The 62,858-nt window shown below is 38.8% G+C and overlaps 4 protein-coding genes across 5 annotated transcripts; 3 read left to right on the forward strand and 1 right to left on the reverse strand.

Annotated features, from left to right (window-relative positions):
• Positions 1-1,758: 1,758 nt before the first annotated feature.
• Positions 1,759-11,617, forward strand: rerglb (RERG/RAS-like b). The gene is made up of 5 exons (XM_024280697.2): positions 1,759-2,105; positions 6,382-6,438; positions 6,750-6,823; positions 8,697-8,845; positions 10,478-11,617. Exons 1-5 carry the CDS (start codon positions 2,054-2,056, stop codon positions 10,761-10,763), a joined length of 618 nt encoding a protein of 205 aa, XP_024136465.1. The 5' UTR covers positions 1,759-2,053; the 3' UTR covers positions 10,764-11,617.
• Positions 11,618-25,126: 13,509 nt separating this feature from the next.
• LOC118597861 (rhombotin-1-like) lies at positions 25,127-40,623 on the forward strand. Of its 2 annotated transcripts, none has more exons than XR_004947987.1 (5): positions 25,127-25,609; positions 26,409-26,622; positions 33,748-33,873; positions 34,215-34,374; positions 40,195-40,623. XR_004947987.1 is itself a non-coding variant. In XM_024282474.2 (5 exons), exons 1-4 carry the CDS (start codon positions 25,588-25,590, stop codon positions 34,318-34,320), a joined length of 468 nt encoding a protein of 155 aa, XP_024138242.1. In that variant the 5' UTR covers positions 25,132-25,587; the 3' UTR covers positions 34,321-34,323; positions 40,195-40,623. The 2 variants fall into 2 exon arrangements, 1 of the variants encoding a protein (XP_024138242.1); XM_024282474.2 differs by having other exon boundaries at positions 25,132-25,609; positions 34,215-34,323.
• A 151-nt stretch (positions 40,624-40,774) lies between these two features.
• ric3b (RIC3 acetylcholine receptor chaperone b) lies at positions 40,775-48,594 on the forward strand. Its single transcript, XM_024282473.2, has 6 exons — positions 40,775-41,313; positions 42,344-42,570; positions 42,755-42,833; positions 45,968-46,061; positions 47,180-47,307; positions 47,371-48,594. Exons 1-6 carry the CDS (start codon positions 41,193-41,195, stop codon positions 47,754-47,756), a joined length of 1,035 nt encoding a protein of 344 aa, XP_024138241.1. The 5' UTR covers positions 40,775-41,192; the 3' UTR covers positions 47,757-48,594.
• Positions 48,595-49,785: 1,191 nt separating this feature from the next.
• psma1 (proteasome 20S subunit alpha 1) lies at positions 49,786-58,735 on the reverse strand. The gene is made up of 10 exons (XM_024282576.2): positions 58,294-58,735; positions 57,440-57,484; positions 57,271-57,372; positions 54,015-54,118; positions 53,430-53,518; positions 51,629-51,699; positions 51,026-51,155; positions 50,742-50,821; positions 50,539-50,643; positions 49,786-50,048 (listed from the first exon to the last, which is right to left on the reverse strand). Exons 1-10 carry the CDS (start codon positions 58,294-58,296, stop codon positions 49,986-49,988), a joined length of 792 nt encoding a protein of 263 aa, XP_024138344.1. The 5' UTR covers positions 58,297-58,735; the 3' UTR covers positions 49,786-49,985.
• Positions 58,736-62,858: the final 4,123 nt, after the last annotated feature.

Genomic DNA, 62,858 nt, shown 5'->3' on the forward strand with positions numbered 1-62,858 from the left:
CAATAGTCACTAGCGTTAGCGCAGAGCTTCCAGCGCCTTCCAGCACACTCTGCTGAAAGTGGCGCTGTTGGTGTTTTGAATACACTCTCGCGGCATTTTTCTCATGATGGAGGACATTTGTACAGAAATTAAGCTCAAATTTTCATTTCTGAGAGTTTTTTTATTTAAATCAATACGAATCAGGAGCAGACAAAAAAATGCTAAGAGAGACACAAGTTTCCTGTTCTGCTCTGCAGCGGGGAGGGGGTGGGGTTACTCTACGCCAACGGTCCCGCCCACAACCCACAGGTGTATTTCTAATGAAGTCCTGCTGCTCTGCAGAAACTGTCCTGGAAAATGACAGGTTTTTAGATTTTGGCTAAAAATAGCATCATCATAATGACAAGAGAGAAAAGTCTATACCACTTCTGAACAATTAACTAAGTAATATTGAAGTAATATTGCTTAGAAATATTTTTCCCGTAAATCAATACAGGTGAGCAAACAGGATTGATTTGCAATGTATGTGAGCTTACAGAACCTGCAAAAAATATACATAAATTCATGTTTTTTTGTCTTCTGATTTAGACCATCAGTATTACTATGAGGAGAGCTGCACTGAAACATGAAGGACAGGATTTACTAAAGGCTTGCACGTGTAAAAACGCATAAAAACTTGAAAGCACCTGCAAAAACACACTGCAGTTGATTCATTAATACGAGGACTCCATGAGAAACGGGCTCAAGAACGTATGCAGTTCATATAGATATGCAATATGGAGGATTTTGGCAGGAGTGTGCAAAAACTGAGGAGTGCATGTAAATACGTTCACTTTTTACAAAGGCTTAAAATGTTTGTTTTTTTAACTCCTTGCTACTTTCACATCATTTCCAGCAAAGCATGTTCAAGTGGACATTTGTTATGAAAAATCTATGTATTCAAAGCTCTCACGTTCATGGGCCACTATGCAGATTTTTAGACCATTTTCTGGCTCTACATCTAAAATGTGTCCATTGAGCGCACGTTGAAAGTTAAACCGGGTCAAACTTTGACCATTTATGGAATTGGTAGTGACGTATTAATGTAGTCTCTTTTAATTCACAGAAGTGACAACTGTTTGAACATTGATGATGTGATCGGCTGTGATTCCATGACATCAAGTCTTTCATATATTGGAAGAGAGCTGTTACAGAAAAAGTCAAGACTTTAAGATTCTTGTAATATGCAGCACTTCAATGTTTTCAACTGTATCAACTGTAGGTACATGTGCTAGTAAAAGCAGAAAAACAAAACGAAGAAGAAGCCCTTCCCTGCTTGATCACTGTGAACACTATGGACCACATGCAGGTACGTAACTCATCCACTCTCCTAGGCGTGTTTACATTAAAAGTGGGAACATCATTTCTTTTCAAAGAAATATTTTTGAAAAAAAAAAATGCAGTTAAAAAATATTTTTGAACACAAAAGATTAAAAAAAAGTTTGCAATTGCAAAAAAAATTTTGAAAGCAAAAAAATTTTTTTTGGAAAGCCAATATTAAATATTTATGTTTGCAAAAAACGAATCTTTATTTTTAACACTTTACATTTTGTTTGCAATTTAGAAAATTTTTATCTCAAAACTGTGTCTTTTGCTTGCAATATGGTGACACAAAAGTCACTCCATACAGGCGGTGGAAACCTTTGGGTGACCTCTGTGTGGGAGGGGGCAGGATCAGAACAGATAGATGTTTGCAGCCAGGAGAGAACAGAAATTAAGAGAAGATAGAAAACAGAGAGGAAGGAGGGGGGGGGCATCAGATGAGTGAAAGAAAACAGCAACAAGAGGAATGAAAGAGAAGAAGAGAAGGAGCTTCCTGACATGCATGGAGACAGAGAGGGCTGCTTTCTTTCCTCTTCTGTCCCCCTGACCTGAAAAAGTGAAGCAGCTCCCTGAAGAGGAGGAGATTGCGAGGAAGGACAGTCCTGTGCCCCCTCCCTCCCCTCCTGCCTGAGTATATAGAGTGTAAAGACTAACCCAAATACCAGACACAACGCGGAGCTGCAGACTCAGAGGCAGCTCAGGAGACGCAGGCATGAACGACATCAAGCTGGCCCTTCTGGGGAGTCAGGGGGCTGGGAAGTCAGGTGGGAGACTTTTCTGGTTTTACATAAACATCTTTTACTGTTGGATCCACTCTGGTTGCTTCACAGGAAAGACCTCTTCAGTGTTTTGGTGTAGGTCCAACTGTTTCTGCATGTTTGATCATTTCTGGAGGAGCTTTATGCTCCAAAAATCTGTCGCAGTTCTTCCTTGAGACTGATGCCTTTTATTTATTGACAGTCGGACTCTTTGTTCCATTGTTGAAAAGAAGTTCTGAGTTTTGAGTTTACGATGATGGTGTGCAACCGTTTGAGAAAATACTTGTCTGCCAGGACTCACTCTGCAATAATGTATTATCAAAAACTGCAGGTCACAGTTCTGCCAAAAGCTGGAGCCAGATAATGTTTGAGAAATACTTCTGTGAAGATTTGCTTCCAAATGATGCCAATTACTCTGCTGGTTTCATGTTTTCATATTACTTTGAAAATATGTGGGATTTTGGTCTACTAGCACTTTAAAAATGCATTGCAAGTTTTTTATAATTTGTGATTTTGTTTTTCCAACATGCCAATAACAATTCAGCAAGGAAACACAATTGAAAAATAAATTAAAAAAACATCTTGAAAACATAATATTGACAAAAGAATGGGAACATTTCAACCAAAATTTGGGCATGTTGGCGAAGGAGTGGGCAGACCCAAGCTTATTTAAGCCCTTTTACTTTTCCTGCAAGCTTAACAACACATATTTATATTTCGGCATGCCATCAAGGAAAATAATGATAAATAAATCAACATTTTAGTTACACCACCATAGATTAACTAAATGCAGCATTCTATTGCATTAATTTTTTGTCTGTTTCAAAACCCTTCATCAACCTGTCAGTTATAACGTTTAGTGGTCTGATGCTGAGTAACAAAACCAAAGTTCCCTGGTTCAGTTTATAGACTTCTGTGGTTAAAGACCCACTCCAATGAAAATGATTGTCTTGATGTTTCTAACAGGTTGTTGCGGCATTTTTCTGATGATGGAGGACATGTATTAAGAAAATTAATATCAAAGTTGCATTTCTGAATATTTCTTGATTCAAAATAAGTCGATGAAAAGATGTTGTTTGAAAAAGATCATATATGTGACAGAAAATACAATCAGCAAGCCACAGTCACCTTGCTCTGCTCCATTCTGATCATCCACTGACAGACAAACAGATCCATGGACGTCTTTGTTTTCCTTGTCTGAGCTGGAATCTGGATCAGAACTGTCATGGGAATGCTTTTAAAATAGCTCAAAAGACGATCGAAGTCTGTCTTCAAAAAAAAAATATATATATATTCTAGAGTTAATTTGTAAAAATGACTGTCTCTGGGGTTTTATGTTTCACAGTGATAGTAGACAACAACAACAACAAAACAGTATGGAAATTGAACATTTGTCAATTTGGTCATCTCCAGGAGATCAGGTCTTTGCCATGAAGGCATCAGTAATGTTGGAAATAAAACAAAAAAACTAAAAAAACACTATGACTTGCTAATTTAACAAGTCAGAATAAAGTAGAAATAGAACAAAGGCACTCCGTGTTTAAGAAAAATCAGTAAAAAACAAACAGGGCAAAATTTGTATTTTATTTTATACTTTTGTGCTGAACGAATTGCTTTGTTGTGAAATGGTTTCAGCCTTGGAGGGGTGAACAAGTGATGCATTCTGGGGGATATTTTGTCCTGACAAGTGTCAAAGGAAGTGAGAAATGGGGCTGGACTGTATAGCCTTCTGTATAAAAATACTTCTTCCCTTTCAAACAGCTCATCAAACCAGCTTTAATTGATCATCATTAATTAACTTAGTTTAGTGTGAGTACCGCCACTTTTCCATGCCAGAAGTACTCCCGATACGAAATACTCGACTCCAAAAACTCTAATTATGATTGTTATTTTTTTGAGAACAGAAAGACATAATTAAAGTAACAACCCAGATTATTCTACATCTACACAGAAAACAGGACATCTCTTTATTGTTCAATATTAACATTCAAGATGCTTTGACTTCCATAACAGAGAGTACTGCCACTTCCTGTTGTCAACTTAAAGCACTCTGTCTGTGTACAGCTGAAAAAAATGTTAATTTATGATTGTAGATGATTTCACGTTGTTGATCTTTCTTTATTATCTGATCAATGAGATCAAAAATGTGTTTGATAAATCTGTTTAAGTTAAAAATTGTTACGAAGTGTTCAATTATTTTTATGCTTAAAATAAATCAGCAAATCAAAACATTGTGATCAGTATAAACATGTGGACACACAACACACTGAAAAAGAACTCGACCAACAGTGAGACCCAGAAGAAGTTGTTGTTCTCTCTTTGTGTCTCTTCTCTATCAGTGTTAATGTTTTTTGATTTACTGTAACTTTCAACCGTTAACACGATCAGTCCATTTCTCCCTCAAAATCAGCTGGACTGATCGTGTTAACGGTTGGAAAGTTACAATACGTTAAAGATTTCGTGTTTAAGCGTAACCGGCAACGGCTCAGGTCTTAAAGGGTTAATACCATCATTTTTAGCTTAAACAGAAAACATACTGAGAGTGTTTCTAAAAGTAATACTGACATTTTCTGAGTATTTCTAGCTAAAATGTTATATCTGGGTGATTTAGTGTTTATGGTAAGACTTTAAAGTGAACAAAGGTCCACGGTTTTGGGAGACATACAAACTTTACATTTTTGGAGGCATTGTTGTGTAGCTTTTTAAAATCTTCTTTCACTCTTTTGTAAAGTTCTAAAGTCAGTATGATCTTTCTGGATAACAGATTCATAGTGTTTTAGCTTGGCTGTACAAAAGCTGGTTACAGACAGCAGGGCCAGCCCTGGGCATCAGAGACCTAGGCGTCCGCCTAGGGTTCCGTCTGCTGGAGGGGGCGCCAAGTCATAAATCATAATGATCATATTTTCATTTTTTTTCTTTGATGCACCACTAATTTCATGTAAAAAGTAATATTTCAAAACGTAAATAACTGAAAATACCTGAAAAGTTATGTAATCAGTGACTGCAGAGCAGCGCCCTGCCAGAGTTCCTTGAGTACCAGTGTCACAAACGGGCAGACAGGAACTCAGCACAGTTAAAAGCCAACAAAACTAAACCAGAGTCAGATAGGCAGAGGTCAATCATGAGCATGGGATCATCCAAAAAGAGAGTAGGGTGGTTAGGGTACAGTTGAGGGTCAGGGCAGGCAGCAGGTACTCAGAGATAAAGCAGGAAACAGAAGATCAGGTCCAGATAGAAACGCTCAGTAATGCAGGCAGAGTGGCACAAACAATACTTTGCACTGACTCAGGCTCTGTGCAGAGCTTAAGTGTCCTGTGGGTGATTGGCAAATGAGAGTCAGCTGAGCAGCATCCAGGAACTGTGTGCTGGGGCTGCTGGGAGATGGAGTGTAGTCAGTACTCTGGAGACTGCTCCCGCCAGTGACCAGAGGGGGGGACAGAGCTCTGACTCCTGACAACCAGGTTAGGGATACAGATGGTGTTGTAATTCATGTTTCACAGAAACTCTGTAACTTCTGAGGTCCTCTGATGTTTGAATCCGCATCATACCAATTCAACACGGCTCTTTGAACACACCCGTCAATTTTTGAGATGATCCTGTGGAAAGTTCTATTTAGTTTAATGTCCTCCTCCGATCAACTTTTTGCGCAGAGCAATCCCACCCCCCTTCCCCTCCTGTTGCTAGGAGCGTGTGGCCCACTCAATGTATTTTCTACTTAACAAATGCCATCTTTTTCAAACTACCTTTTTATCTTCTCCTGATTCACAACAATTTGAATTAAGAAATACTCATGAATGAATGATTTTTCTTTATATTTGTCCTCTGTCAATAGAAAATGGAGTGGGTCCTTCATTTCCTCGTCTGCAGGTGCTTCATCATTCCCATCAGACGTGCATGGTTAGCTTGATGTGTGTACAGTGTTGACATTTGCACGTCTCTGTGGTTGAAGTGTGACCTCTGTCTGTCAGAGGCCCACCACCAGCACAGGTCAGCACCTCAAACTCCAGCATTTAATTGACAATGATAGTGTGCTGTGGGCCCAGAAATGAGCCCAGTCTGACAGTATGGTGTTCTGCTCACAGCTGAGTCACAATAAAGGACTGAAGTTCCTTTCATGTGAGGCTGAAGTTTCACCCGTCCAGACCGGCCGGTGCTGGCGTGGCGTTGTGCCTGCCGGGTGAAACGAGAATCTTTTTTCTGTCGCTGCTGCCGCCACCTTTGAGAAATGAGGCTGTAATAACTCCATGATTAACACAACTTTTTTCCCTTTTTGTCCTGCCAGCTGTCCTTGTGCGCTTCCTAACTCGCCGCTTCATTGGTGAATATGCATCAAACGCCAGTAAGTGTTTCCAGATTTACCAGACTGCATCACTGCTGCAGCTCAGCTCAAAAGACTTTTATTTAAATACAACATGCTTGTAGGACATGTTCTGAACAGTCAGAGGCTTGGAGAATCAGATTGGGCTGAAAGTAGAGATTTTTGTTCAGAATTTTGTTGATGGATCTTTATTTCATTCAGCTTTTTTAAATAAAAGCATAACCCACATCAGAATAAACCAACTCCTTTGGGTTAAAGAAGCATGAATTGTTCCAATATTTTGACACCATGTCTTATTTTCTGAAGTTTATTTCTTCTAAACTTCATGACAGACTCACTGTACAATAAAAGGCTGTCCATCGACGGCAGGCAGCTGAACCTGGAGGTTTTTGACCCCTGCTCTCAGGTACAGAACATCTACCGGCTCTGCAGGCTCGGCCACAGACAGTTGTTTAACCCAATATAACCATTCATGTCTGATAAACACATTTCTGAGACCTCTATCTCATCAACACAGTCCAAATTTTCCTTAAAAACCCACTGGATGTACCTGGTCCATGTTTTCTGCCCTGCAGTTCATCACCATTCCACTAGGGGCAGTAGAAGGGCTTTCCCACTTCATTTCAAAATGGTTGCTTCTGTGAAACTTTATTTTTTAAATGTCTTCATTTGCAATTTCAAGGACAATACAATTATAGACAAGTCCAAAGAACACACGCACAAGGGATGCGAGAGAGAGAAAATAATAATAAAAAAACGATAATAAAATAAGGACAAAGATTTAAAAAAGAAGAAAACAACAATATTGAAATAAAAAGAGCCAGAGATTTTCTAAAAGTCCAATACTTTTATTTATTGTAAAGTTTCACAGCAATTTTGGTTTTAAGATGTTTAACACATGAGAAAAAAAGGCTTCCATGAAACCTAAAAACGCTTTGCCAGGAAAAATTAAGCAAATTTTCTAAACTTTATGGTGAGAATAAATAATTAAATAGTGTTATTCATTTTTTAAAATAACTACTTGTATTGAAAGAATATAAAATTAATTGATAATGAATTCTTTATAATCCGGTTACTTGATGGTAAACATGTATGGATCAAATTGGCAACATTGGCTAAATAAAGTGATTTGTTTTCCACTTGTCAATATTTTTGCATTTTTAACTTATGAACTAAAATTTACTAAAACGGATCATAATTTAAATTATTTAGTGTGTATCTCTTCAAAAATGATGTTGCATTTTTGTGGATTTCATCCAAAAAAACATCTTAATCCCCCCAAAAAACAGGATTTTTCTGTCAATTCTTTGATGTAGTATTTTACTGGCTGAGCAGAACTCGGGCGCTTCTGTTTTGACTTATTTTGTTGGAATATATAATCAGAAAATCTGTTCCTTTCCTTTCTTGTGCCGTGTTTAGCCTCAGAAAGGTTTCTTTTTTTTCTGTGAAAGGAGTTATATTGATTTGTTCAATTTTTGTGTCATTACTGCTGTTACTAAACCTGGTTTAAAAATCTTTTTCTGACTGGGTTTCATAAACAGCAAAGACTGTGTGCTGAATCTGCGCAGGTCTGTGACCTCCAGTGGGTTTGGTCATGTGTGTGCTGTCTTTATTGCTCCTTAGCTGGGAATCCACAGGGTTTATGAGAATCTCCTGAGGCCATGTGTCCCAAAGAAAAAGAGGATCCACATTACTTACTTTCTTCTCTTTAAACAAAAACAAAAAGCTGGACTTTTCCTTTTATTCTGATGTAGACCTGGAACCACCTAAAAAAGTTGCAGAAAAGAATGCACATTTTCATTCTCTATAGCCCACGGTAACATCCCTCTTTCCCATGTGGAACACCATGTTCATATCCTGAACCTCCGACCTGAAATGCAAACAAAAACTTTAGAGTTGCAAGGAAAACAGGAGTTTAATGTGTTTTTTTAGGTCCTCAGGCATGTTCCTGCCTCATGTCCCACTGAAGGTCACCTCTGTGTTCCTTTAAAACCCCAAAGTCAGTTTGTTTTTCAAGCAGCCTGCAGTAAATTCCTCTGGTGCAAGAACAGGACTTTGTAAAAACACAGAGAAACACAAAATCTTTAACATTCTGTAACTTTTCAACCGTTAACACAATAATTCCAGTAGATTTAGAAGTTATAGTAAATCAAAGAACATAAACATTGGAGCTATGGTGTTAAAGGGCTAACCTGCAACTCACATTTAGAGTGTAAAGCAATATTTATAACTTCATAACTAGGACTCAGGAACTAAAGGATGTGCTGGTGTTCTGGTAGAGCTCAGAGGCCAGGTGTATCCTGGAGGAACCAGTGGACTGGGCTGACGGCTTTGTGGTGGTGTACAACATCAGCGACCGCACTTCCTTCATCAACGCCAAGAACATCCTGCTGCACATCCGAGAGGCTCGCACGGAGAACTGCAAAGGGTGAGCGGCCAAAAGGAAACTGCAGGTTCAGAAACAAAACATTTCAACTTTCAGGTGACAAACCGCTCCCCAACAAAGATACCTCTAAATGAAGACGTTACTGACAGAAAAGAAATAACAGACACTTACTGTAGACGTCTTATACTGGACACCTCAAACAACTCTATTTGATATTAGATGTCTACCAGTAGTGTTCTGCGTATAGAGGTCTTCTGTAAACATCTGATCTTTGGACATTTTTATATATCTATCAGAAATCTATGCTACTCAGACTGAAAAACTTGGTGGGTCAGTACTAAACTGGTTTTGTGTCAATTGGTAACTTCACTTCTGAGCCAATAGAAATTACATGTGGAGTGCCCCAAGGCTCCATCCTGGGACCACTTCTATTTAACATCTACATGCTCCCACTGGCCCAGGTTATAAAGAACAACAACATTAGTTACCATAGCTATGCAGATGACACACAGATATATATTAGACTGACACCAGGAGACCGAGGCCCTGTACAGGCTCTTGGTAAATGCATTGAGGACATTAATGACTGGATGTGTCACAACTTACTTCAATTAAACAAAAACAAAACTGAGGTTATTGTCTTTGGGGCTAAAGAAAAAAGGTTAGACGTCACTACAGAGCTTCAATCTATTCAACTAAAAACTACCAACCAGGCCAGAAACTTGGGTGTAGTGATAGACACAGACCTAAATTTTGATAAACACATTAAGGGAGTCACTAAATCAGCCTATTATCATCTCAAAAATATCTCAAGGATTAAAGATCTGATGTCTAAGCAGGACCTGGAGAAACTAGTGCATGCTTTCATCTTTAGTCGACTTGATTACTGTAACAGTGTTTTTACAGGACTACCAAAAAAATCCATCAGGAAACTGCAGCTTATTCAGAACTCTGCTGCTCGGGTTCTCACAAGGACCAAGAAAGTAGACCACATCAGTCCAGTTCTGAGGTCTTTACACTGGTTACCTGTCTGTCAGAGGATAGACTTTAAAGTTCTGTTACTGGTTTATAAAGCTTTGAATGGTTTAGCACCAAAATACATGACTGACCTCCTGACCCAGTATGTACCAGCCAGACCTCTCCGGTCATCAGGATCCGGTCTTTTATCAGTTCCTAGAGTCAGAACTAAACATGGAGAAGCTGCATTCAGCTTCTATGCTCCACAGATCTGGAATAGACTTCCAGAAAACCTTAGATCTGCTGAAACACTCAGTGTATTTAAATCCAGGTTAAAGACTCACCTGTTCTCAGTTGCATTTGATTAATATGTATTCAAAAGTTTATGTCCACACTGTTTATCTATGCTTGTTTAAACTGCTTGTTTTAAATCTTATTTTAATGTTATTTACTATTTCTTTTGATTGTTTCTGTTAATGTTTCATGTAAAGCACTTTGAACTGTCTCTGCACATGAAATGTGCTATACAAATAAACTTGCCTATCATAGCACTTCTTCTAAACATTAACTAAATATAAAATAGAAAAGTCAAATGTTTTTATCATTGTGATTATGGTGTCCTGTCATCCTTTTTATTCAGAAATACATAACATTAATAGATATGAAGCAAAATAGCAGATCACTTTTTAAAATTTCACCACATGTCTTTACTTTCAGAGAAATGGACATCCCCATATGTCTTGTGGGTAACAAGCAGGACCTGTGCCACGCCCGGCAGGTTCGAGAGGACGAGGCTCGCTGCCTCGCCCAGGAGAACCGCTGCCACTTCCAGGAGGTGTCGGCAGCTGAGAGTTACCAGGACATCGCTGGCCTTTTCACGCAGCTCATCCGGCAGGTAATGGAGCACCTGAAATACAGAGCCGACCGGCGGCGCTACAGCGGCTCCAAGTCCATGGCCAAACTGATCAACAACGTGTTCGGGAAGAGGAGGAAATCGGTGTGAAGATCTGAGCCGCAGGAGCTGAAAGACTGACAGGAAACGGATGAGTGGTCACCGGATGCTCCAGAAAAACAGCAAAGACATGAACTCTGATGATGACCTCGTCTGTCACTGGGAACAAAAGCAGCCAATTGGAGGGCTCCATGTGTCTGTCATCAGCGCCAGAACATCATCACGCTTCAAAAACAGGACCAGAAACAAGTCAAAAATGTTTACTCCATTGGCAGATTAGTCCATAAGCAAATAGGCTTTCTCAAATGAAGATTATTTTGCTTGTGAAAGCCTTTCTTGACAGAAAAGAAACCTTTTTTTTTTTTTTTAACAAAAGTGCTTTTTTACTTTCTTAAGATTCAGCTTTTGCTGCGCAGAGAGACGTTCTCATCCTCAGATATTTGGTTTTGCATGACACCAGCCCCCTCATCCACACAGTCCCACAAGCTCATTTAAAAATCTCACTTTTGATTGATTTGATTTTGATTGAAATTGAGCCTCTTGGTCCGTTTATTTTATGTTGCACTTCATCTAAGCCATTACCATGTTTTTATAAGAGCTTCTATGATTTTTAACCATGAAAAAATTTGTATAAATGGCTCAAATATTTTCTATTTTGCTCTAAAGACTACCATAATCTGTGTATTCTGTATATAACAACTGGTATCATAGATATTTAAATGTTAGTCTAAAACCAGTGAAATGTCTAAACAACACAGAAGTGAAGGAACGTATCTGTTAAGACCATAGACTTATACATATTACTGTTACAGTGATGTTGGACAGAAAATATGTCTAGCTAGTTCATAAGTAACTGCACGGTATATATCTGTAGAGAGGAATGTCATAAACACTTTTAATTTGAACTGTTTTCTCTGAATAACAAAAAAAAACACCATAAAGGTAAATATCTCTCTAAATCACTACAAATGAGGTCCAATCATAAAATAATTTGGTACTTTTATCAAGTATTTTCTGCTAAAAAAAAGAATAAAATACAGATCAACTCCATCCCCAGACACACTGAAGTGTTTCCAGACGTCTCCACTAGATGGAAGCACACAGTTTCATACTGATTCTTTCCCTCCAGGATTTTCCCACTCATACATTTTGATGAACAGCACAGTGAATCATTCCAGAAGTGTCTTTGGTAAGGACATTGGCTTGAAAGATCAAAATGAAGATAACTGATATGAACGTCTGCTCCTGTAAACTCAGGCTCCTGGTCAAAGCACAGAAAAACACAGAGGAACGGCGTCAAGATATCAGAAAGAGTCTCAAATAAAATCCTTTTATTATTGTGTCAGCCATGTCTGTGCGTGTAAGGAAGACAGTTTTTAGTTTGTTTGATTAAGGAGAAAACAAAGGAGAGAAAGCAAGGATGAAACTGGGTAGAAAATTCTGATCCGGAGCAGAAGACAGTCAACATGTACGTGCATGTCTTTGAACTGAGCTGGGTGAGATGTTTGCTTTTGTGGGTGAAATACAGACAAGCTGGGAAGGGAAAAAGCTCATGAAAATAACTCATATTTTATAAATAATTTGTTCTTTAGTGTGCCAAAGGTAATATATGATCATATGGATATAGTTCAATCTAAGACTTACACCAGGTTCACACTGGACGTGTAAGCAGAGGGGAGTTCGTGGAATTCCCTCTCTCCTGCAATTCACACCAGACGCGCATTTTTCCGCAGCGGTCGATAGCCGATTCTGCTAGAACTTTTTTGTTTTTGCCATCATAGGTAAAAATAACCTAAAAAAATGACCCCATGTTTCTGCTAAGAAGAAGAGAGTAGTTAGTAGACCTACACTTCTTTGATTATCTGTTGTTGAGACCCACAGAGAGAAGTGTGTGACTTGTGATTGTATGTTCATTTTCATCTCTACAGTCTGTTTAGACACAAAAACATGATCACATTTGCCAATCGGTGTTTTATTGAGAAAAATTGGTTATATTTTTTTTAAATAAACTTGATTTTCTCATGTATCTTGATGTAACTTCCTGGATCGCTCGCGGCTCGCACACATAATAGACCAGACACTGAAAAGATCTGCTGCACAGCGCAAGCCTTCCGTGGAGGACCGCGGCGCTCCACGCCTGGTGTGAACCACACCATAGGTTAACAAGGGCGCCGAATGAGAGCGGCCTCCATTCCACGCCGCTTTACGGCGCTTCTGCGTCCGATGTGAACCAGGCGTTAAGAAAATGAATTCAATTCATGGTTCTTGGTTTGTCTGGTCTTAGCTCATGTTTTTTTAACCATCCATCCATTCAACCATCCATCCATCCATTCATTCAACCACCCATTCAACCGTCCATCCATCCATCCATCCATTCAACCACCCATTCAACCATCCATCATCCATTCAACCATCCATCCATCCATTCAACCATCCATCCATCCACCCTCTCTACCTCCAGAATTCCTTTTCAGGTCATGGCATCAGTGGATTGTGTCCCAGCTATTGTTGTACAGGGTACACTCTGGACAGGTTACCATTCTGTAACAAGGCCATCTTCTGCTCCATGACAGGAAAGAAAAACATGCAGTTCCTTTTGAATCAGAAGTTTGACTTTGGGCCAAATGTTTGTCTCCAGTACCCTGCAGGAGATGCTCCTGTAGTATGAGTTCACCCTCCAGTTCCTGTTAGAAATATATGGATGACCAACCCGGCCTAGAGGCACTGCACCATGTGGTAAAACTATGTGGTACCATGCCATGCTACACATGCATTACCCAAGATAATGCCACAACATCCAGAGACTTCCAGGTACTCAGGGTGGATCCGATTTACCTCCAGAGTTGGCACCAAGAAGCTTGTTGACTACTTCTGTCTGGGTGATGAACGGGTCCACTCCTTCGTCCGCAGCCTCAGCTTCTTCAGTGAAGGTCAGCAGGATTAAGGAGATCCTCAGAGCATTTATCATACCTCTTAACAATGTCCTCAGTTGAGGTCACCAGCTCACCACCTACACTGTACAACTGGTACATTGTTGGCAGAGGCTGCTTCCTCTGATCTGATGGCTTTGACTATATTTCTTGAGGCTGACCACTGGTTTTTCTCCATGGCTTCCCTCAACTCCTCTGCATCCTGCTTGGACTGACAATACCTGTCAGCAGCCCCATGGGTCCCAAAAGCCAGCCAGGTTCAATAGGACTCCTTCCCAGAGGGAAGTGTTGATACGGTGGCCCTGAAGTCCAAATCACACCAACTCAAAAACATCTTAAAGATCACAACAAAAATGTCGTTGTCTGAGTTTTGACATTCGTTTTTTTTCAAATGCATCTTCAATGTCGGCATGCTAAAAGTATTATGGTTAGTACGGAACAGCATAGTATGGAGGATTGCCTAGTGACAAATAACTTTCAGTTGAAATGATGGACAAACATCATCATCCAATAGACCCTTTTCACGTGACGTCACACATCACTGGTCTAGCACAGTCACTTCTGGTGTCTATTGTTTAGAACGGCAAAGCTATCTTACATAAATAGCAAAAAGTAACCAAACCAATTGCAACTGAAATTCAGACAATATTTACTTTATAAATGTCCTACCTAGTTGTATTCGTTTTCCCCTCTTAGATTGCTCATAAATCAGAGTATAAATATCAGTAATCCTGTCTGCAGTCAGAACTGCAGCTCAGCTGTTTCCACTAAATCCTCTGGATGATATTAAACCAGTCGTGGATTATTTCTCTCTGATAACCCGGTTAAAGTTAGACAAAGGTTACAAGTACTTCAGTTAATGCTTCTTTTTTGATTATGAAGATAATTATGATTTTATTCTTTTAATCTGTGCTAAAGCTAACACTAGCATTAGCTTTGTCTATGAGACGTGGAGCCGCAGAAGAACTTTTCTCATCTGTTAAAAGTTTCCTAAATTTCAGTTCTCACATAATCCTTGTAAACAGAACAAAAGTCAGACAATTCCATCGTGTCTGACATTAAAGTCAAACTTATTCCTGTTGTAATGTTTTCTACTGTTAGCTCAGCCGTGGTTCTAACATCACTCCTCTTTGTTTTTGATCACAACTGTGTCTGATCTGCTGAAAATAAAGGTAAAAAATGATCAAATTAAATGAAAACTGTTGTCAAAAATAATAAAGTGACTATTTCCACGTAATGTTAAAAAATACGTTCGCCCAGAAATGTATTCTTTTACTTAGCCACTCTCAGTTTGAAAGCTGAAAATACTCAATAGCTGCTCTGAACATTTTCACTGAACCAAACCATTCCTGTTTTTATGATTATCCCCTAAAATATCCTGCAGAACAACAAGTACATTTATCCTGGGAACCCATTGAAATGTGTACAGTAAATGCAGCGATCTGCGTCTTTGCCGAAGGTATAACACCTGGTTCACACTGCTCGCAGAAGTGCCCCAAAGCGGCGTGAAATGGAGGCCGATTCCATTCGGTGCCCTTGTTAGCCTATGTTGTGGTTTTGTGGTCTGTTTTGTGCGCAAACCGCAAATAATCCTCATCAATTTTGACAGGAAGTTACATCAACATACATGAGAAAATCTGGGTTATTTTCAAAATATAACCAGATAAGACAAAATAAGATCATGATTTTGCATCTAAACAGACTGATGAAAATAAACACACAATCACAACACACACACATTAATGTAGTGGTCCGACTCAAAAACAACAAGAGAGAGCAGTTCTTAGCAGAAACATGGGGTAATAATTTTAGGTAAAGAACTTACCTTATTTGGCCAAAACAAAAATAAAGCTCTAGCAGAAGCGCCTGTCGACCGTCGCAGAAAAGTGCGCGTCTGGTGCGAACTGCAGGAGACAGTGGACGCCGCGAGCACTCCACTCCACGCTGCTTCGCGGTGCTTTCACGTCCAGTGTGAACCTGCCGTTACATGTGGCCAGCATGAATTTCTATCAGCTTTTGATGACACATAAAGTACATGCAAATAATATCAGCCAAAATAGAAACCATTAGAATAACATCTGCTCAAATGAAAGGTCGATATTTTGAATGAAACATCAAATATTGGAGGATTTCATATATTTGTATTTTGATTTGTGAACGATCCAAGAGAGGAAATGAAAATACAGTTGGGTGGGACATTTCTGAAATGAATACTTAAAAATTACCATCAGAATTGGTAAGGTTACCTTTAATTATTTGCGTAAAATTGTGCTTCAACAGAGTTCAGCTGTCAGCTTTGCCTGTCCAGGTCCGGAAACCGGAACTTTCACATTTTTGGCCGTGGTGCCATTTTGTCTGACCTCACCGTGAAAAGGTTTTATCAAGATGCCCCATAGTACCTATCTTTGATGGTTTCTTTTTGTGTTTTATTTTTAACATTTTTTGTTGATTTCTGAAGAGGATTTTTTTTTTCTGAAACTTTTCATTTTTACTTCGTTTCATTATTTTGTGTTTTTTGATATCTGGAATTTGCTTTGATTTCTAAAGTGTAATGTTGCTTTTTATTTGTTTTACTTTTTTAATTGTCATTGTGATCTTTTGCATCAAGTGATTTTGATGACATGATTTGAACCCTTACATGACATTTGGGCATGCCAAATGAAAACAACAAAACAAGATGTCGTATTTTAAGTTTGGTAAAACAAATGAAATACTTTTATGCCATAAAGTACTCTGGTAGAGAGCAGCGGACCATGTCTTGGATTAGTGGTGCACACTGGCTGCAGAACATGCTGCTGCTGCTCCTGATTGCATTTTCTTCTATGATCCGTCAGAGCTTTTTTTCCTGACATCTAAGCAGTCAGTTGCTGCTAAAGATCAGACAGGAAGCTCTGCAGGCCCCTTCTGTTTCCCGTCTCAGCACAGGTGGCAAAAGAAGCCGAGCATCTGCAGGAGTCTGATTTTGAAAAATTGACCCTGGCAGACATTTCTCTTCATTAAATATTACTCAGACTCAAGAGGTTATTAAGCTGCTAGCTCATTAGTTAACCACTGCATTTAAAGTTGAACCTTGCAAATTTTGCAGGAAGTTAATTTATCCTTCAATAAACTTGAAGACTAAAAGTATTTGATTTTTTGGAGATATTTATCTTTTAATACAATCATGTATTTAGTTTAAAGTTTATAAAATGCACAAAATTAATATCCTGTCAGGTAAAAGAAAAAGGTATCTGACCTAGAAAGAAGAGAAATCCACTCTCCTCCGACCCGAGGACAAATATGGATTGAACAATGTCCCACAGAATTGACTGACAGGTAATTTGTGGTGGAAGCTGTGCAGAAACACTGAGGGGGAAATGCTTTCAAAGCAAACATGTCAACATAAAACAAGTGCATAAAACAAGGTAAAATTTCAACGTGTGATGTTACCAAATGGCCCTTAAAGAAGCTCTAAGGGGATTTCCCTCTTCGTTTCTCCCCTCTTCCTTATTGATGTCATTCTATCCAGAGAAATGAGGGATGCAGGCGGATGGAGACAGAAGCTCCACGCGGCCTCAGAGCTTCAGGTCAGCGATCTTATTCGGCTCCTGTGTGGAGGAAGAATTGCTTTTAGCTTCGGTCGAGGACAACCATCCGAACCGAAGGGATTGGATGCTGCAGGGACACCCTGAGAGCCAATCAGAAAGGCCATCGATCATTCTCCCTTAATCTCACAGCTGGTGAACACATCCCCACTTCAATCTCAAACTCAGCTGCTTAGTTTGACCGACGGGGGACTGGCTGGCTTTCAACAGCGTGAACAGAAAATGGATCCATGATGGAGCAAAACGGCACAAGATGGTGCTTCACTCACTTCCACAGGGCTCATTCCTAATGGAGAAATCATCACTTAAGTTTCCTATTTCTAAAAGAAAATGATAAAGAAAAGACAAAATGCATGACGTGATCTGTTCTGGAGTCTGTATTTTTTAGTACCTTTATAACCTTGACATTCTGATTGTCATTTAGAGTCAGAGAAACAGTCTCCAAATGAGGCGCTTTTCCTCCCTCATGGACCAGGATGTTTTTAATTGCTGCTTACCTTAATGTCTTTTGGAGACAATTCAAGTATAAGGCCATTACCGAGTTGAATGGCATCAAGCTCAAGACCCTAAAATTCACTGAATATGTCATGAATTAGGAAGTTTGGTGCAATAAAATGTGTCAAACGTCTAATTAGAATTAGTTTATTTCAAGCAATCAATTCTGATCAAAAATAGATATATTTATGTTAATTCTTATACATATAAAACATGACACATTGAACCCAAATTTGCCAGAGGTAAACTAACAGCTTGAAAAGGAGTGTGAGGAAAATAAGTTTTACTGTATAACCTCACCCACATTATATTTTACTTTATCCAAACATACTTATTATATTCTTGGTTCACAATTTAAAACGAATGTACCAGAAAACAACTGAGCCATGAGTTTCTGAAACGGAGATGCTGATTATGGGTTTCCTAAGGATTTAAGCCTCAAACTGATTCCAACACGTTTCCTAACAAATCCCACTACAAGACTCATGTTTGTGTACATCAAAGATGGTTTTCATCCAAGTTCGTCATGCGGCTCCTTCCTGGAATAACCTCATCCAGAAACCGATAAGGCAGACATGTTTGATTGATTGAAGCTCAGTGAGGGAATTGTTTTAGTGATATCGGGCTATATAAATTAAATTGAATTAAATTGAAGTTTGTCTCTGAGTTTGTCTTGACTCTGTTCTGCTCCGCTGAAGTGGAGCTCTTGAAGATCAAATCTTATTATCATTACTATTTTTCCCTGAATGGAAATGATTGTAATTATTATAATTTCTGAAGATCAAGTTTCTTTCCTTCATTATTATTTCTGTTGCTTTCACTGAAACAGTTGTGTTTGTGAATTGGTTTTATCTGCTTAAAATGTGTTTTCTTTTGACATCTCTCCAGCAAATCATTCCACGGTTCAGTCGTGTGATTTGACTTGTGTTAGTCCCTCCCTGAGCCATGCAGTTATCTGGACATATCTGGAAGGGGCTCGATGTGGTTTTCAGTAGCTCACAGAACCTGCATGTCCCTGACTGTTTCCCTTCCAGGACTTAACCCGTCCCACCCTGCGACGTCACAAAATAGACAAACCTGCTTACGACAGCATCACCTGAGTGTCACAAGTGCGACCAACTTACATTTACCTCAAGAGTACGTCATCATACACTTACCACATGCACCACAATGGGACGTTCCATTTTCATGACATCTTTACAGATGTCCGTACGAGCCTCAAGGGAACTGCAAAACACACCTGTGTTCCCTATAAGACGGGCCCACTCCTCTTTATGACCCTCTACGAACCTGGACACCCCCACCCTGCTGCACCTGTCCAGGTCACACTCACAGCCCCCATTCCTTTTGCTTCTAACATCAGAACACATCTGCCAGGTGTCTGAGCGGGCATCAAGTTAATTCAAATGTTTTGTAATGATTTAGAATTCAAAAAGCAGTTTAGAGGTAAACAAAACTGTATCGTACATTAATATTCTGATGCAAATCCAGAAATTTTAAAAAATGAATGCATCTAATTGTTAGCAAAATATTTTTTGAAGGCATCAAAACAAATCTCAAGCGTGTCAGCATAACATTTACGCTTGTTTGGGCAAATTGGAACCAGGATGTAGTCAAGAACAGCATTTTAGTCATCCTTCCTTAGAGGGAGAATTATACAGTTCATTCATCACAATAAACAACCTCAAAGCGGTATTTTCATCCGTCCAAGCATTTCTGAATATTCCTCTAAAAACCTGCGGTCTGAGCACCAGCCCCTTCTCACCCACTAAAACGACTAGGTTCTCACAAGCTGATGTCACAAGGTGAGAACAGCCCCTTCCAAGAAGAGTCTGCTAACAGGATAACACAGGAGTGTCAAACTCAGTCACACAAGGGGCCAAAATCCAAAACACACCTTAGGTCACGGGCCCAACAGGACAAACATGTAGTGAACACTAAAACTACATTTTTAAAACTTTAAAACCAGAACTTTTTAACATAATTATGAACTAGATATATAGCATTACCTGTGATAATGCTAGAGTGAATGCTTTAAGCTGAATTTGACCGCCGAAGATGCTGAAATTGATAGATAAAAACACTGAAGCTGATAGCTGAAAATGCTAAAGCTCATAGCAGACTAAAATATTAGCTTAATGCCAAATTAACCTAAATAACTTAGGTTAGCCAAAACAGCTAGCATGTAGCTGAAATATTAGTTAAACTCCAAAACAGCCTAAACAATCTTAGTAAATGCCAAAATAGTCCAAAAAGCTAGTAGAATGCTAATTTTTAAAACTTTAAAATTGTAACTTTTTATCATAATTCTGAATAATAAAAAGGCAGGAATATTATTCCAGAATAAATCAACTTAAACCTTAAATAACTTTCAATATTTTACTCTCCATAAAAATGTATTTTCTCAAAATTATACAAATCAGAAATCAGCACAAGATAACATCATACCAATAAAACAAAATGATCTGGAGGGCCGGATAGAATTACCTGGAGGGCCGGATCCGGCCCCCGGGCCTTGACTTTGACACATGTGCTTGACATCATTCTGTTCAGTCCAGAAAGGATTAAAAAAAAAAGGTTTGTGACATGTGAGGAAATATTTTTTTCCAGAGCATATTGACTGTAAGAGTAATCAAAGGGCCACAGTTTCAACGCCCCCACCTATTGTACTGCTCATTTACTTTAAATCACTTTGTACCTTTATTATCATAGTATGTCATAATGTTATATAATAGTATTGATGTTTGGCTGGCTTGGTAAGATTAATCAATTCATATATTTTGACATTTAACATCAGATGATGTTTTCACAGACCAGCCTGCACGAGGCTGAAGTGGACATCTAATTTCTCTTGATCCTCTGTAGAATGTCTGCAGCTGATTGAGCTCTTTTTCTTCACTGGATGTAGGAACCATTCAATTATAACGTAGATTTTCCCTGAACTCATAACATGGAAATTTAATAAATCAGTCGCCAACTTCAGCCTCGTCCAAATTTTAAGGTGTGATGGAAAAAAAAACAATCACTAAAACTGCTGTTTTCAAAATGTAATAATAAACATAAATCCACTATTTGAACAACTTTATTAGCAGCATCCTCGTAACATTAGACAGCCGGTTGCTGAATGTTCTGCATTATTATTATTATGGTCTGTAGAACAACTGCCTCAATATGTCCATGTGTGGAGTAAAGACTCCTGGTTTTGTCTGTTAAATACAGATGTATTTTGTTTACAGTTAAAGGCTCTTTTTCTGTTTCCTCTCTGGATCTTTTCTGTACAAATAAGTTTGTATTTGTTAACTGTACTAGCTTGAAGGTTTTGGATACCCACCGGAGCAGCTGCTTTAAGAAAGAAGTGGAAACATTTTCAACACGAGACAGAGATATATATCAACGTTTAAGCATTTTAATATTGCATACAGTGTATTACTGAGCTTCTAAGAGCATGTTGGGAGCACACATTAAAAATATCTGAAACAAATGTTAAACTAAATGTTTAACATACTGTTTAACTGCTTTAGTCCTTCTAAATTGGCTGGAATTAATGTGTTAACAATTGAAAAGTTTCAGCAAATCAAAGAACATAAACACTGGAGCTCCACTGTAAAAACCTTCACTTTAAGCCATCAGCGTGTGAATGTGTCTGTGACTGTAAAGCGCTTGGGCCTTCGAGGTAGAAAAGCACTGTACAAGTATACACCATTTACCATTAGCTTACTCTATGGTTGTGCATTTTACGTAGAGCCTAGAAACTGGTTTAAAAACTTGTGTAGTGACGTGTAAACGTGAGAGTTTTGGACGTGGGAGCCCGAAATATCCCACACATACTCGTGTTTACAGACTGTTCATTGGAAGCTGCCGCTTGCACGCATGTTTCTGAGGCCGGTGTGAACGTAGCTTTGAGGAGAACCACAGCCTGTTGTATCTGTGTTTGTTCTTTTCTTCCTCTAAATTCAGCTGTTACTGCATACATGTACAGCCTCTCTTGGCATCATTTCTAACCGACAGCCCTTCTCCAGAACCCACTTAAATCTGTCTCTGCCCTTTTCACACAGAAAACATGATGGCAGGCTGCAGCAGATGGCCGGAGAGGCTTCTTGTTTCCACAGAAAGCTAATTAGAGCTCTAATCACAGCTCACCTTTACTGTCATCCGCAGACGGCTTCTACAGCAATTAGTAAAGCAGGATGCAGCCCTGTGAGTGGAGCACAATGGTTCACCCAGGGCCTGTCGTTTCAGTGGAGGCAGTGCATGTATGTCAAAATAAAGGACAAAAGAGGTCTAATGTACGGCACATCTCTGCAGCCGATGGAGGACGAGACTGTAACCATGATTACCTACTGAAACTATTTAATTAGATGCATTAATAATTGAACTAATTAGCTCCCATGTGTCTCACAAATGAAGAGGGAACCCAGAGCTTCACTTGCAGCTCATCAGCTGATTAATTAGTATGTTGATCGTTAGCTGCCTCGACTGCCTTTATGCGATCAGATGAGAGTGGATAATGAGGAATAGTGGGTCGATGGTCCTGGTTAATTAGTGCGCCCTGATCCAGGGGCTATGTTGGAACAGTTGTTTATGCCGCAGCATCTAATGAGGAAGATTTAGAGCCGGATGATCTATTAGGAAGCAGACTGCAGTGTTGTTTATGGATTGGTGTGAGTGCTGGCCTTGAAGAACCCACGGAAAATCACTGTACTGTCCCAGTAAGCTTTCAGCACCAGCAAATAATGGTCTCACTGTTAACTTAAAGTAATTGCTTTATGCCCCGTAGTATTTCTATTAATAAATCCTCAGTGAAGTGGAACTTGACTTTGAAGGCTACACACAGGCACATCTAAGGTGTTCAACTGCTTACAGAAAGATATATCAATAAATATATTAAGATACGTATGTATTAGGATGGCTTCTTCTCATTTTAACACGAAACTTGATAGTTGGTCTGGTTTAAACTCACCCAGTTCTTTAAAAGAGTAAGCTTCTAGGCATCTAACTTTACTCCTTATTGATCAGCTCATTGATTTGACTGAAATATGCAAACAGAAGAGAACGTAACAGCATCAATAGTCATTTACTTAGTAAATTCCACAGCATGAATCAAATGTATGCACTTTAAAAGCACAGCTCTCAGTTCTCTGCTCATCAGTTCTGAACCTGTGTTAAAACTGATGTCTTTAGGGGATATTGATATATTGTTTGTGTTTTTGTAGGGATCGGTCTTATAGTGAATCAGTTGGTGTTTTTAACAGGCTATCTTGACATTTTTCTCATGATAGAGGTCATATAAAGAGGTCATATCAGCTTAAATTTGCATTTCCTTATTCAAATTATGTTATGAATCTGGAGCAAACGAAAAAATGCTGTTTGAAGAAGGGTGTAGCTGTGTCATACGTGCTGCAGTGCATGCTCCTCTCCATTCTCATGCACTGATCCATGTACGGCTGAAGTGGAATCTGGATCAAATCTGTACGGCTGGATAGCTCCAATATTTCTCACCGTGTTTGCTGAACCGTTAGTTTTGTGGGTGTGAGCGGCTGTAAGCTAGCAGGAGAGAGTGTAAACAAAGGGATGATGGGAAATGGGGGAAGTCTTACTCTACACCAACAGTCCTGCTCACAGGAGGTGATCGTCTAGTAATTCCTGCTGCTCTGCAGAATCTATGTCCTAGAAAACGACATTTTTACATTTTCACTAAAAATGTCATAATCATGATAAAAAGGCCTGAAAACAGGTCAAAGATGATCGGAGGGGGTCTCTAAAGGTGGTTCCATGAGTGATTGAAAGTGCAAATAATAAGTAGATTTTAAAGAACTTTATCAAACCTGATAAAGGAGAAATTTTCACCTAATCTATGAACACATTCAATTGAAGGCTTCAATAGCTGGAAATATTGAATCCTGGAGATGCAACAATTCACTTTCACTTTGTTTTACATCATGGTTCAGTTTTGGTTTGATTTAGGATTTGTTTATTACAAAACAACAACAACAAACTCAAAGTTTAGATAATCAAATAACAATGAAGATCAAACTTTTAATTGGATTAAGCCCAATGAGATGTAATAAAACATTATGGTATGCAGCAGGAATGCTACGATTCAGTTAGCATTGGGGTTTGGGTTTTACAGTACATAAGGTTTGTACAAATAGTTTGAATAAAGAATTTATGCTCCCCCTGGTATTCATTTAGATCAGGGGGGTCAAACTTGGTCGCACAAGGGGCCAGCTAAAATATTAGCTAGACTTCAAATTAGCCTAAAAAAAAAAAAATCCCCAAATAGCTAGCATGTAGCTAAAATATTAGGTAAACTAAAAAAATCTTAGTAAATGCCAAAATAGTCCAAAAAGAGAATGAAAGTTTTTAAAACTGTAACTTTAACATAATTATGAATAATACAAAATATGTTTGGTCAAAATTAGAAATAAGCACAATATAGCATATGAAGATGAATAAAAACAGGCAGGAATTTTAGTCCAATCAACTTAGACCTTAAATCATTTTCAATATTTTACTCTCCATAAAAATATATTTTGTTAAAATTTTACCAATTAGAAATAAGCGCAAGATAACATTGGGCCACAATAACAATAAAATAAAATGATCTATAGAATTACCCGCAGGGCCGGATCCGGCCCCCGGGCCTTGACTTTGACACATGTGGTTTAGAGTAAAAAAATAAAGGCAAAAGTTTACAAAATAGTGGCACACATTTGTAACTTAAATAGGAATGTGAGTTGGTGTGTTCTCCGACTTCCTGCGTGTGGTTTCTTAATCTATATTAACTAAAAAACTCTTCTTTCTTTGTGATCATGGTCCTGGTGTGGTTATCATGTAAGGGTCTGTTTAAATCTGCTGACATGTCCAGATTGAGCCCCTTCTCCAGCCCTAAGAGGCTGTTTACTGCTCCCTGAGGAGAATAAACAGAACATCTGATTCCTGCGGAGCATGTCAAAGTTGCCATCCAATCACCTGTAAAATAGTCCATACTTCCTGTCATGACAACCTATGAAATCATCCTGTCACTATTCTGAAAATATATAGGCAATTTCCATCAGAAAAATCAAAAATATTGTCATAAATGTGTTTTCGTTTAGATCCATAATCAATAAACAGAAGTAATTGTTGGAAAGTGTGTCCTTGCTCCAACAACTGTGCTATATTTTAACCACATCTTATCAATATTGCATAGAAAAGCATATTGCTGTAGAGAAGAGGATGCGCGCGCATGCCCTACCCGGGCACCGGTGCGCATCTGCGCGCGCACAGCTCCGACCGCATCTGTGGAGCTGAAAAGCCCCGGCTTTCTGCGGGTCGCCCCGGAGATAATTGGTGTCCTTGGAGTTGAATAAGCTCATTCTAAAACACCTCAGGCCCGGGCTGTTCCGGTGTGTCACTGTCTATTGAATAATTGATTCCAAGAAGGAGGGGCGGCTCCTATCAGATCCCAGCATAATGACTTGATATAATTAGCGCGCGGCGCTGAGAGAGAGAGAGGGAGAGAGAGAGGAGGGAGCAGGAAAACATTGAGTGTGGGAGGTTTTTTGCAGAGGGACAGAGAGGGAGGGAGGCTGGTTTTAGGGGAGCAGCCTGTGCAGATATACAGACATACTTGTGCTCTGACATCAGCCCGATAGGACGCAGGCACTCCCGCTTCCAGGACGCGTCCCCTCCGCCAGGAAAGGTGAGCCTCCAGGACGCAGATCCCCCCCATCCAGCGCAGACGTCTCGATCGATCGAGGACGATGAGGAACGGAGCCGAAGTTTGACGGAAAGGCTCTTTTACGCGCCGCGTCCGCGCGCCCCGCTTCGACGCAGCAGGCAGGAAGGAGGGGAGTTTCTGCGGGAGAAGCCTTTTCCTGAAGGATGGTGCTGGACAAGGAGGAGAGTGAGTTGGTTTCGCGGCTACACCTGCATGTGCTCCACTTTTCCCGCTCTCATTGTTCCACTGTCAAGCTGGAGTTGTGTTACAGTCATTAAACTTTATCACTCTGGCGTGGGTGTGCAGGACTGCACGCGCGCCGCTCACAGCCTCTAATTAACCACAAGACTTCATCAAAGAATGGAGGAAAACAAGAATTAAAAACAGGAGCAGCTACAGCAAAATGATGACAAGAAGCTGCTACAAATTCATCAAAAGTTCATTTTTTGAATCTGAAGGGGGGGGGGCATTTAAGTACAACATAAAGAGTTTCATATAATTTTGTTTAACAACAATTAATTTTAACAATTCATGTCATAACTTGAGACACAACGTTTCTAAAAGTATTTGTGCTGCAATCACAAAATTATCTTTTTGAAAGCAAAAAAACAAGTTTGTAAATGCAAAGCAATGTTTTTGAAAGCAAATATTAAATTTTATTTTTGCATGTTATGAATCTTTATTCTTAACATTTTATATTTGTTTGCATTTTAGCAAATTTTGATCTAAAAACTGACTTTTGCTTGCAACATGGTGGAACAAAAATCACTCCCTATTCCGCCAGCAACCTAAGGTGTGTTCTGAATTTAGCCCCCGTGGGACTGAGTTTGACACCCTGGGTTTAGACTGATTCAAGACGGATCAATCTGGTTGATTGGAATCCATTCATCGATTAAGTCGATTAATCGTTTCACCTGTAACATTGTTGCTGAAGCTGTTGCCTCTCAGACTTCTCGTCACTCTTCACCTGCTCATGTCTTTTCAGGTGTGTCTCTCGTGTCCCTTCAGTCCAGAGAGAAGCCCAGAGGCTGTGCCGGCTGTAATGGGAAAATCCGGGACCGCTTCATGCTGCAGGCCTTGGACCGGTTCTGGCACGAGGACTGTCTGAAGTGCGCCTGCTGTGACTGCCGCCTGGGCCGGGTGGGGTCCACGCTTTACACCCGCTCCAACCTCATCCTCTGCCGCAGAGACTACCTCAGGTGAGGCCTCCAAGAGGAGGACATGGAGGACGTGACTCTTGGCTGCTCTAAGTTAATCTTTTAAAGTCTGATGTGTTTCACCTGCTTTAACTTCAGGGCTCACTAGAAGTGTTCAGACTGATTTTTCTTGGTTCTGGAGCACGTTGTACCTCAGAGGTTTAAGTGTTTAACAAAGCTGGCACCGAATGCTTCAGTCAGCAGAGAGCTTCCAGTTTGGAAAAACAGTAATGGATCAGGCAGGCTGCCGACCTTTCAGTACGATCTGAATCATTGTTAAATCCATCCATCCATTTTCTGAATCCCTTTTGGGTGGGGTGGGGGGTGGGGGTGGGGATTTGCTGGAGCCTATACCAGCTTCTGTTGGATGAAGGCGGGGTACACCCTACACAGGTCACACATTCCCATTCACACTCAGGCACAATTTAGAGTCACCAATGAACCTCTGCAGCATGCTTTGGGGTAGTGGGAGGAACCTGGAGAAGACCCACATGCACGAGGAGAACATGCACACTCCACACAGGAAGATGCTGCCAGGATTTGAACCAGGACCTTCTGAGTCAGAAGAGAGAAGCTTGTTCTACATGGGTTCCAGTTTTGCCTCTTTTTGCTACAGTTTTAAGTGGACGTTCACTTGAGTTTGACTTGTGTTTTAGACAACAGGTAATGTGTAGGAAGCAGGCACGTGCACACATTGGGCCTTAGGGGTGCTTGAGCTCCTGCCCTTTTTGCCCCGTTCTATTTTTTTTTGTTTTTGATTTTTTTTTTTTACCATTTTTAAGTGTTTATTTGTATTTACATGAATTAACTCTTGTTAGTGATATAAGAAAAAAAACGTTGCCACGAAAGCCCCCCGGTGTTCTATCGTACCTCCACTCCACTCAGACTCAGAGAGAAAGAGAGAAACTTCTGCTGCTCCTCAGAGAACTGAAGAGGTGTGACAGTAAAACAGCTTAAACCTGTGAGTTCTGGTCTAACTTTTCAACAAACTTTAAATGAGGTTATATTTCAGAAAAACGCTCTATATTAGTCCAGGAGTCCGTTTCTACTTCAGCTTGACGACTGAGCGCGGAGCATCAAGTCAGAACACAGGTCGTGCAGGGACAGGAAGTTGGGTATTAAGTACACAGTAAAAAACTGAGGGAATTTTACAAATAAAAGAGCCATATTTATGGGGAGTACATAGCTTCCTCTTTACAGGCCTGAAACTAAATTAATCTGTTTAATGTCATATTTTTGGATTAAAATTGCCTTCTTTCAATTTTGTTTCATTCCATTTCTCAATTTTTTGTATTAAAATCTTTGAAATTCATAACAAAATCATGTATTTAAAGGACAGGATGCAAAAGAGAGTGTAGCTGGCTGTGAATATAAAACAAACAGCTGTCAAAACCAGGAAAATGTGTTTAAACCCAAAATAAATAAACTACAATGGGATAAAAACCCATGGAGAAATAAAGAGAGGAAATGCAGATGACCTGACAATGTAGAACTGAAAACCTTTTATACACTGAGGACAATTAACAAAAATGAAAACAGCTGCAGACGATCACCATGAACCTGAAGTGACAGGAGACAATCTGACTAAAACTCCACTGAAACACTCAAATCCTCACAGCAACAGTCTGATAATGACATTAAATAATAATAATTCAACATTCTGACAAGGAAAGTTGTTGGATCTGTGTTTAAAATATTACAATTTATATTAAACTTGATTCATGTTGATTCTGCTGCGTCACAATGACAAAATAAAGAGCCTTCAGTGTTTTAATGCTTTGGATGTTTTCCCAAGTCGATGATAATAAATTGTTTACATAAACAATGACACTTGTATCACCTAGCTGAGTAATTGTTTCCTAATGTATCTTCATATATTTATATTTTCGTTAATTTCAATATCATTTAAAGCATAAGACAAACAAACATAAAACGCGTTTTGTGTTGTCCTTTTCTAACTTTGAGCCCCTCAAAAAGCCTGTGCATGTCCCTGGAAGGAAGTAGGGTTGGGCAATCCCTTTTGGAAGGCGTGGGGTTGCTGGAGCCTATACCAGCTTTTGTCGGACTTGACTGCCATGTACCGGACCGCCATGTACCGGACCGTACTGGACCGCCCCATACCGGACCGTACTGCACCGGACCGCACTGTGCCGGACCACACTGTACCGTACCGCCATGTACCGGACCGCCCCATACCGGACCGTACTGCACCGGACCACACCGTACCGGACCGCCCTGTACTGCCCCGTACCAGACGGTACTGGACCATACTGTCCCGGACCGCACCATACTGGACTGCCCCGTACCGGGCCGCTCTGTACGGGACTGCACCGTACTGGACAGCACTGTACCGGACCGCCCCGTACTGGACCGTGCCAAAGACTCTTTTAGCTAATTCTCCAATGTTTATTGACTGTGATCAATACATTCAATCATTGGTTTCTCAGAGTTCTTGATAAAATAATCAAAGCTAACATCAAAATGCTCTTTCATTGATTTACAATCCTTTCCAACTGCGGTCAAATGAGCCGCCGTTCACATTTCCGTGGTCACATCAAGAAGCTCCGTGGAGTCTGGTGGAGATTTTCCAGCGTTCTCAGTCCTGCTACCGTAAGTATTGGATGAAACTCACACCAAAAATCCAGTGATGCTGATTTGACCACAGAAATGTGAACGGCGGCTCATTTGACTGCAGTCAATGTGAAGATACCATCTTCTCTTCTCCAGAACCTGAACTAGACACTAGGAACAGATGAGGGTTTAGTGCATGTGCAGCAGAGCTGTTGATGGAAAGAAGATCATTCATTCAAACAGAGTCTGTCCAAGACAGTTTGATTGATTTAAAAGGAGAAATACTTGGAAATGTAAAAACAAAATGATTTCTGATGACATTTGTTCTCTTTCAGAAGAGAAATGACAAAAACATGTTAAAAACTCTAAAAACAGGATTTTCATGGGAGGGGGACTTTAAAGGAGCTCCGTGTCTAAACTTTAAAGTCACAAACATCTGTTAGACCCAGCATTTTTTTTGAGACGGGACACAATTGGTAGATAAACTATTATGCATTCAAAGTGTTCAGCTGAGCACCGCTAGCTTGATGGAGAAAGTGTGTGTTAGCCTGGGGGCGGTGCTTGCAGCAGACTCTTCCTGGAAGGGGTGGTGCAGGTTTTTAGAAGAGTACTCAGAAATGCGTGAACAAATCCAAATACTGGTTTGGGGTTCTTTATAATGAGGAATGATAAACATTATAATACACTTAAAAGCTGAAAAAGTTGATTTTGGATGGCATACTTTAAGGCGGCAGTTCGAGCCTCACGGGGACTGAGAGATACACCTGCACTCCCTCCTGTCTACATCCCTCCAGGGCCAGGACACCCAAAAACCTGCAGCACCCACATGGGTGCCTTTGACTACGGCTTTTGGTGTAGTTTGACAGTAACGTTGGATTGAAATAGCCAATCTAATGGAGGTACAGTTGAAATGAAATACGAAAAGTAAAAAAACTAATCAACCAATACTGCCAACACTCTGAATCCACTCGTGTGGATTCAGAGTGAATCCTTCTTTACTTTGTTACTTTACTATTGCAGTTACAATAACACATAAATAAGTCAAACTTTTAAAAACTATGATTTACTTCAAATTTCAGCCTCTTTGCTTTATCACATCTTTCCTGTGATGGACAGAAACATACATTCAGCACTTCTAGAAGTCAGTGAACAGAAGATTTATGGATACAAAATACAGTCAGAGAACTTTCAGGTTATAAAGCCTTCCTAATAAATCAACTCAATGGTTTAAATACTACACTGACACCAAGCATGACGGTCTTTTCCTAAATTTAAATGGGAAGGTTCATCTTTGAAAGAGAAAACGTCAAAACTACAAGATTTGAAAATAAGCAGAGGAAAGGTACAGACCGCATCTTCTTAGATCATTCTTTAAACAAGTGCTGTGATTTTATATTTACCAAAAAAACAAACGTATTCCTGTTAAGTTGTTATTATTATAACTTTATAAAGAATACTTGAGCATCTTGAATCAAACTAGCATATTTTATTCTATCTGTTTTTCTCTGAAATTAAATAAAATATGTTTGCTTTTAAGATTTTTAAAACTGTTACAATAACTCTATGCTCAAAAATACATAAAGGAAAAAATGTAAAATTATTTGTTTTTGTTTTATTTGAAAGATTTAGAGTGAGACACAATAGCTAGCTTAGCCACAGTGAGGTGTGTCGGTTTTCCTAAAGCGGTGAAGCTACTCGTGACATGTTTTTGAAGAGCTATTTTAGGTGGAATTTGCACTTTTTTTTTGGCTTTATCACAACTCTAGATAAAGCAAAGTATTTGAAGTTTACACAGAGATGTCTTCAGCTAGCAAAGTGTTGTTTGACATCTGGACCGAGTGAGTGTGATGTCACTCATAAATCATGTCTTTTTCTGGTTCCAACAAAATGAAGTCAATTCAGTTGCCATGTTGGAACCAGAAATTGTCTGTGAGCAGTGGTTGGTTTGAGTCACCATTTCTATGGCAACCTCTCTCTCCAGTCAGGAGTGAGCATGTTGGAAGACCACGCCCCTTCCACTGAAAGTGGGCTACAGAGATTCTGTCAATCAAACACTTTGAATATTTGATGTGAAACTGCATATTTTTATTGAGGCATCTGATTGGCCAGTTTATAACTTTAATAACTTGCACTACAGAAAAAAATATAATAAAAATAAAAATTAGGATTACCAAGAAGATGGTGAGAAAATGTAGGTTATTCTGACCATAGGACAACTGAGTAGCTGTTCATTTCTCTATAGAAAACTATGGGATTTTGACTTTTTGGAACCAGCAGGTACTTCCTGTTTGGAACACGAGAGGCCGGGGTCACTCAGTCCAGTTCTCATATACAGTCTGCTCATTTGCAGCTCACATAAATATGGTAATTATGTTGCTTTGAAACTAAAAACAGGAAAAGACCAGATTTATTAGCATTTATTTGAGAAAAAGGAGATAAACCAACACAAACTTCCGTTGCTATTAGCTAGCTTTTGTTAGTGAAGCTAGCTAAAGGCTGCCCTGAAAGTGTAAACAAAGTTCAAACCCATGTCAAGAGTTTATTTTATTAGGGACACATGCAGTGTTATGTGACCTACACGCTTGACCTAATGCCAATAAAACATGATAACTTTTATGACAGTTATTGTAGCAGACTGTATTTACAACACACACTTTCAAATGAGGGGCTGGCTAAAGTGGCTAGTTTCAGAGCTCAAATGCGTTTTTTTAACTTTAGAAATGTGCCAATGGTGTTAGGTCAGCAGGAGAACTCCTGATTTCTCAGCCACATTGCTGAGCTCATGTGTTAGTCTCATGTACGATCCAGCTGGATTTGGTTGGGGCTAAGTCGCTCATTAGCTGTGCTGCACTTAAGAGACCAAAACCCTTTTGACAGTTAAATTGGCTAGATTGCCTCCTGTTTTCCTCATCATCGCAAGGGCGCAGACCAAAAGCCTTTGAAGAGCGGGATTAAAACCATGTGATTTTTTTTAATTGGACCATTAGTAGAGAATTAGCATTGAGCTTCGTAGCCTCGTTAAGGAACGGGGAAAAACCCACCAGGTGCCTGTGAAGGACTCAGGCTCGTTAGATCAGAACATTCTGTTAATTAGGACTCGCTTTTGTTCCCGCGTTAGTCACTCACTTGATGACGTTTTCCATTTGTTGCCTTGGTTGGGGGGTTTTCAACGCTTTCCTCTGTTACTCTATGGATTTCAGTTTTTTTATATTTCCTCCCAAGTCTCCCTTTTTTCTTTGGCCTCTAATAGACTATGGAAATCAGCCACTTGTCTTCATCCGTTTGAGGCTGTGAGAGCTATTTGTTCATTCTGCTGGAGGTGAATGAGAGGTGAAACCATCTGCAGATGGCTTGAACATTATTTTAAGCAGCAGCTGAGAGCCTCTCAGGTAGTTAGTTAGCTGGACTCGAAAAAAGAGTGATATCCTGGTCTATAAAAATAAAACACTTTACTGCTGTCTTTTCCTTTTTCTTTATCCTCACCGGACAGATTTGAATTTTCATTTGGTTATGAGAATTAGAATAAACTGACTTTTCTAGGAAAATAAAGTTTTGCTGAAGTAGCAGGCGCCTAATATGGACAAAAAACTAAAACTCTGACTTCACGCTTTGTTGCCAGAATAAAGCAGACTTTATTAAAAGACAGGAACACATTTCTTTTATTCCCAGCTGGCTGACGGCGTTGTTGGAGTCTTTAATCACTCTGTTTTTAACAATGGAAACAACATTAGTCTCTTAATTTAACAGCCAAATCGTAATAACTTTGACCAGACATAACTTCTCAGTAAAATAAAAAAAAAGATTCAGCAACAACATTTTATCTGGTAACCAGTAAAATCTCTGGTAAGTAGATCTGTGTGCAGCAGATGATGAAGCGACAGTATGTAGTTACTGTATATTTCAGAGTAAAAGTCGCGTTTTTTTGCATGGTTTGCCCGGTGGTGGCTATGCTCAGGTCCGACATGTATGATTTTTTAGGGGTGAAACGGATCACAAAACTCACGGTTCGGATCGTGTCACGGTTTTGGGGTCACGGTGAAGTCCAGTGCGATTTTTTTTTTTCTCTTCATTATTATTATGTATGTTTTCTGGCTGCTACAATTTATAGCTCAAAAATATGACAATCTTACTACTTGGAATTAGAATTTCACTTTCAACATTTCGTGTTTTTTCTGCTTTGACAGCTTTATAGCTACAAACATTTCAAATTCTCAGAGTAGCCAGTAAAACTTTGAAAAAAGAGTAATAAAATTAATGGTTTGTTGCAACCATAGTTTAATGACACAACGGCAGTTCTTATTATGTGGAACTCACCGAGTCGTCGCTTCATAATTGCAATTAGGGGAATGATCCGAATCGTTTCCACACCTGAAGTAGCTCACAAATGTTCAGGTCCCCACTTTTAAATGATTGTTTTGAAACGCAGCATGAGCAGCATCTGTGAGACACAGGAACCCTTTATCTCAGCGCTTTCTTCTCCCTGCAGATGCTATCTGAAATGTATCCATGTGTGCATCCAGATTAAAGGCCTGCTGGTCACCCTCTCCCCCTCTGCAGGCTCTTTGGGGTGACGGGGAACTGTGCAGCGTGCAGTAAGCTGATCCCCGCCTTTGAGATGGTGATGAGAGCCAGAGACAACGTCTACCATTTAGACTGCTTCGCCTGTCAGCTCTGCCGCCAGAGGTAAGATTAGGGGAGCAATTAGCCGGGGAGATCAAATTCAGTTGACTTATCTGGGAGGTGTACTGTGAGCTCATTGGTCATTATGAACATATTACCAGTGCTTTGTAATCAGAACGTGATGAAATCCACACGGTGTGAAAGCTGGAGGGGTTAAAGACTTTGTATATCACTCGGAAAGTTAATCAGGCCACAGTCACGCAAGATTAATTTTCTAATTATCACAGCAGTGAATGCATGATCTATGAAAACACGGATGCAGTGCTGGTGGGGGACGTCATGATTAACTTCAAGCCCAGCGAGATTCAAGGCTCGCCGTTTCATCATTTTACTTCTCTCTGCAGATTTTGCGTGGGAGACAAGTTTTTCCTCAAGAACAACATGATCTTGTGCCAGCTGGACTATGAAGGAGGCCATCTTAATGGTAGCTCTGAGAGGCAGCCTCAATAAGAGGTAATATTCTGATGACGATGAATTGCAGCCTCAACCAGCTGACAGAATGAGGTAAACCATGCACACACAAATCTGGACCAAGTACAAGACCGTGTCGTATTAGACCATATGGAGGCTGAGGACATTTAAGCCCATCCAGAGAAAAACTAAACATGACTTTTACTCAAAGCTACCCAATAACAACAAATAAAAAGCTGAAATATCATTTTGCATGTAAAAAGGTTAATTTGATGAAGGTATTAAATGGGACAGCATCCTTGGTCCAAAGAGGCCCTCAAATCTCACTGACATGATAATGTAGTGGCCTCTGGTGTCTTTCTAGACTAAATTTACTCAACATTGGCCATTTAGCCAGTTTACTCTGCTTTAAAAGAAGAAGGTTTTGTGTAGCATCATTAAAGTAACACACATGCATGTTTTCCACGAGGCGACAAAGACATGCAGCTTAGCCCCATCCCATTAAACGTAATCTGTAAGGGGTGCATGGGCTCACATTAAAGGGACAAAGTGTCAGTAACCATCAAGTTTCTTTAAAAAAAGGAAACAGGCATTAAAATAAAGTCAACACACTGAATATGGTGGGAAAAAGTCAATTTACAATGTAATTAAATAAAGCTTCTTTGTGAGAGTGCACCAAAAAGCCCTGCGCTGAGAGCACTAGCATCTCTAATTCTAGCTGTCATTGATGAGTTAATAAAAAAACATTAATGTTGAGATATAAATAATGTTATAAAATACTTTTGCTGATGGCTTTCAGATTTAAAATGAATGTTTTATTTATTTTTAATGAGAAAGCTTTTTTGTAAGTGACCCATTTTACCTTAGTGTGTTCAGGTGAAGCCATGCTACGAGTTGAGTTTATCAAATGTTTTGACTGCTTTGCTTAATAATAATAATTAATATATAAACATATCATTATGATATTTTACATCACAGGCCACTTTACATTTTCCTCTGTGATGAAGTGTGAGTGTTAGCTCTGGTCCAGGCGCATAGTGATCCGCCCTGGACCAGAGCTAACACTCACACTCACTAAATAGTGAGAGCTAGCTCACTAGCTAGTAAGCTAGCTCTCACATAGTATATTATTTATAGTATTTTATCCTATGAATTCAGAGTTCTGACTTTAAAGTCAGAATTTTTCATGGGCTTTTTTTCCCTTTTCAGTGGCCCTAATCCTCTTCCGAAGTAACACAATCAAATGTCATACATTGTTTTTTCTCAGTTTCCCAAGTGAAACCAAAGAGTGGTCTGATTTAGCACTGGGCCAGTTTTAAACATTTGGAAATTCGTTCTTTGCTAACAAGTTAACAGATTTAACATTTCAGATGTGTCTTTTGTGACATTTTGTTTCATTTTTCATTTTAGTTTTATTGAGCCATAATCAGATATTATTCCATGTTTGGGTTGATGTAGGTTTTATTTGCTACTTTATTATCTTATTCCCACCATATTCTAGCTCCCTTTACTGCTTATGACTGCATCTTAACAGACTGAACAGCAAGTAACTCTCAGGTTATGCACTTTAGTATCTTAGAAAGCCTTGAAAAAACGATGTAAAATGGAATAACTGCTTTAGATGTGTCTTTATGAGCTCGTGTTTTCACATTAACGACCTCATGATGTCATACAACTCAAGAAGCTTCAACTGTGTGTTGTTTTGTCATCTGACTCAGTGTGGTTTGAACAAAGAATGGTCCTCCCCACCCGTTAGTGTTGACACTAATTCTCCTGGTGGCGAGGTTGTTCTGTGTAAAATTGGAAATGTTTTTTTCGGGTAATCACGCGGCGTTCTGCAGGTCTGTATTCTGAGGTTCTGTTGTAACTGTTTCAGTTTCCTCTCACATAACGCCCAGGGGACTCGTTAGGAACAGGTTATCAACAACATCCAATCTGTTTTTAGACTGTTAGCAGCGTATGTCATAGCAAAGGGGGTCAGAATTAATCATACTCCTGATCCGCTCATCATTATTTCAACTCAGAAGGTGTGTTTTTCTGAAATGGTGATTAAGTTGATGAAAAAAGCAACTAGCTGAAAGATTTGGCTCTTTTTAACATGTTCTTAGGGCATTTTTCTCATGATGGAAGTGAGACTAAACGAGAACGGGAAGTTATGGTTGTCCTTAACATTTGGTTAACTGTTAATATAATAATAATTAAATTAAGTTAATATAATAGTAAATATAATAGAAAGAACTGTCAGGACACCGTTTCCCACAATGCATTGTTTGTAGTCGTTGAGGCAGCTTGCAGTCAGCGCAGTGCCAGATTCCAGCTGCACTCTCCTTGGAAGGCGCCTTGCACCCGCCTCTGATACTTTTATGATGATTGACATGTGATGTCAGAGCAAAAACTACCCAACATGCACCACAATCCAGGCGCTTTTATTTAAAAGGGACAGGTAAAAAAAAAAACATTGTTACTATTTCAAATGCGGCCGATGCATGTCCATAGGCTCATTTGCAGACCCGGTCTTATGAAAGTCAGCTGAGCGGCTTCTGAGGACTGTGAGCTGGGGTTGCTGGGAAATGTAGTGTGTTTAGAAATCTGGAAACAGCTCCCGCCGGTGACCAGAGGGGGAGACAGAACTCTGACTCCTGACATTATATGAACTGAATCTCTCTTTCGCAATGAAGAGGAGGGCTGTCAGCAAAGATGTAGTTGACCCAAAGTAAAAATAAAACTGGGGATCTTTTTATTATTGTCTCGATGAGGCTCTGCACTACAGTACCCATAATTCTTCAACACCATCACATAGTGTGACTTTGTAGTTTAACAAAGTCGCACTAAAACATTTTGGCAGATTTTTGAGCACCGTTAAGCACAGAAAACTAATTGGAGGTTATTAAGCACAACTGGCACTCATCCTTAAAGTGCACCAAATCATAAGGCAGATTTTCTAATTAAGATTAAAAAATGAAGAATTTATGTGGACCTTATGGTTCAATAATGTAGTAAGAGTCACTTAATTGGCTCTTATCTCATTTGGGTTTGCTAGGTATACATATTTCTGTCTGATTTCCACCACACAGGAAATGAACCCTTTTTTAGCTGCAATCGTTCTGTATTTGCTGCATTCAGATGATCATATATAAAACAACGTGTCTTTTGAAAAGAAGTCCTATTAGTTCATATTTAGAAAAATACACATTTCTCCTTATGTTTTTGTTTTATTAATGCTAAAAAAACAACATTTTCTAATTTGATTTATTATAATAAGAACATTTAGATAAATTAAAAAGGTGTTTTGTTTTTCCTGAAGGCTAAAGTAAGCGTTTGTGGCTCCTCCTGGGTTGTGGTCAGTCAGAAATCGACCTGAACGGCTCTTTAAGGGTCAAAGGGTCAATGGTGGCCACTGGCAGCCAAGCAGCGGCGGGCCGGCATGGCGAGCTCTGCTGCCCAGAGATCAGTTCATCATGACTGGATCCTCACACAGAAAGAAGCATAGTCTTCAAACCTCTGAGGAGGTGTTCCTGTTTGGGCCTTTGTCTGGTTCTTTTTGAATTCTTGTACGCTTGAGGAAGAGTTCTGGGCTGCTCCACGGCTGTGTATCTGCGACAGCCAACAGACATTTGTTACATAAATCCTTTTTTCAGTATTTTTTATCAGCTTCTCATTTGTTTTCCTTTTTGAAATTACAAATGATTTCTGCAGAATTCAGTCGTCAAAACTCCTTCCTCACGGTTCATATCTGGCTGACTGAAGCTGATCCAGCTCTGATGCCCTCAGATCTTCATTCTGGTCTGACTTTGAGGTGGAGTTGAGGATCATAAAGGATCGGTTCACTTTTTACTCATCGTTGTCACAGTTTATGGTCTGCAGATGTTCACAGTCTGTGGAATCGCTCAGACTCGGCCATCTGAACGGCAAAAAGCACTCCAAGATTTTGTGATGCTTGTTGGTTTTCTGCTGGCTTTGTTTTCACATTTTTAAAATGATCCACTTCACACACCGATATAGAATGAAGTTAATATCCAAAGAATTCAAGAATTAAGATTTTTGGGGATTATTGTTGATGAAAATTTAAAATGGAAGCAACATATTGCTTAAACAACAAAAAAAAGTAAAAATGTTGAACAAAGTTAAATATTTGGTAAATTACCAAGCAAAGCATATTTTTCTCCCTGGTTTTTCCATATTTTTTATATTGTTTGGAAGTCTGGGGTAAGTGTTATGAATCAAACCTAGAACCTTTAATAATGTTGCAAAAATAATCATTATTTGCATACGACTCCTTACAATGAGAACACCTCTGAACTATTTCTGAAGTCACAAATACTCAAATTTAAAGATTTATGTTCTTTGCAGACACTGCTGGTGATGGCTGAGGCCAAAAATGTCATGCTGCCATGTGGTTTACAAAATCTTTTCATTACAAATAAATTAAATAGCAGAATAAATGATGACCTAAAAGTACCTAAAGTAAATACTACACTTCAACAAATGATTATTTCCTTTGCTGGGGTCAAAACATGAATTCCTTGGATTGTGACCTGAAAAAGTGTCTAAGTATTTGTTTTAAATTTAAATGTAAAATGATTGATTATGCAGCATAATGTAAATATAGTGTTCCAGATTATATTATTGTTTTTATAATGGATCCTCATTGTGTGTTCTCATTTATTCATCCGTGTGAATCATGTGAAATAATAAGGATGGGGCAGGGATTCATTAGACCGGTCCTCATCCTAGTCCTGTTCTTTAAGTAGATTGTATGTATTGTACATCCTAACTGAAAAATAAAAGAATATCTTCTAAAAATGTTAAAAACAGACATTTACAGGACCCATGAGATTTAGTTTTCATTTTTTGGATCTATTTTGATCTATTTACAAAGCGTTCCTGGTGGTCACTTAATTATGATGATGCTGTTTTTAATGAAAATTTAAAAAAAACTGTTATTTTCTTGGACATAGTTTCTGCAGAGTGGCAGGAGTTCATTAGAATTTTACCTCTGACTTGGGGGTGGGGGTAGAGTGGAGTAAGCCTGCGACCATTTCCCATCATCCCTTTGCTTACACTCTCTCCAACTAGCTTACACCCCCTCAAACCCCAACCTAACATCATCGGTCAGTCGTCCAGCGTATTTTCTACGTAACACATGCAAAATTGTCTTGTCTTTTTTCATCTTCTACTGATTCACAGTGAGATGAATATGAAAATACTAAGAAATCCTCTTAAATCTTAGTTTTTTTTATATATATATTTCCTAAATCAAGAGTAAAATGCTACAAGAACATGTTCAAAACCCTTAAACACTTTCAGTGGAATGTGTCTTTAATTTAAAATATTACTCAAATAGAAGTAAGTAAGTTTTATTTCTATAGCACCTTTCACAGACAAAAAGTCACAAGGTGCTTCACAAGTTAAAAGCATAAAAACAAAAACTTCAGAAGGTAAAAATGTTTAAGACAAAGCTTTGCAGGTTAAAAACATAGAAGATAAAACCTCAAACTAAGAGACATAAAAGACACAGAAGAAGAAGAGAAGATGATCCCAGGTGATCCCAGCTGATCCCACCCGCTGGAGAATAGGAAACCAGTCGTGATTTAGCCGGATTGACCGAAGGTTTCATGTAATACCACAAAAAGCAAACCAAAGAAAGATGAAGAATGGTCTAAAATTGTGTTAATTAAGCTTTCTGAAGGTTTAGCATGAAAAAACTGTTCCAATCATATGGTGATAGAAATGCCTAAAATCCTGTTTTGGTTCTGTGATTTGTGTTCACACAGACATGTTTGCAGCTTCCATGAGTTCTATTAGTTCCTCCTGAAGCGTTTTACATTTTAAGATCAAAGTTCTAACCTTTCAGGTAACATTTGAATTTGAAATGAATTTGATGATCTCATCAGTTGTGTTCATTCTGTGCAGATGAAGAGAAGGAACCACAGCGAGGAGGCCGAACCCTGGACTGACACCAGAGCTCTCTCCTCTTCTGCATCTTCCTCAGACTGAACTCTGATGCTGCTCTCACTTCCCTCCCAAACGCCTCATGGATGAAGTTCAGCCAATCAGGCCACACAGATTCAGCCGCTTCGTCCGCTGAGGAGGAGCGGCCAGTCCTCTGTGGTTGTCCCGTTGTTCTGGCAGACGAGCGTCTGCTCCAGTCAACCGACCCCTCTTCCCAACAGGGACTTGTAACGGATAAAAACTCGTTTCCAACTGTTTCTGGAAAGGATGAAAAGCTGGTCACGCTTTCTGCCTCTGCACCCAGTAGACTTCAGACCCTCGTTATTTAATTCTTTCCTTTAATCTCAAACTGATTTTTCTTGACTTATTAAAGTTGACTTTTATCAACTGTTTAAGTGGTTGTCATTCATAAAATTAGATCAGGACAACACGTTTTTACTTATAGAATGCTGATTATGGAAAAGTGCTTTTGATTAAAACAAAAGGTCTTTTCATGATGTGTTTGTCTCAACCCTTACTTTTCAAATGTGACCTCTGATTGTTGTTGTGCTTGAATTTTACATTGCATTTTTATATAAATGAGTTTTGTTATTTTTTTTTTTTTTTAGATCACGTTGTTGTAATTTTCTATTGTATAAATTATTACGAGAGTTTTTACTAATAATAACCCCACTGGTTCAAACAAAAAGAGTTTTGGTTTCAGCTGTAAGCAAACATTTGTGATACTTTTTATTGCAACGAAGCCCAAAACCTGCTTGTTTCGCATTCATCCAGCCTCTGCAAGATTTATGACTGTGAACCGGGCCCTCTGGCTCCATCTGGCGGTAAAACGCGGTAATGACGCTCAGGTGCACTTCCGGTCCTTCTGTCAAAGAGGAAGTTCAACCGACAGCCCCGTGTTTTTAATTCAAGCCTAACCTTTCTGGTGCTGTAATTCTGGGACGATCACGGTGATCGAGATGACGATGTCAACGTTCCAGAAAGTGACCCTGGCGACGTGCGCGCTGCTGTGCGTCGCTCTGCTGCTGCCCAAGATCCTGTTATCCAGAGGGAGGAAGGATGCTACCGAGCGGCCGGAGGGTGCGTCACGATCCACGGCTGTCCTTCGACCTGTGGAGGGCCTCCGCTCTTCGTTTTCACACAGAAATTAAACCGTCTCCACACGCGGGGGTTCACGTATTTTAAAATGTGATCATATACCGTTAATTCATCGAAATATGAGGGCGTTATTCGAGCGACGCTGTTCCAGAGTTACACTTTCCTCCCTGTAGAGGGCGCCAAATCTGCTTTTTCAATTTATCCACAATGTAAAGAAAATGACGCAACTGTAAATCCCATATAACCGCGGTGTGTATTGATTTAATACGTTATGAATAATACGTTATATAAACGACGGAGTATTAGGTCAACCACGAATGAGTTAAAACAAAAAAATATATACAGTAAAATTATGTCGTTTAGGAGATTACAGTCCTGGAATTGTAAGAAAACTTACACAATTTTACGAGAGTCAAGTCATAAAGAGAAAAACACAATATTTTCCAAGAATACAGTTGTGGAATTGTGAGGAAAATATCCAAATTTTATGAGAGTAAAGTCTTTAAATCAAGAAGAAAAAAAAAGTCAAAATTTTATTAGAAAAAAGACGTAAAATTATGGGAAGAACATCAAAATTCTATGTAATAAAGCTGGGAAATTATGGTAAAAAAAAAAAAATCAACATTTTACGAGAATAAAGGGATGGAATTAAGAGAAAAACATAAAAAGAAAAAACATCCAAGAATAAAATTGTGCAATTATGAGAATTTCAACATTTTACAAGAGTAGGGTCTATGAATTAAGACAAAATGGCAAAAATGAATTAGAATAAAGCTGTAAAATTAGAGTTAAAGTTAAATTAAAGTCGGGAAATTATGATAAAAATATCTTAATTTTATGAGAATCAAGTCATATAATTTACGGTGGCCCTAATACCCTTTTGTACAAATATCATGGGAAAAAAACACGTAATTTTTCAGTAAAACCTGTCATTACATAAGTATTATAAACAGATAAATAACAGATTAGTGAATGTTTCCATTTCAGAGGATTTTTGTGTCTGCCCCAGCAGCTTTAGGGTATTTCCCACCCAGAGTGCACCCTCAGATGTCCCCGGAGGGCCGAGGTCAGAGGGCAGCGGGGCCCAGCTTCTCCAGAGCCCATAATTCAGAGACCGGAACCAAGACCAAAGGAGGAGGAGCAGGACCGGGACCTGGGGGAAAGTCCAACCTGGCAGGACAGATCATTCCTGTGTACGGCTTTGGAATCTTACTCTACATCCTCTACATTCTCTTCAAGGTAACGAATGTGCTGCCGCTGCAAAAAAAAAAAAAAAAAGAAATATAAAAGAAATTTGAGCTGCTTTTCTCCTTCAGAATCTACTGGAATGATGTTGATCGTGTTCATGCTTGAAAAGTTCTTTACAAAGTGGATCCAAACTTAAGCGATTCTATTGTTCCTAACGGTTTTGTCTTCCTGTTAGATCACGTCTAAAGGAAGCAGCAAGCCACCAGAGAGCAAGTTTATTCCCGTTCGCTCAGAGAACATGAAGAGAAAGATCAGTGAGTTGCATTTACCCATCAAATATTTTCACGTCTTCATCAGATTCCAGAAACTCCGACTTACACTAGAGCAGGGGTGTCAAACTCAATCACTCAGGGGGGCCGGAATCCAAAACACATCTTAGGTCGCAGAACGAGCAGGATACATATTTATTGAACACTCTAAAACTACATTTTCAAAACTTTAAAACTGTAACTTTTTAACATAATTATGACCTAGATTTATACCATTACCTGTGATAGTGCTAGTGTGAATGCTGTAAGCTGAATTTAGTCGCTGAAGATGTTGGTGCTGATAGCTGAAGATACTAAAATTGATAGCTAAAAAGCTGAAGCTGATAGCCAGATAAAATATTAGCTTAATGCCAAATTAGCCTAAGAAAACTAAAAAAAAAAAAAAAAGAAAACTTAGATTAGCCAAAACAGCCAGCATGTAGATGAAAAAAATATCTTCAAAATATCCTAAAAAAACTGAAAAAGCCTTAACTATCCAAACCAGCTAACGTGTAAGTATTTCCCTAACTCCAACAGCCTAAAAAACAACAAAAAAAGCCTAAATTAGCCAAAACGGCTAGCTGAAATATAAGCTTAACACCAAAACAGCCTAAAAACTTAGTCAAAACAGCTAGCATGTAGCTGAAATATTAACTCAACTCCAAAACAGCTTAAAAGCTTAAAAGGAAATGTCTAAATTAGCCAAAACTGCTAGCATGTAGCTAATATATTAGCTAAACTCCAAAATAACCTAGAAAATCTTAGTACCGTATTTACGAAGTATAAGTTGCAAGAGCAAAAAATGTCTAAACAGAAAGAAGAAAACCATATATAAGTCGCTCTGGAGTATAAGATGCACTTTTGGGGCAAAAGTCTGACGTTTCAGAACAAATCTGCCAAACCCAGCGTAGCTAAAAAATAAATAAAAACAAGAATACTAATCTTTAGATCTGGGGCCCGTTCCAAGAAGCAGGTTCAACAAATTTAGAGCTCAAACCTGAACTTAGAGTCACTGGACTCTAAATTCTCAAACTCAGGGTTTTCGGTTTCAGAACAGCTGAAAATGTTTGATTCAATCAACTTGAAGTTGTCAGAACCAGAATCAGGTGTGAGCGTCGCGATCATTAAAAGCCCTGATCAATGGAGCAAAGACAGCATGATTCACCATGGCAACAGGAACAAACAACTGTTTTGTACTTCCGGCGGCGGAAATTGATAAGTTCCTTCAAGCATATGCGACTATAGGAGCGCATTTTCTGCAAGAAAAGCAACACAGCTGCAGCGGTAGAACAGAGAGAAAATATTTGCAGTTATTTGAATGATTCCAAATAATGAATAAATAATGTCAGGAAGGTTATTTTGTCTCTTGTTGAGTAAGGAATGGTTTTTGATCTGTTACTAATTTAACCAGTAATCTCCGTGATCGCATGAATGACCAGTTTTGGTAACCCCCCCACCCCCACCCCCCACACACACGGACATCACTGCACGCTAAAAAAGAAACTGTAGCTGCCTGGAATATGTTAAAAAAAAGCATTTATTTAATTTGAATTCTCAAGACTTAAAAACTACTCGCCGAATTCTTTTTTTAAGCGTAAAAAAATTCCAAAGCCGGGAATCGAACTCGCAAACTTCGCAATGGGAAGCAGCATTGCTGACAACCGAGCTAATGTTTGACGCCAACAATGGATGGTAGACGGGTTGAGATGGTTTCTCGGTGTTTGACATTCCATAATTTCAATTGTTTTCGGTCTAAAATAAGGAAAAGAAGACTGTATTTTTTAATAGCGAGTCCCAGGAAAAACTCACGTTTGATAATATCGCTGAAATAAAAATGAATTGGGAAACTGCAGTCAGTCGACTCGTGTCCTCCAAATCCTCTACCGACGTAAATAACATTTCCTCTGGATTAATCAGCCTCCTCTCTACATGATCCTCTATGAATGAACATGTCATTCTGGTTTCTGCGTGGTGGAAACGTGACGTCTCTAATGTGAATGTTCTCTAAATGTTAATGAGGAACTCATATTAGATCATCTTTCACTTTAAAAAGGGGCGGAGACCGCAGAGAACTCTAAGTTTCCTGAAGAAAACCTGCTACCGACCAGGTTTCGTTCACAGACTCAGTTACCATAGTGATTGATTCTGAGTTCAGCTTAACCCGCTTCTTGGAACGGGCTTGGTTTCACCCACTTTCCCGGGTTTGAGTTATCTCTCTTTCTGGAACCGAAAACTCAAGAGTTTTACTGAATTTGGAGTTCACGAACTCAGAGTTCCAACAAAACCTGCTTCTTGGAACGGGCCCCTGTATTAGAAAAATATCCAAGGAAATACCAAAGGAAAACAATCAGATTCTCTTCCTATTTGTTTTAGATGACACTTCTTCTGCTGTCGTCAATAGCAAATACTTATACTCAGATGAAGGAGGAAACAACTGCTAAAGGAAAACTAGTGTTTACTTGGAAAATATAAATATATGAGCCTATTTATGTCTAAAGAAAAAAAAGAAAAGAAAAAACACAAATAAGTCGCCTCTGAGTGTAAGTCGCACCCCTAGCTAAACTTTGAAAAAAACTGAGACTTATATACGGCAAGTGCAAAAATAGTCCAAAAAGCTGCAGAATGCCAATATTTAAAACTTTAAAACTGTAACTTTTTAACATAATTATGACTAAAAACAGACAGGTATATTATTCCAGAGTAAATTAAACCTTAAGTAACTTTCAATATTTTACTCTCCATAAAAATATATTTTGATAAAATTCTACAAGTTAGAAATGATCACAAGATAACATCGGGCCATTAATAACAATAAAATAAAATGATCTGGAGGGCCGAATCCGGCCCCCGGGCCTTGACTTTGACACACGTGCACTAGAGCATTGAATCCTGTCCTCGATGGGTCACATTCACAGACTCTCTGCTTGTTCTCTGAGGACATGTTTGGTTTTTCTTTGCACAGCAGCTTTGTCAAAACTTAGAAACCTGCATCTTGTTCCTGCACTAATAACTTGTTACTAACTCTTCTCATTAGCGTAATGAGGAAAAATGATGGTTTGTGTGATGCTGGTTCCAGTAACCGCTCTTGTGCATGTTTGAACTTGTGGCTCTTCCTCCCCTGAACCATGTGGGCTCTCCAGCTGACTTTGAGCTGGCCCAGCTGCAAGAGAAGCTGAGAGAGACCGAGCTAGTGATGGAAAACCTCGTCTCCAGCGCCCATCACAGTCCTGACAGGTGTGTCTAGCACTTTATTGTGGTAAACAAACGTCCCATGGTTTGATCTGACAACAATCAGTGTAATAAATACAACAGAAAAATGATAAATGCTGCGGCTGAAACTGAGATGTTGGATGTTTTCAGAGAGCCACTCCAATCATCTTCTGATCTATTGCAAAAGTGTTCCCAGTGCTCTTTACATTATGATGATGCTGTTTTTAGACAGTATATATATATATAAAGGTTTCTAGGACATAGTTTCTGCAGAGCAGCAGGAGTTCATTAGAAATGGGCAGGACTGTTGGTGTGGAGTAACCCCGCCCCCTCCTTCCCATCATACATCTGTTTACACCCTCCAGATCATTTTATATTATCATTCTTAGTATTATTAACAGCTCAATATTATCTTGTAACATCCCAATTTTGACAGAATATTTGTTTTATGGAGAGCAACATATTGAAAGTTATTTAAGATTTAGGTTGAAATATTCTGGAATAATATTCTTGTCTGATTTTTCAGATTTATGTTTAAAAAGTTGTGTTTTAAAAGTTTGAAAGTTTTAACAATTTAGGTTTTTTTATGTATTCATTAATGTTTATCCTGTTCGACCCGTATGGAAGTTTGTAAAGCCATAATTCAAAATATCATGCATGATTCAATTGACAATTCAGTTTGCAAATTCATCATAAATTATAAAATGCATTTTTCAATTTACAATTCAATATTTAAAAGTGACATTTCAATACATGGTTTGCTTTAAATTTGTTCCAAAGTAACTTAAAATCTATTGCGTAGTAAAACCCCACGCTCTGTTTGTGTCAAAACTCAAGTGAACTTGTAAAACAGCGCCTCCTGCTGTAAGGCATTCTCATTTGTATCGTGGCGCTTTAAGTCGGCCAAAATTCAAATTGATTTGCAAACTGTCAGACGCTCATCAGGGCGGGGCCTTCCACCTCCCTACATTTGGTAAATCCCGCCTCCACTTCCTTTTGACCAATTAAAAATATTAAAGGCTTTTAGTACAGATGTTAGTAAAGATTTTTTACTAACATTGATCTCTCTTTTTGTCTTCCTCACACATAGCGTCCTGGAAAATCAAACCAAAGATGACGGATATTTGTTTCCTGTGCTTCAGGGTGACGGGGGTGACTCCGGACCAGGAGCAGAGCCTGCTGCAGCAGCTGACAGAGATAACCCGCGTGATGCAGGAGGGACAGCTGGTGGACGGCTTCGCTCCAGAGAAAATCCAGAACGACTGGAACGGTACGGGACAAGGATGGACGAACGGGTTTGAAATGACCCTGAAGCCTCTGCTTCTGTGTTCAGATTATCACGGAGACCAGCATCAGTACTGGGAGCCCCCCCACTGCTGTTGTCAGCACCGTTCAGAAGCACAGGTGGAAGGAGACCACGCCCAGGATGGAGGAGAGGACGACAAAGAGGCGAGCTCGGAGAAGGTTTCCACTCCAGCAGCAAACCAAACCCCGGCACAAGAGAGGGAATTAACAATGAGAGAGGAGAACTGCCACAAACCGGAATGTGCTGATCCTGGTATCCCGGAGCAGGAGCTGGAGGAGGAGCTGGAGCTCAGGCTGAAGGTCACGTCCATGAAGGAGCAGGAAAACTCAGAGAAACCACAGAATACGACGGATAGATCCTGCAGCTCCATCAGAAGGAGGAATAAGAGGAGGACGAAGAAAGCAGCCCACTGACTGACTGACTAACTCAGACATTCCTGTCAGTTTTTCATTGTTAACATGAAAATTCCAGTAGATTCGGAATTTTCGTGTGAATGGCTGAAAAGTTTCAGATTTCATGTTCAAGCGTCCCCGACGACGCCTCAGGGGGTAAAGGGTTAAAGCTGTAGCCGTGTTTCTGTTAGCATGAAAAAATGCTTGCAGTAAAAGTTTTTTTAAAGGGTTAATCCATTGACTGTATATGAGAACTGGACGGAGTGACCCCAAACAGGAAGTACCTGCCGACTCCAAGAAGCCAGAATCCCATAGACTTCTATAGAGAAATAAACAGCTGTTACTCAGTCAGAACAATCATTCTTGATCTGATACTTTTTTTTTTTTATCGCAAATTAGTCCAGTTACAGACTGACCAATCAGATGCCTCAGTAATAGCATGTGGTCTCACGTTGAATGTTTGATTCTTCCAAGCTCATTTTCAAGTGGTAGGAGAGTTCCTTCCAACAGGCTCCCTCCTGATTGGTGAGATTGGTTACCATAGAAATGTGGACTCAGACTCAAACCAATCACTGCTTACTGACGAGGTCTGGCTCCAACATGGTCACCTTCAGATCATGAAAAAATGATGACATCATGACATCATAATTTGGAGTTTAGCTAATATTTTAGCCTCATGCTAGCTGTTTTGGCTAAATTAGACATTTTACCATCTTTTTTGGCAAGTTGGTATTGACCTAATGTTTCAGCTACATGGTAGGTGTTTAGGCTAAATTAGGCTTTTTCTCCGTTTTTTAGGCTATTTTGGAGTGCGGGTAGTATTTCAGCTACATGCTAGCTGTTTTGGCTAATTTAGAATTTTATCCAGTTTTTTGGGGCTAATTTGGCATTTTGCCTTTATATTAGCTTATATATTTTCAGCTTCAGTGTTTTCAGCCATTAGCTTCAGCCATTTCAGCTATCAACTTCAGCGTTTTTAGGTATCAATTTAAGCATCTTAATCTTTCAGGACTAGCATCTTCAGCAGCCAGATTCAGCTTACGCATTCACACTAGCAATACTACTATTAATCCAGTTTTTCAAATGTTTTAGTATTATTTTTTGCAATGAAGATTACAGAAAATGCTGAAGTAATGGCTGAAGCTATAGCTGAAAACACTGAATCTGATGGCTAGCTATGTACAGTATTAACAAAATGCCAAGCCAAATTAGCCTAAAAAGCTGGATAACATTCAAAATTAGCTAAAGAAATTAATTATTCAAAATTTGGCTATGTGTGGCTTTCAGGAAAACCGTAAATGTTTACGTTTACTCTGTGATTATTACTTTGTTTTTGTTCTGGCCCCAAATCATGGAAGAAACAGTTATGTGGCCCTCACAAGAAAAAGTTTGGGGACCCCTGATCTAGAACATTCAACCTCTCAAAGCTGATCCTTCATGCATGAAACACTAGAATCTTTTAATCCATAATGCTAATAAAGTACTGGAAGTGAGGAGGCTTTTTTCTTGGTCTATTTTTGTTTGTTCATACACTGTTTTTCTTACAGCACGTCAACAGCTGACCTCACAGCAAGAGAAAGTTTTTTAAAAATTGAGCCAAATTCTCCCTCTATTTCAAAATCACTAATGAAACCAAACCAAACGTGTTGGGGATATCCAAAGGAAGTTTTGAACTTAATATGGGACCTACAGCTGGGCGGCCATTTCCATTTTGTGGTCAAATTTTCCGATATTCACAATATGAGAAAAGAAAACTTTTGTTTGAGCTTTCTTCCGGAAATTTCACACACATACTGCCAGCTTTAGTCTGCAAATACATAATAAGTTTTCTTGACCTTTGACCTCTGGAAGAGACCACCATCTTGAATCCACCCACTGATGATCACATCATCAGCAGGGGAGAACGAGGGGCGTGAAGCAGGCGGTCAGCCAGTGACGGCGAGCTGAGGGGTGGGGGTGGGGCAGTGACATAGTGCAGTTTGATTTACTTGTCCTAAAAACTCTTTAGCACTTGGATTGTTACTACTTTAGAAATGAATGCAGACAAAACTCCAAAAAGACAATGTATTACTTGTATGATGGTGAACTTGTACCCATACAAAAGAAAGATCACGTTGATGTCAGCAGAGACTATTCTGGATAGACAGTTTAGCGAGTGGCACATGACAACAGCCTTCTCTTGAGGAACTCCTGTGCTGCAGCAAGTCTCGGCGGGTCTGGGATGGACCGGATCTAGATCAGGGTCCTGTCTCAGTGCTCCATCGGCTCATCCGGAGCGTCTCCAGCAGGAGGATCATCAGCCGGCTGAGCAGCCTGGGACAAACAAAAACATGGCACATGGTCACGCTCGTCCAAAAATGTGCTTATTAATGAGACATTCCTGCCGCATGTGGGAGGAGCTACGGTCTAAAACTTTTAGCTTTGTCGCTACATGAGAGCAGTGACTGTAGATCTCAATTACAGTCACTGCCAGGAAGACGGACGTGATGCTGAGAAATCAGGTTGACTGATTTTAAAGAGCTCTACAGAAGCATCAGTAATCAGGGGCGTTGAACTCCAGGCCTCAAGGGCCGACGTCCTGCTGGTTTTCCAGAAACCCTGCCCTATCTGCTGCTGATCACCTGGGTCAGGTATGTTTGGCCAATAAGGGAACATTGTACTGGAATGCTGTTAGCAGAACCATTCATGGCGCCTCTACATCGACTTAACGCTGAAACCGGACGCCTTTTCTGCGCAAATTGCATTAGTTGTGAAGACAACTCCACACAGAAGCACACGTTGATAACAATGTTCTCTGTCATACCTTTCTCTGCGGCCTCTCCTCCAGTCCTACCAGGAACGGAGCAACATCATCATCATCGTAGATGGTGAACTCCATGTCCTTTCCCACAATGCCAATGGAAACATTCTGAAAGAGTTGTGTTCAAAGCATGAATAAATGTTGTGTGACAAACAAGCTGGAGCTCCACTCCAACAGTGCAAACCGGGTCGAAGGGGGGCGTGTACCTTGGTGGTCAGGTCCTGCTCAGCTGGAAGAGTTTCTCTGAGAGCCCGGAGGCCATGTTGGACCAGGTCGTTCAGCTCACCTGGTGGACAAAAGTCCCACTCATCAGTTTCCTTTTAAACAAATCTTCCAGCTGAATGATTGTTTCAACATGAAGAATGAAGACAGCTGCTTTTAAATCTGAGGGTAAAGCAAGAACTACAAATGTTCTTGAGCTTCATTAGTAAGAAAGTCGACCCGCTGAAGAAGAACTTTGAGTAGCAGAGAAATACAAGGTGAAACCTACAGTCAGAAAACTTGTCCATGCACCTTTCCAGGTAAGTGCGTGCAGACTGGGAGCGTGCTCCGATGGACATGGCTTTGCAGTCAAAGTAATTTGCTGATGGACAGGTCTGGAAGATGTGAGGTCCCATGTCCTGGGTCATCAAAAAACAAACTGTTAAGTGTGGCGGGGTTTGTTTTTTTAATTCTGTCTAAATCTAGAGTGAAACATGATAGAAACTAGTGCTGGGCGACATGATCATACATATCGTGTAGGCAATAGAAAAGGCTTTATCGTGCCATTTCTCTCTCATCATTTTTAATTGTTTGTTTTAATGGTGAATTTTTGTGCAAAAATGTGTTTCCTACAAAGAAACTTGAAACAGTTGTTCACTTTAAAAAAACATTTCTCATTTGTGACGATTCTGTTATGTTAATAGAAAAAATAAAGTCAGAAAAAAATCATTTGACATTCTTGTTAAATTTTCTCAATGGAATACCTGAAAATATACTTTATTGTGGTATATCGATATATATACTATTATTGGGATATCTAATAATTAATATCGTAAAATACAGTTTTTTCCACATCACCCAGCACTAATGGAAACCGTGAGGATGTGCTCACATCATAGCCAGCGATGAGCAGTCCGACTCCGTAGGGCCTCCTTCCATACCTCTGTGTTGGGATTTGGGTTTCTGCAGACTCAGTCAAGGATCACTGCTGCCGATCAAATGGGGAAGAAATGCCTCCATGTCGTCCAATTTACTTGACAGTAGTGCTGCCACAACCAATTATTTTAATAGTCGACTAATTTTTTTTCAGATTGGTCAACTAATTGGCTCGTGTGCAAAAGTGGATGTAAAACACACATCTTAACCATCTTTGGCTTTAAAATAACTAAATATAAAGACAATAAAGATGATAGTTTTTTTAAACTAGAAAGTAGGCATTGAACATGCTGAAGCTTTTTTCTGAAAATGGTGATGCAAATAACTTACATGTCTGAAAGGATTTACTGAAAATGCAAAAGCCATTTGCAAAATGTCAAATTTGCTAAAAAACTGGAAATGCCATTAAAGAACCATGAAAGAACGCTCAAGTTGACCTAAATTTTCTTAACATTTTGTAGTATAATTGCTTAAAAATCCCTAATACATGCCAATTTCGCAAAAATATTTAGTGTAAACTTTACTTAAATATGAGCTGAACTCCAAATTAGCTCAAAAATCCTTAGATGACAAAATAACCAAAAAGGCTAGCTCATTTCTTAACTAACTAAACTCCAAAACGGCCCAAAATTCCTCAGTAAAGTAAATTAGCCAACTATATTATTATTCTGTTGCTAAAATAGAATCTAAACTCTGACTTAGAATAAAAACTTCAGTAGTTAACAAATTAGCCAAAAACGTTAGCATGTTGTTAAAGTATTAGCTAAACTCTAAATTAGCTTAAAAAAACCTCAGAAGATGCCAAATTAGCCAAAAAGCTTGCACATTTATGAAATCCAAGCTAAACTCCAAAACAGCCTAAAATTCCTAGTAAACTAAATTAGTCAAAAATGTTAACATGTTGCTAAAATAGAAGCTAAAAATCAAAGTTATTTGAAAATTACTCTAAAAGATGAAAACAGAGCCCATCAATATATTTAAAGGTTTGTTGCTTTCAAAAACTATAAAGTTTATGAAAACAACAAATACAAGCAGTAACGTCCTGGACAAGCTGAGCGTTTTGATACCAAGATTACTGAAATCTGAGTGAGATTGAGTTTTTACTCGGCTTTAGAATCACTAAAGTGCGAATGCTTACTAAGTATTCACACTATAGTAACGCTCACAGCTTTCTTCATCTTTTGGACACTCTGACTCCATATAATATAAAGTAACGACTAATCAACTCGACTATTTTAATCGTCAATTAGTCGACTAATCGTGGCAGCTCTACTTGACACTGTTCCCTCGCTATATTGAGGTTCACCTTTTGCAATCTCACTGATTATTTCAGTGAGATTAGGCATTCTTTTATTATTTTTATTTTACACAGCACACTGTGTTCTGATTGGCCGTCGACCGTGTCATTTATTCTGTTCTGTGTCTTCTGAACCAAATGTCTTGAGTTTGACAAATGTACAGAAATCTTTGATCTCTAGCAGATCTTTGGTTTCATTCTGCGATTCTGGACTTGTTTTCTATAAAGGTTTGAACTTTGAGAGTTTAAAAAGAGAGAGAAAAGTGTGAAAATGTTCAAGTGTGTCTGAGAAATCTGTAATCACGTCTAACACGGTGTGGGTTATTCTTAGAATGTGACCCCTGTGATAAACGAGGGAACGCTGTATCTTCATTTCTGAGCAAAAGCAAAGTTCAAACTCGACTTTTCTTGTTTAAAGAAGCTCCTTGAACAGGGAAGTGACTCTTTCTTTAGAGGATACTGCTGCCAATAAGAGAGACGAGGCGTGACGTGGGGAGAGGCCTGTCAAAGACGAATCTGGAGTCCAGGCACTCCTGACGCATGAAGTTACTGCAGGAGAGAAGACATGGTGGCGTTCAGACATCACGGTGGTCAGGGTCAGATTGATGCTGTCTGGTGAACGTCAACACACGTCAGTGAAGACGCTGCCAAATATGAAGCCACAAACAAACATTTCTTCATGGTTACAGAGAGGGTCCGCACTGCAACGTTTAACAACATTTTCATCTTAACATTTTGGTTGTGTCTTGATTTACTGCGACTATAAAACTTTTTATTAAAGGGAATAATTTAAAGCTGCACAACAGAACACATGGACACAGATTTGGTTTTGTGTCTCTAAATATGTCGTTTAACAACATTGAGTGGACATTCTGGTTTTTCACAGTACTCAGCCAGAGAACATTTGTGACAAGGAAAATGAACCAAAGTTAATATTTACTTGTACAGTTGACATCCACAAAAAGTAAATTTTCTCCAGACAAATGACATGGTTTCATACAGGAAGATAAAAAGTAAATATCCACAGGAAGTCAGAGAGACTCACCAGAGCAGCCTGGCATCAGCCGTCAGTCCAGCGATGGAGATGCCGATGTGGTTATCGACATGGAGGATCTTCTTCTGGTGGGCGGCCAGTTCAGACTGGGCTCTCTGCAGAATTAAAGAACATGATTCAATGAGCACTTTGTCACATGCTGTGTGTTACACATCTGTAATGACAATGAGACACTCCATTTATGTTTTAAAGACACACTCCAGTCATGTTTTTGGGTGTTTTTAACAGGTTCTTGTGGCATTTTTAGGGCATAAATAAAAAAAAAATAACAGCATTTCAGAAAACAAAAAAGAAACTACAAAAATAAAAAACAAACAAAGTGATCGCAGCAAAAATTAAAAAGTAACTGCAAATAAAAAAATGTGAAGCAAACAAGAAAGCTACAGTGGAAGTGGATTATCTGGGATAGTTTTTGTTGACGGACACACCAGAAGTGCTCTGGTTTTTGGTATATTCACTAGGGCTGTAACGAGTATCCGGGGGCTTTAATACTTGCAATTTGGTCCTGAAAATTCAAGTACAAATATTCGCGACGTCCAAAATCACTGATTCGCGATCTTTATAAATATAGTAGGGTGTGGGAAAATATAATCTGGGGACGATGTATTTTTGCTCTGAAATGTAGATTAATGTAGTATTTGAAGTTTACATTCTAAAACAAAGCCGAAAGAGCTGCGGGACCGTCACCGGAAGTAAACACATCTTCGTGCAGGTGAGGCTTCCGTTTTTTAAAATAAGACCAGCAAGAGTTTTTTTTCCATTCAGAAACCGAGACTGAAGTTCTGTTCACTGACATAAGTTCTGAAAACATTACTTTGCTTTAACACTGGATCTAAAACTTTCTTTTGGTTATGATAACTCTTCAACAGTTGACGCAATTAACATAACTCCAGCGTATTCTGAAGCACAGAAACGCAGCCTCACGCTGCTGAAACGCGGACGTAATCAACATGAATCAGCTGATTCTGCAGTGGAAAAAAACAACATTCTTCATACAGGCTCTGCACCAATATGTGATGCTTAGAACGTAAAATATTGAAGAACTTTGAGGATAGAAAACTGTGGAGAATATTTTCAGGTTTTGCTGTTAAATGACTAAAAACAAGAATAAATGTTTATGCTTTTTATCTTATGTCATTTATATAACTGCTGAACTTAACCAGAAGGTTGACTAAAAATAAAATAAAATAACATTTCTTTCTATCTAAATCTTTGTGTTTTTTTATCAGTTTTGTTGATTCTGATCTCCTGTTTTTCATAAAAGTAGAAATTAAAGTGATTTAATACAAATATTTAAATTTTCATCCATCCAGTAAAAAGACAGACACAGAAATAAACATTATATTAAAAAGTAAGAATCGTGGTTCGATTCGTGAATTGTTGAACTTGATTCGTGAATCGAATCGCCATCTTAGCAACGACCCACAGCCCTAATATTCACTGTTGTAAGAAAAAGGAGAAAAAGAAGAGCAGAACGAAAAACGATGGAGAAAGTAAGTGAAGATCCTGGTGTTCAACGTCACCATTTAAATATGTGATTTGATTGGACCACGTAGATCCAGGTTTGAAGGTAAATCTGAGGATGCCCGTTTGTTTGCTAGCTTCGGCTAACAAGGAGAAACAGTGTGCCCTCTAACCAGAGGATAATAGAGTTCTGTGATCCACACCATAGACTGTATAATATTTTAAACCACTCGATTGTCTGTCTTCGCGTTAACTGAAGCTAACAACAAACCAGCATTACCTTCAAACCTGGAGCTATGTGGTTTAATCAAATCACATATTTAAATGGCGACATTGAACACCAGGATCTTCACTTACTTTCTCAACCGGTTTCTGATTCGTACTGCTCTTCTATTCCTCCTTTTTCTCACAGAAGTTTTTTTTTTTTTTTTTTATTCAAAACACAAATGACAAACAGTGAGAAACAAATAACAATAAACTGAAGATCAATTGTTCAAACTAAACGCCAGGGGGGATACACACAAAAATAAATTGTTAAATTATAAAGCTGAGCAAGATGACATGTTTTAATTGTTTGTTGTATGTACCGAGGAAATAGATTGTATGTAAAATTTCATTTGGGCTTTATTGTTAAATTTGGTTTGGTGAATATAATACTTGGTTAACAAAATCAGGAGATCAATTATATATTTTGTCTCACAGCAGTGCATAAAGCAAAAACCAGACCCCCTCTAGTGTGTCCGTCAACAAAAACAATCCACGATTATCGACTTTTATTGTAGCTTTCTTGTTTGCATCACATTTTTTGTTTGCTGATAATTTTTTTATTTTTGCTGCGATCACTCCTATGTTTACAGTTACTTTTTATTTTTGTTGAGATCGCTTTTTTGTTTGTAGATATTTCTTTTTTAACTTTTGCACAGTTTCCTTTTCTCGTTTGCCGTTACTTTTTTTTGCTGCTATGGCGATTCTCAGCCACTGTACTCCTCCATATGAAGGACATGTATAAAAAAAATTAAGATGAAATTTATTTGAGTATTTCTTTATTTAAATCGTTGTGAATCAGAAGCAGACAAAAAACAGAGTTTAAAAAAGATTGTTGGAATGATGCAGGTGCTTCCTTCTGTGAGCCACAAGGATGAAACGATTCAGTCAAGCCATGATTTGATTCACAGTTTTAAAGTCTTGATTTTGATTTTTTTTTTTCAACACAATGAATTAAAGGTATTTAAGGCCAAGTATGTTCTTGCCCATTACATCTGTTTTCTTACTAACAGAAAGGATTCAATACAAATAAACAGTTATGCATAATACTGAAAGGATCACAAATCCTTTGTAACCAAGAAGTGTGTTATTTATTTCAACAGCTCTATTTGTGGAAACAAAGAACTCTGAGTTATGGGTGATGAAATGGGCGGCCAATAGTCCCGTCAGATGCAAAATTCACCAAAATTTGCCAGAGATACATTTCTAATGAATTCCTGCTGCTCAGCAAAAACCATGTCCTAGTTTTGCTTTTTGTTTTTTTGGCTAAAAACAGCATGAACACATTTGAGAGACCACTGGGTCCACAACAGATCAAAAGATGATCGAATGAGCATTTAATCTGAAGGACAGGAAAGTGTCGACTAGTATTAATATTAATGGGCGTAATCAGACCCTGTCACGCAGCCTAAGGCTCAGGTAACACTGGAGCAACGTTATAATGTGAAAAAGAGCCATCTCAGAAAGACTGCAAACAGGTTTCCAGCAGTTCACAGCACCTCGTGTTCAGTGATGTTACCTTAAGTGCAACCAGGACCGCGTGAGTTCTGGATTTCAGTCCGACGGTTGCAGATCCTTGCTTCACCGCCTCCATGGCGTACTCGATCTGATGGATGCGGCCCTGCAAGCAGACACGGTGAAACCACACAGCCAGAAAACCGGACGCACGCAGGTAGAGCACGGCTTACCTGGGGACTCCATACCGTTACGTCGTTGTCGTACTGATTGCGGAACTGCAAGGGAAGACAAACACATGTCTTCACAATGACAACACTCCATCGTTCTCATCACAGACAGACTCACATAGTTGTCCTGCATCACGGGTTGTGTTGTCGTTTGAAACCAGCTAGAAATACACCGGAGTGTTCACGGCCAGAACGTTTCTGTAGGACGGCTTTCAATGACTAAAGCGACGGACTGAATAATTCATAAACACATTCGTGTCATCCTCAAGACAATTCATTCAGCCGCAAAGGATGCAGCAGACCGGCTAGTTTTTGAGTCTTCCAGGACATTTAAGTTGATATTAACGCAGCATTTATTATTAATATAACGATCATCTAAATAGTTGTAGTTCCTTACATGAACATTTAATTAATGTTTTTCATCTAGAAGAAAGCGAGGAACTAAAGGAAAACGAAAGTAAAGGCATGACTGGACTCACAATGCTAACTTTAAGCTAATTATTTGCTAGCCGTTTGGTATTAGCTTGTTCCCAATAAGATTCTTCAAATTATTACATCTTTAACTTGGTATTTAAAATATATATTGCGTGATTAAACTTGTCTTATTGTAATAGTTTTTGGTGAATAAATACCATAATTATTAATGTGAGTTAATGTTTAAAGCTAATGTTAGCGGCTGTTTTGCTTACTCACAGTGCAGCCAAAACTTAGCTAAGCTAACTTTAGCATGGGCATGTATTTAGACCGCTTAATTGCGGTTAAAATAATCCCACTGAAAGATCGATTATGTTTTCTCATTTTTCTAGAAACATTTTACAAAACAGAATATAAAAATGCGCGTTAGATTTCACACTTACCATCTCTGCTAAGGTCTCGCTTCCTCCGCCTGCGCCGGGACGTTCGATTTAGCTTACTGTTTTTCTCACCAGGGAAAAGCAGCAGAGTGCCGATTCACAAAAATCGATTGGACGATTAACCGATGGGAGTTTCACAGAAATATTTGAGCTAGACTAGAACAGAATAGAATACATTTTTCAAATTACAGACTATGTCCAAACGTTAACACAATAATCACAACGCAAGTCATAAAGCACAATTAAATGCAGGTCAAAAAAAATTAAATAAATTAAAAAATATATAAACTCAAGTCCCACTCCAGCTTTAATTTTGTCTAATCCCAAAGTGTTCCCAGTGGTCTTTTCATTTACATAATGCAATGTTTGGGACTGTTGGCAGAGCAGTAACAAAACAATGATAAACCAGCTCCTTTGTTTACTTTCTCTCCCACCACTTTAAAAAAAGAACTGTTGTTTCTATCCAGCTGTGCAGTTTTGATCCAGATTCCAGCTCAGATGAGGAAAACACAGACGTTCATTAGTTTGTAGGATGCATCAGAATGGAGCAGATCAGGAGACTTTGGCCCCGCCCATTGAAGTTGCTGCATCACCAATCTGAGCTTTTTCAAATCGCAGATCTGATCCTGATCCAAAATGATTTGAATAAATAAATTCTCAGAAATGCAGTCTAAATCTGAAATTATTTTATAAATTTGGTGTCATCATGACAAAAATGTTACAAGAACATGTCAGAACCACCATTTTCATTGAAGTGGGTCTTTAAGGGCTTAAAGGGCATTTATGCCAGCTAAAAAACAACTAAAATAAATCACATTTTCAAAAAATATAGTGTAAATAAAATATGTTTGACTCCAAAACAAAATGCTTAATTGGCTGTGTTTTGATACTAGAAACAGCACAGCAACAAAAAATAATTTATAATAATAATATTCTTTTAATATCTTTAATCTAGAACACATGAATGTCTTTTTAATGCAGTTCCACTAAAAAAAATGGTTTTTTTTCTCTTTTACTTTTTCTTTATGGTCAAATAGTAATCAGTTTTGATCATACGTTGTTAAATAGATATTTAAAACAAACATAAAAGATTTCTAAAGCATTTCAAAATGTCATTGCAAACAGTTCAAACCAATGATTATGGAAATGTTGGATTTAAGAATTTTTTTCTGCAGAGAAATGCTATTTCACAGTATCTGAACCACATAGCTATTTAATGACAAGCATACCAAGACATAAACAACACTGTTCGTTTTATGACAACAAAATGGAGACAAAATTGCAAAGGAAAAATTGGTTAAAATCAGGAATTAAATTATGTTTTTGTTATATTGTTGTTGCTCTAAATATTCATTCTGGTGATTTTGTAGAAAGTTTGTATTCAAAAACTAAATAAGCTGCTTTGAAAATCTCAAAGTCAATTCAATCACATCATTTCCATATTATACCTGTGATCCTTTTTTAAAGTGTAACTTTCATCATAGTGTCGTTGATATAAAGTCAATGCGACTCTTGTTCCTCCCGAAAGGTGAAAAAGTCATGGTTTGTGTTGCAGTTCTTTTACAGATGGTTTCTAAAAGAAAAAGAGGTTGCATACATTTTCCTTGATAGAGTTTATTAATTCAAAACTAAATCTAACAATGTCATAAATTCACATCACATATCCATTTTTATGTCAGCTCGACTGTTTTTTGAAGTTTGCATTGAGGTAACAGCTTCCAGAAAGATAAACGGGACGTATGATATTTAATATGACTTTTTTCTGGAATAAAAATGAATTGAGGAACTGCATAAGGATGGAGGTTGATATTCTTAAGTAAGTTCAGGCAATTAGTTATAAAATTATAATGTGTTAACAAATTTAGATATGTACAAAACAACATAAAACACATCTGTGTTTGGATAAGGTAAAAAAAGAAACTTCAGTAGTAAGAATTACTCTATGAGAATAATAACAAAAAACAACATTGATCAAATTTTAATTGTTCAAATATATCTCTTGATTTGACCTCGTCTCCTATTGTGTGACCTCACAGTGGCAGCGTCTTTGGATGAACACTAGATGGCAGCAGTAAATTGGAAGACATTTTTCCATGCTTTTCCAAGATTACAAACTACAAGCTAAAACAAAAAAAGAGCTAGTTGATCTGCTAATAGGAACACTGGGAGTTTCAGTGCATTTGTCAGTTTTTAATCTCTAATAACGGACAGGTTGTTTCTGAAATGACTGACTTAGACAATAAAACATGATCACAAAGGCATGAAAAACCTGAATTCATGCAGCAGTATTGTGTTTGAAGTTGTTATTCTGCAAATATATTGTGTTTTTGCTGCTGCTTGTCTTCTCAGCTCAGACTGTTTCTATGAATCCAGCTAGAAAAGGCTAAACTGTTTTGGGCTTTCAGAGAAATCCCCTGAGTTAACTTTTCTTGTTTGAATCAAAAAGCAGCAAAACACAATCCTGCTTAAATACTGATAATGGAGATCTTCAGCTAGTAATTTAGAATCAGCCATGCTTGCATGAAACCTACGTTGGAGTTGATGTTTATATGTGTAAAGGAAGAAGTCCTATATTATCTGGGCAGACAATGAGTACTACTTAGTACTGGATAACAATAAAAACATTGCAGCGTATCACATGTATTGTAACAGGAGAATGAGTCTCTGTTTGACAACATTGGTAGCACATTTATCCTCCACTTAAGTGATGCACTTCATCATGAATCACAAAGGAGCTGCTGGAGAGTCCTCACTGAGGTGCTTTTTCTCTTTCTTTTTTTTATTTTGTTTTTTCACGGGGGCTTTTAAGTTAACTGACTTTCTCTTTCACTAAAGAAATTCATTTACATAATTCCAATTTTGAATCCTGAATTCATTTCCAGTTATGAAAAAGAAATATTCTGAAGTGTTTTTGCCCTAGACCATTTTCACTGTGATGTCAGACAAAATGGCTACAGGGACGAAAAGGCGAATATTTACTTCTGTGTTCGGGTTTAGAACGGCAAAGCTGACAGTCTAACACAATTTTGTGTAAATAATAAAAGGTAACCATAGCAATTCCAACAGAAAAAAATGAAAAATATTTATTTCATGAATGTCCTGCTGAACTATACTTTCATTTCCTGTCTTAGATCGTTCACAAATCTAAATACAAATTTGAATAATCCTCCAATATTTGAGGTTCTATTGAAAATATCAACCTTTCTTTTGAGCAGATATTATTCTGTCAGGTTCTGTTTTGCTTGATGTTATTCACATGTATTTTTGGTGTGATCACAAAAACTGATGGAAATTCATGTTGGACACACGTAATAGGAGCAGCTAAGATCCACATTGCTGCATGTTTAACTGCACCCAGGACTAAATGTAGTCGTTGTAATAAGGTGTTGTTTTTTCTGGGTATTTTAAGGGTAATTGTAAAAATAGGAAAATGTTTTCAAATGATTTTTCTCCATGTCTATCTTTATTATCCTGCAGGATCAGACACAGTTATGATCAACAGCAAAGAGGAGCTACGTCAGAAAATAACAACAGTTATTAGTTTTTCTTTACTGTCAGACACGTTGAAATTGTCTGACTTTATCTCTGTTTTTAGTGATTTTGTGAACATGTAAATCTAATCAACTTTAACTGGGCAGCAAAGATCTTCTGCAGATCTACGTCTCATCAAGCTAGTGTTAGCATTAGCATCAATTAGAAGAAGAGAATCTGAATGACCTTCATAATCAAACCAGCAGCATTCAATGAAGTTCCTGTAACCTTCATCTAACTATGACCGGGTTGTAGAGAGAAATAATCCACGACTGGTTTAATATCATTTTGGGGAAGCAGCTGTGGAGCATTCTGCAGGAGGAATACTGACATTTGATCTGAGAGGGAAAACAATACAACCAGGGAGGACATTTAGAAAATAAATATTGTACACATTTCGGATACATTTAGTTAGAATCCCTTTCATTATGTATGTAAAATTGCTTTAAACAGCGTTCAGCTTTGCTGTTCTAAACCATAGACATAATATGTATAACCAGAAGTCACTCTGCACACCCCCCGGTTTGTGTGACGTCACATATAAATGGTCTATTCGAGGTGATGCAAAATTAAGGGGAGTCCAGAATCAACAGCATGATTGTTGTAAACTTCCTCTTTTCCTTTGACCATGTTCTGATAGATTCTGGTATCAGGATCTTCATCCTGACAGATTTCAAAGATGGACACAGAGAACGGGACTTCCAGACTTCTGTGACCCTCTCAGGCTCCACTTTTGATCATCTTTTTCTATGGTTTTCCATAATACGTGTCTCTGCCCCTCCACACTGCATTAATGATATCTGATGTACCCTTGATCCAGGATGGGGAAAGCGGAAGGAGGAGGGGTTGAATTAGTGAGACTGTGCTGACGAGATCCGCTCCTCTGCCAAGGCAGCAGCAGCACGACGGCAACCATTACATCAGCGCTCCAACCTCCTCCTCTGTGATTAAGATTGTAGAGGCTGTGCTGAGCTCAGCAGGTTTTTTTTCATCCTGGGGGCCCTTATTTAACTCTGCCAAAGAGCCCCCCCCCCCCC

The sequence above is a fragment of the Oryzias melastigma genome, linkage group LG6 (genome assembly GCF_002922805.2).
Source record: "Oryzias melastigma strain HK-1 linkage group LG6, ASM292280v2, whole genome shotgun sequence".
Lineage (NCBI taxonomy): Eukaryota > Metazoa > Chordata > Actinopteri > Beloniformes > Adrianichthyidae > Oryzias > Oryzias melastigma.

Coding starts and splice junctions, on each gene's coding strand:
- rerglb (XM_024280697.2), top strand. CDS start 2,054: ATGAACGACATCAAGCTGGCCCTTCTGGGGAGTCAGGGGGCTGGGAAG. Junction 2,106..6,381: donor TCAGGGGGCTGGGAAGTCAG/GTGGGAGACTTT, acceptor TTGTCCTGCCAG/CTGTCCTTGTGCGCTTCCTA. Junction 8,846..10,477: donor CGCACGGAGAACTGCAAAGG/GTGAGCGGCCAA, acceptor CTTTACTTTCAG/AGAAATGGACATCCCCATAT.
- ric3b (XM_024282473.2), top strand. CDS start 41,193: ATGACGATGTCAACGTTCCAGAAAGTGACCCTGGCGACGTGCGCGCTG. Junction 42,834..45,967: donor GAACATGAAGAGAAAGATCA/GTGAGTTGCATT, acceptor TGGGCTCTCCAG/CTGACTTTGAGCTGGCCCAG. Junction 46,062..47,179: donor GCCCATCACAGTCCTGACAG/GTGTGTCTAGCA, acceptor CCTGTGCTTCAG/GGTGACGGGGGTGACTCCGG.
- psma1 (XM_024282576.2), bottom strand. Junction 54,119..57,270: donor CGGTCCTGGTTGCACTTAAG/GTAACATCACTG, acceptor TTAATTCTGCAG/AGAGCCCAGTCTGAACTGGC. Junction 50,822..51,025: donor CATGGACAAGTTTTCTGACT/GTAGGTTTCACC, acceptor TTTGTCCACCAG/GTGAGCTGAACGACCTGGTC.
- LOC118597861 (XM_024282474.2), top strand. CDS start 25,588: ATGGTGCTGGACAAGGAGGAGA. Junction 26,623..33,747: donor TGCCGCAGAGACTACCTCAG/GTGAGGCCTCCA, acceptor CCCCCTCTGCAG/GCTCTTTGGGGTGACGGGGA. Junction 33,874..34,214: donor TGTCAGCTCTGCCGCCAGAG/GTAAGATTAGGG, acceptor TTCTCTCTGCAG/ATTTTGCGTGGGAGACAAGT.